Source organism: Furipterus horrens, unplaced genomic scaffold, assembly GCF_987537825.1.
Source record: "Furipterus horrens unplaced genomic scaffold, mFurHor1.1.pri manual_scaffold_15, whole genome shotgun sequence".
Taxonomy (NCBI): domain Eukaryota; kingdom Metazoa; phylum Chordata; class Mammalia; order Chiroptera; family Furipteridae; genus Furipterus; species Furipterus horrens.
Window position 1 is genome coordinate 20,525,166 of NW_028327185.1, and position 71,664 is coordinate 20,596,829.

The window sequence follows — 71,664 nt, forward strand, 5'->3', positions numbered from 1 at the left end:
CCATGAGTTTGTTTTTTGTTTTGTATCCCACATACGAGTCAAATGTGGTTCTTGCCCACTCCTTTTCTCAGTACCTAATTCCCATCATCTTCCAGCTCAGCTCCAACAGCATGTACTCAGGGAAGCCTTCCTGATCCCAAATTCAGATAGACCTCCCTCCCTGTTATATGCCTTTTAGTTCTCTCAGCCATACTTTTCATATTTAGTTAATGTTTGACTCTCATTTGAAAATGTTCTTTTAAGACAAGAAACATAATCATTTTGTTCATTATTATATTCCCAGAGCCTAGCACAATTCTTGTTACATGACAGATATTCAATGTCTATTTGGTAAATGAAACAATAAATAAATGAATGAAGAGTCCAACCACTCACCTTTCTCCTTTTTTGCTCCACCACGCCTATGCTACCGATGGCAGTCCTGCCCACTTCCTCTGGAATCATTCTTTCAGTTGTCTTCTCTTTCTTCTCTTGCTTCAAACCCAGCTTCTCCATTGGCTCCTTCCCTGAAATACAGAGTTGTGCTCAGGTCTCTCCCGTCTTAAACACTCAACACGTCCACATGCACACAACCACACACACACACACCTTCTACGTTATAGCCCCTCGCTGGGCTCCCTTTCCTTTCATGGGCTGATTTAAATGAATGTTCTAGGCTTATGTCTTTGGTTCTCTGTTGCTTCCTCCATAATTGCAATACCTGTTGGACACGGATTTCAAGCTCTTCTTTGTGTTGGTGTCTCACCCTTCCCCTTTTCTCTTCTCTTCCAGTGTCATGGACTCTGACCAGCGGTGCCTGTGGCATTATGGATGCGACAAACAAAATCACAGAGACTGCACTGATCCGGTGGAGAAAAGGGACAGAACGGCCACTCTCTGTCAGTGTGAGAGAAGAGAGTGCTGACCCTTTCCTGAACAGGCTTTTATTCTCTTCTGGGCAGATCACATCAAACAAAGTTACCAATTTCTTTGCCAAGGTTACTTTAGCTGGTTGTTGTTTATAGATAATAAAGAAGAGAATGTTGTGCATGCAAGGAAACAATAAGGATGGGAAATCTGGCCATATCCTGTCCATAAAACAGTTCAGAATAAACCTTGAGAAATTACTTTAAAGTTATGCATTAAACATCTGCTATTTTCCTCAGGGTGAGAGAGTTTTAGCAAAAGCAAGTTTTTAAGCAGGATAAGTAAATTGCAGGCTGATTCCCACGGGAAAGCCGATCTGAGGGCCTGGCTCCTGTGTGCCGCCTTGCGCCTGTTGGTTTTCTGAACCAGGGCTGAGCTACCTTCGCCATTGTCATGCGGACCCACTCCCTACATTCCAGCATCCAGCACTGGGGAGTGTCGTGCTGGTGGGTCTCTCTCTTCCTTTACCTTCCAGGCCACCACTCCTTCCTGAGTTTCTTCCTGCTCCTCTTCCCAGTCCCTTTCTTGATTTTTTCCCCAATGTCATTATGTTAAATGTCTCCCATCTTAAGATGACAGATAACAATCTGAGTCCCTCTAACTTTTGTCTTTCTCTTCCTTTTTCACAAACATTTTGGAAGTACTATCTTCATTTTCTGTTTTTGCTTTCTTACCCCGTTTACCTCTCAATCCACACAACCCATGTGCATCTGTCATTTCACTGAAGCCTCCTCTTGCTTCTGTGTCTTGTCCTCTCTTATTTTTCACCCAATGTAGTTTCTGCATCTTGCACCTGATCCCTTTCAGTCCCAGTGCCTACCCTGCCTGAAAAATCCACATTGGGTTTTCAAATAAACGCAGTGAACCTGATTGGCAGAACCGGTGATCATCAGTTTGAGTAGCTTCGGTTCAGTCTGTAGTGCTAGGGATGGGGTCGTGGCCTCGGTCTTGTTATTTCTACCATCTGTAAACGGTTTTTGACTTTTTTTTTTTAAGATGATGGGCAAGGAAGGCATTTGAAACTAAAAGTCTATGAAGGACCTTTTCCACCCTTTGGGTTAAATAGAACCTGAAAGGTCTTCTTTATACATGGAAAATGCTAGAATCCAGTAAAACAAAATTACCACCAAGATAAATCATTCTCTGTTAGGCCACCCTGGGAAGGTCCTTGTGCTAAAAACCAGCTTTCTTGCATTGAAAACAATAACATATTCATTGCATAAGCACAGGGTGGTTCATCATGTCTCTAAAACTATTTCCCACTAAACAGTGCACTGTTGAGTGGGGAAAGTGTCATCGCTGTGGTTGTTTATTAACCAAACAATCAAAGACATTGCTGTACACACATCATGTGAAGGAACCTTGCTGAGTGCTGACTGGGTACAAGAACTAAGAGATGCAGGGATCCCTCCTATCCCTGTCCTGTCTTATGGGGAGACAACTTCTGTATCATAATGACACTAGGAGGTGTGTGTTAGGGACCTAGTGAAATGCTCTGATAATGTGTGTAGCACAAGTTCAGAGGGAGGAGAAAGGTGAAGTGGAAGAAGCATGTGCTAGGGAGGGAACTCAACTGCTATAGGGTCCGGGGTTGTACTAATCCAGCCAATGCAGAAGTGGGCAGAGTGAGCATTGACAGACTTCATTCAGAGCCCTGCCCTGGAGCTCCATGGGATTGGGTGGGAAATTTCGGTATGCACTCATCTGAAAATGTTCTTTCTGAGTAGGTAGGTTCTTGAAAGGGGAAAACATGGACCTTCAGCACAAAGCCATTCTGCTTCATCAATGGCACTTGACACCTGAGCCCATGCTGCTGACCTGTGACCATGCAAATACAATAGTTTATAATGTTTTCGCTGTCCTGTGTTGTGAGAGAGCTGGCAGCTCAGGTGCTGTCATCTGGGTGAGAGTGGGACACAGCGCTCTGATGATAAGCAGCAGCCAAGCTGAATGACTATAGGGAGCAACACAGACATTGTCCAACTTGTTCTCTCTCTCTCTCTCTCTCTCTCTCTCTCTTTCTCTCTCTCTCTCTCTCTCTCTCTCTCTCTCTCTCTCTCTCTCTCTCTCTCTCTCTCTCTCTCTCCCAGACTTAGGGCCATAAGCCCCTACACACACACACACACACACACACACACACTGTATAATGAAATCAGGGAATGACCAGGCCCATTCTGAGCTGCTGAGACATGTGACCTGGTTTTGGAGAGAGCGACAAGGCAGCTGAGGGGAGGGTGCACCCAGAGCAGTGATGTCATGAGAATCTCTCAGTTCCTCCGTTATTATTTTTTTAAGTTTTAAACTTCATCTTCTCCCTGTTCCATTTGATCTCGTTGTCACTCATCCTTCTTATTTCCAGGGGAGTCCTTAATTCATTCTCTTTCCCACTTCTCTCTGGGGCTCTTGAGGGGCATCTAGAGCAAAAGGTGGGCAGGGATCAATTGGAAGCCTGGTGTAGCAAGAGAGAAGAGGGCTGCAAAATCAGGAGCATCGCAGGCCTGCATGGGCAGGAAGACCCCAAGGGAAGTCACCTGAGGCTTGCGGCTCTACCGCCAGACCCTGATCTGTGTTCCTCACAGGATGGACACCTGCAACCACAGTAAGATGAGAGAGAAACTCTGGAGGTCGCTGACACGTGGGCATGGTACTATCTGGGAGTTAGGGCCCAGGCCTGGAGTGTCCTGGGCATCCTTCAACAGGAACCCAGCAGATTTCAGGGCCACATCACGGCATCTCTGCTTCACTTGCTTCACTCTCTCCTCCCCAGCCCCTTGACCTTGGAAATGCTGTCCCTGTAAAATCTCAGACTCTGAAAGAACCTTGAATGACACAAGGTCAAATGCTGTCCATTCAGCCTTCCAGTTTCTGATTACCTTCTGCCTGAACACTCATGGCAGGCAGCTCACTGGTTCTAGAGGCAACTCAGTCCAACAAGAGTTAATTCTTAGTATTAGAATGGTCTCTCTTGCAGTGATTTTGAATTTGTACACCCTGTATCTTCTACGCATTGGTCCTCCCTCTGCTCTTTGAAGATGTATAAGACGAATGCACATATTTCTTTCTCTGCATGCAGCTATCAGATAAGCGTGTTTTCTTTCCTCATGAACGTACTTGGAATACTCCTGGCATTTCTCTGAGTTTCCAGTCCCATCACCAACCAGGTGCAGGTCACCTAAGTGTGTGTCGGGTCACTGAGGTCCCTTGTGCTGTGCCCCACCTGGACCACCCAACACTCTCTGGAAGGGAAGAGTATGTACTTCTCCAAGGGCCCACCTCACAGTTATGGCTTGTTGTCTGTTGAGATGGCTCCAGCGCACTTTTAATGCCCATGTCGCCACCATCAGCCCAAATGCTAACTTTAAAAAATGTGGTAAATCACACATAAAATACAATTTACCATCTTAGCCATTTTCAAGCACACAGTTCGGTAGCATTAAGCAGATTCATATTGTGAAATCATCACTTCCATTCATCCCCCAAACTTTTTCATCTTGCAAAACTCTCCATCTCCCTACTCCCCGCCCCTGAAAACCCCCACCATTCATTCTACTCTCTATGTCTGTGAATCTGACTACTCAATGGGTTCCCGTGTAAGTGCAGTCAGATACTATTTGTCCTTTTGTGATTGGTTTATTTCACTTAGCACAGCGTCTTCAAGGTTCATTCATGTTGTAGATTGTGTCAGGATTTCCTTCCTTTTTGAGGCTGAATGCTGTTTTATTGCACAGACAGGCCACATTCTGTGCCTCCATTCATCCACTGGTGGGCCCTTGGGTTGCCTCCACCCCTTGGCTGCTGTGAATAATGCTGCTATGAAAATGGGTGTACAATTCTCCTTTGAGTCCCTGCTTTCAATGCTTTGGGGTACATCCCAGAAGCAGAATTACAAACACTAACATTTTGTTCTTGCTGCTGATTGACTGGGATCCCCAACCCTGTGTTTGTGAATTTCACTGTGTGACCCCAAGTGAGTCTTTCCTATAGAACTGTCCTGACATCTCACCCTGTTCATGAAACCCATTTACATCAACTGTTTGCTACTTATGTCTAATGAGCATACAGCACAATAGTGATCATTGACATCATTAGGTCCATGTCAGAATAACTTGCAAGGCTCTGTGCCAAGCACAAGATTGGTTTCTCATAAAGCTTGATCACCTGTCTCCAAATGATATCAACTAATGAGAACACAGATGTAGAAAGCAGCCCCGGTTTAGTCCCATGCTACCTCTCTGCCCCAGCCCTGGCTCCCTCTTGTGACTCCCCACACTCTGCCCTGAGCTTTCTACCATACGCCCATATTTTCTGAGAAATGCTTGGGCTAGCCTCTGGCACATGGGGTGGGGTGGTAGGAATCTCAACTCCAGGTCATATAGTCCCCTTGAGGAGGCCAAGGGGGAAGTAGCAAGTCAACAATGTGGTACATAGCTAGCAATCATGTGGAGTAAATGTTTCAACAAAAGAAAACGTCCTAACATTGCTGAGATTGCTAACCATCCAGAGGCGTGGGCCTGGAAGGGAAGCAGTACATCCCACGTCCTATGGTGAGTCCTGTCAACAGTGAGAGCGGGGACCTCAGAAGTCCTCGACACCCCTCAGCCCACCCCACCTCCAGGTGTGGCTCTGCAGGCCAGGACCTAGGTTTCTATCAGACCACTCATGTGACATTCCCAGTTTCTATCTGTAATTGAAGGGCAACAAGGGGTTTTAAAGTATCTGGTGTTTCTGCCTTAGTTGTACTGTGAAACCGGCAAAGAGCAGTGAAATAGGAGAATGGCAAATTCTTCTGTATACAACATCTGACAATTACTTTGAAAGTTCAGCATAGTCCAGATGCTTGCTGTTAGTTATCTATCATTGTATAAAAGCCTACCTCCAACCTAACAGCTGAAAACAACAACTGTCTTATATCTCAGCATGCAAGTGAAGGTCAGCCGGGAGCTGCTTCTGTCCGAGGGGGCATTGGGAGAGGTCCCTTAGTGGTCCCTTGGTGGCTCTCAGGTGGATGACCTGGTCTGGAAGGCTGAAGATAGTCAGGGCCTCAGTGGGGATGGTCAGAAGGCTGGCGCAATGGAACTGTCACCTGGCATACCTTCACATGGCCTTGCTAGCAGCACAGGTTACCTTGATTAGCTCAGGTCATCAGAGATCTTAGTGGTGACTCAGGTCTCCAAGCAGGGTATGACAGTGAACAAGGTCAGAAGCTGCTGGCCTTCTGTGATCCAGCCTTGAAATCAGTGAGTGTCATTTCTGATGGACTATGTTGAGTGAAACAGTCACAAGGCCAGAGCTTCAGGAGTAGTAGGCACTAACCCTACCTTTTGATGAGGAGGGTCAAGGACTTTGCCACCATGTTTTAAAGCTGCCATATATGTGTATGTAGATACATGTGTCATGATGATAAAACCACAACTGTGTGTGCAGCTGTTAACCACATGTACCCCACAAAGTCGTAGTCAGAGGGTCATGTGGTTAGGGAAGAGGAAGTAATCACATCCCTTTAGGGTATCAGAGGTGTTGTGGGTGACGTGTGGCATTTAAGCCAGGCCCCGGAGGACAGGTACTTCATCACAGTTGGAGGCATGACAGAGACCATCCAGAATGGATGAGCAAAGACAATGAGACAAACAAGAGCAGGAAAGGCCCCACGGGAGGCAGGAGAACCCTGAGGGTGCACTGCCAGAGGAGGGGCCTCAGCAACATGGCACATTGGCAACAATCAAGAAGGATGGGGTAGGAGGAGCAAGAGTCATGAAGCACTTTGCAGAGAAGGGCATAGTAGGGTGATGGAGCCTTGAAGTGCATTTTTAGGTAGAGAGAAAAGAGCTGGCAGAGAAGGATGTGTTTAAGTTCTGGAAGAGCAGGGGACTGACTGATGAGGGCAGGGTTCCCGGAGACCAAGGGACAGGAGTGGTGGGTTAGTGGCTTTCCTGGGAAATAAGGAGGTGCTTTTTCTCCTCAAGGGTAAGAGGAAAAGAAAGAATGGACTAGTTACTAAGAGACTTTGAAAAGTAAAGTGGAGGGGTGGCTTCAATCTTCTGAGTAAAGGAGAAGATAGGGTTATTTACTAAAAGTGAAAAACCACTGATGAAAATTTCGAAATAAACACAAAATACGGCGTCTTTTTTTTAAAGAATTCAGCAAAGTAGGCAGAGAGCTAGGAGCTATACTAAATAGTTCTATAATTCATTTTCATTTACTTTTAATTTTTTTTATGGATAATGATCATAATCTATGTCCATGGTAGACAATGTAATAAATATAAAAATGTACAAGAAATAAAAGTCACCTCTACACTCCACTATCACCCAAGGACGACTGTGAGGAGCTTGTTTTCTCTCCATGCAGCGCATCTATGAGGCAGAGACAGTTCTGTTTTCACAAATTTGAGACACTGTGCATAAGATTTTGTAGATTCTATACATACTATTACTTATGCTTCTACAATCTTCAAAGGCATCTTTAATAGCTCTATGTTATCCTCACTGTAGAGCTACCATAATTTATCATTCCCCTAGTTTGGAACATTTTGATTGTCCCTGATTCTTCATTATTTCATATATATGTATGTATATGTAACACGCACATCTATTTTATATGTGTAATACACATACATATTGTTTATGAAAGGTCTTGTCTATAAATCTTTGTCTCTGCCTCTCTGATTACTTTTCTTAGGATGCATCATGATAAACTCTTTCCTGGCTCTTGAAACATAGTGTTACATTTTCACTGTCACCACAATCAGGTGGTTCACTGACCCTGCCCACCTTGAAAAGGAACAGCACTTGGCAAAGTTGGCATGTTGCGACCTTTTCCACCCTTCATGTTTTAAAGAATTAGAGCTCAGAAATAGGGCTTTTCCAAAACTCTCCTTTACTCTCAGGTCCTTTTTGTAGGGAGTGGGAGGAGACTTCTAGTAAGAAGCCCAGATGTCCAAGTTTGGATCCCTCATCCTTGGAACCACAGTGCTCAACCCTGGGGCCAGCCAGACAGAGGGGAAGTAGGCCTGCGCTCACTGTGTGGCAGTAGAGACCGATGAGGAAGAAACAGGTGAGGAACGGGTGGAGCTGGGACCAGCGCTTAGGCAGGCAGCGGGAAGCCCAGAAGTGTGGCCAACAGTGCGTGCACAAACACACTCATTCTTGCTTGTGTGCACATAGACACACTCTCACAGACATGCTTACACACCTTCACACACACGCACGCACGCACGCATATATACACAGGCACACACTGACAGTCATGCATGCTCATTTGCACACACCCTCACGTGTGCGCACACTCACAAAGGCACATGTGCACACACATACACACAGGCACTCACAGAATGCACAAGGCATTCTCACACTTTCCCACACATGCACAGACACACACGTGTGCACAGACTCGCGCACAGTCACGCATGCATATTTCACACTCACATTCACACACGTGCACACACACGCGTGCGCACACACAGACACTACACACAAGCGCACGCTCTGACAGCCCGCTGCGGATCGCTCCGGATCGGTTACTGAACCCGGCGGCAGTAGGAGGAGCCGGAGGCTGGGCCGCCTGTCCAGGCAAGTGCTCCTGGCAAGTTAGCGCGGTCTCCAGGGACGCTTGGGTTACCTGAGCCGGCACTACGTCAGCGCCACATCATCGTGGCTTTGTATACCAAAGGAAACAGGAAAAGAAGGAAGAAAACCTCTCTGGAGCCCGGAGCGAGCCAATCACTGGTGGCGGGAGCGGGCACTGCGGGCGGGGCCGGGACAGGGGGCGGGCGCGGGGGGTGGGGGGCGGGCGCCCGGAGTCTCTCTGGCAGCTTGCGGCGCGGCCAGGCTCTCGCTCGGGATTTGGCTCCGGCTCCGGCTCCGGCTCCGGCTCTAGCGGCGGGAAGATGCTGCAGTCCCTGGCGGGCAGCTCGTGCGTGCGCCTGGTGGAGCGGCACCGCTCGGCCTGGTGCTTCAGTTTCCTGGTGCTCGGCTACCTGCTCTACCTGGTCTTCGGCGCGGTGGTCTTCTCGTCGGTGGAGCTGCCCTACGAGGACCTGCTGCGCCAGGAGCTGCGCAAGCTGAAGCGGCGCTTCCTGGAGGAGCACGAGTGCCTGTCGGAGCCGCAGCTCGAGCAGTTCCTGGTCCGGGTGCTGGAGGCCAGCAACTACGGCGTGTCGGTGCTCAGCAACGCCTCGGGCAACTGGAACTGGGACTTCACCTCCGCGCTCTTCTTCGCCAGCACCGTTCTCTCCACCACCGGTAGGAGCCAGATGCCCCCTGGCCACCGCGGCCACTGGGACCCGCGCGCCCCCGCCCCTCTGACCCACCCACCCCCACTCCGGCCATCCTGGCCCCTCCACACCGCCCACCGGCCCCTCCTGTGGGGACTCGCCAAGGGCGGGCTCCGTGGAGCCGGAAGCTGGTGAGGTGGCCTCAGAACGTGACTTGGCTGTTGCCGCCTGTAACTCTTGGAAAGTGGTCCTTAAAGCCTCTGGCCCACGTGGCTCTTGGGGCTCCATCAGCTGCGCCCTCTTTTTTCGGGCCCCCTACAGCCAACTGCCTGGTTTGAATCTCCGCGGTCCCGGCGGCAGTGTCGCGAGGCCCGGGGATGCTGGAAACTCCGTGTTCCGAGTGCGCGCACTTTCCTCTGCACCCGTCCCGCAGGCCCGGGCTGCAGAATCGAATGATAGCGCATTTGAGGGTCACCTTCCGGAGGGCGCCTTCCATTTCGAGCTCTTTTCTACCTTGGGGGCGGTTTTAGGGAACTGAGTGACATCACTCTGTTCCTGGCAGATGACCTCTGAGTGCACAGGCCGATCTGGTTCGTTCTCAGAGCAGGAGGAGAGAGGGAATGCTGTGCACCTGGCTAATTGGGGCACTCTGACTCAGCAGTTTTTCAACTTTACGTGTGCGAGACCACCCTTGAACTTGGGAGCTCACTGCCCTAGCACTAGTCACCTGGCAGGATGTGCACGATTGGAGGAGCATCCCAGGATGACCAGGGAGGCCCGCCCTGTGCCCCAGCAGCATTATTGTGCTAGACTAGAGGAATGGAGGCTGGGTCTTCCAGTGGCCAAAGGAGGCACATTCACCTGCGTGGAGATTCATAAATTGGTATGTGGACCCTGGAAAGTGTCTCAAAGAACGTTCAGCTCAGTCCCGTCTCTGTGCAAGAGATCAGATCTTTGAACAATCCATCTTGGCTTGCACAAGATCGCACACCTCCTGGTGCCTGTACAGTCCTGGAATCTGGGCCTTGTGACTTCCCTGCAGGGCACTCTTACCTCATCCCCTCACCTTGACTGGTGAATCAACATTGTTACTCAACTCTTCCTTCATCACACTCCTTTCCACCTCCCAGGGTTTATTTGTCTTTAATCCCTTTGGGCTAAACCCAATTGATAGTTTTGGTGATTATTTGTTAAGAGTGCTCGTAAAACAATGATGCAAAAGTCTGGGGTGAATGACTCAACTGAAGTGATATTAACCTGAAATAAACTAGCAGAAGTCTAGGTTGTATGGTGATACTTTGAAAACTATGTTAAAAGTAGCCCAACAGACCTGTTATCTTTTTAGCTTTGCCAACACTATTCTTCAGTTTTCGTTCTACCAGTCGTGCTTCTGTGGTCTGTGCCTGGTCCTCAGATCACTCAGAAGCCACCGAGCCTTTCCTCTGGGCACGTGTGTGCTACGTTGAGAATCATTCATTCTCCACAGAAGTGTTTCCCCTGGGTTTCAGAAGGTCTACACTGGATCAGAGTGTTGGATAAACTTTGTAAAGAATGATATCTTTTAGCATTCTCTAACTGGTATTTTAAAGATAGAACAGGAATAGGAACAATGTTATGAAAAAAGGCTGTTTGTGCTGTTCTGAGGTGGGATTTCCCATCACTGTGCAGCTCATGTATAAGCTCAACACCATACACACCTCATTAAATATTAAAAATACTGGTTTACATTTTGAAGAGATAATTATTTCCCACATTTCCTCCTGTTCCTTTTTTTAAAGTGCAGTTCCTGATTTGTTTTTTTATTTTAAGGGATGGATGTCTTATTATTGGTATTCAGATTGTGCTGTAGTTCCGAAGAAAGTCTGTATTCATGTGGAAACAAGAGTTCTTTTAGGAAACCAGTGCAAGGGGCACTTAAGGATAAACTAGTTGAAAATGATGCCTCTTGGTTTGTAAAAGTAGGAAATCAATGCATTTTTGTCATTGATAGGATAGAATTGAATTTGCGATTTCAAATAGAATTCTAACACAATTTAGAATCTATTTGAAACTAAATCTGCTCTTCTGTTGGTTTTGTACTGACCCATTACTGACAACATCGGATGTTCCATATAGTATCAAAAACACTGGAAAAGCACCCCACAACTCAAATGAATTAGAACAGTGGTTCATGGTTCTCTTTAGGGTAGGTACTAGACATGCTGTAGTTGTGTGTGTGTGTGTGTGTGTGTAACTCTTTCACTCTGTTGATAGCAAATCACTGAGATAATTGTCACCCAGTCAGTATGGGCAAGCCCCGTCTTGTCCAGAATAGAAACAGTGGGCACTACAAAGGTGCTGTTCTTGGTGGTCTTCAGTGTTATACAAGAGCAGGCATGTATTATGTCAGAAGCTTCTCATCCCAGAGAGTGCAGGCTTTTTTTTTCTTTCTTCTTTTTTTTTTTTTACTGGAAGGGACTGGGTAAAGTCCTCATGGTGTATCTGGAAAAAAAAAGTTTTATGTTGGAAATTCAGCAATGTTCTCTTCATTCTCTGCTCTGCCACGGACACTGAATTATTTCCAGCAAAAATGTAACATCTCTTTACTTCTGCTTGATTACAGCGTGGAAGAAAATGCAGCCCGCTTCTCCCTGTTAGAAGGAAGCGCTACGTAAAAATAAAAGGTGTTAGAGACTGAAACTCCCCACACCACTTCTCTACTGTGCCTTTCTCAAGGATTAAGGAAATAATATGTGACACCGTCCTTAGTAGGCGTATAATATTTTGAGTGATCTCATTCATTCTTAAGAACAGTTTCTTGACTCAGTTTACTGCTTGTTTGCTTTGTTATTCATTCCCCTAAGCAAGGCTACCCCGTGGTGGTGGCTGGTTGGTTAAAATACAGTTTTTGTAGGCACATGAATATGAAGCTGCCACTGGCTTTTGCTGCTTTGTAAATGTGGGGTCCACAAGAGAGCTCAGACGCTATTTCTGTCACTTGGATGCATGGTGCCTTTCTTCAGGGTGCAGCCTCATTCCTGTTTATAAAAAGACAGTTTGAAACTTATTTCAGGTGCTCAGAAAGGAATGTAATCTAGCTGGTTTTACACTGGCTGTTGACTTAGGTAGGGAGCTCCTACTGTGTTGGAGAAGGTGGGAAGCGGTAATGAGGATGCTGTATTGATCTAAGGTTTTCTGATTGTTTTCATAAGACAGATGTGTTCTTACCAATATCGCATATTGATTGAGCTTTTGACTAGAATGGAGTGGGCAAAGTGTGCTCCCGGCCAAAGCCAGCCCACCACCTGTGTTTGTGCAGCCCACCCTAAGAGTGGTTTTTGTGTTTCCCAATGGCCAGGGAAAATGTCAAAAGGAAAATAATATTTCCTGTCACATTAAAATGTTATGAAAATCAAATATCAGGGTGCATAGTAAAATTTCATGGTGTACAGCCACACCCATTTGTTTTCGTATCATTTAGGGTTGCTCCCCAGCGACAGTAGCAGAGCTGAGTAGATGTGACAGAGACCATATGGCTACAGATCCTAAAATACTTGCTGTCTCTTGCTTTGCAGAAAAAGCATATTGACCCTGCTTTAGAATAATATTTGGAAGGAACTCTGAGTAAAAGGAGTTCTAAGGGCTTTATTTCCTTTTGGAAAATATTCTGTGAGACAGTTGAGCTCCTCAGACTTCTTTGTTCTTCTTTACAAGTGGTGTATGATATTTATATTATGCGCTGCTACCCACAGCTGCTTCCAGAACAAATGGTTGTTTATTATAGGACGTCATTAGTTTTGGGTCAGATTGATGACACCACCTTTTCTTTTTAATGGTGACAAAGCTCAACTTCACATTGGTATTACCTTTTCTCTAATGTGTGGTAAATAATATATCTGGATCAAAAATGACAACAAGGAAAGAAATTCCACCAAAAATAAACAAGCCAACTTGATCAGCCAGAAGAGAGACCTGAGCTTCACACTCTTTGCTCTCTGGAGAGCCTTCAGTCTCAATTTTGAGCCTTTACATTTAATTGTAACAAATTTAATTATCTTGTGTCAATGCCCGTAACAGATTAAAGAAGAAAAGGCCCAGCTACTGACAAAGATAATTGAAAGGTCATGAAAAGACAAATACTTTAAAAATCAGAAAAATAAAATGGTACATTAAAAAACAAGCCCTTTATTGTCCCAGGCAATGCTTACATGTGTTACAAAGAACTAGCACGATATAGATGTGATTGCTCTCACCTTACAGAGTCTGAGTCTGAAGTTTAGATTGAGCGACTTCTCTACCTGGGTCCTAGAGGTGGAATGGTATGGCCTTGATTTAAATCCAGATGTGTCTGAGTTGAGAGCTGGAGCTTTGCATGATGATGCAGTGTAGGAGGTGGTTGTGGGCTGAGTCCAGTCTCCCCAGAATGCGCATGTTGAGTGCTCACATTAGTGCTTCAGAATGTAACTGTAGAGATGGGGCCTTTAAAGAAGTGAGATAAAATGAAAAGGTCGCTGTCTGCAAGCCAAGGAGAGAGGCTGCTGAAGAAATCAAACCTGCAACACCTTGATCTTGGACTTCCAGCCTTCAGAACTGAGAAAACATATTTCTTTTGTTAAATTCACCCAGTCTGTGGTTCTTTGTTATGGCTTCCCTAACAAACTAGTACAAAAGTACTCACGCATTCTTTTTTAGTTGTACAAGCACAAACAAACAAAAAACAAGTACAGGAGCACAAGAAACAGAACTTTTATGGTCTTTACTGTTACAACCAACAGTTTCATATGCCTGAATAGGACATTGTTGTTTTAGAATAATAATTGATGTCCTTGAATTATATTATAATTGTCTGTGAATGGTCAAACAGGGTAGAAATTAGTGTTTAATGTAGAAGCCCATACCTGTCCATAAAACATCAGTTCTTTAGTATTTTTGAAGGTTTTTTTTTTCAAAACTGTAAATTTGCTGTTAACTGCCTATTTTATGGCACCTGGAACAGACTGTTACTATTATAAATTGCTATAACTGGGAGGAAATTAAGCATTTACCTTTATGACGTAACTATTAGCCTGGCCGAGAACACAAGCTTTGATTGCACCAGTAACCTGGTGGAAATCTGTGCCTCTGAGTCAGGTGGTTTGGTGGCCCTGCTCCACCAACTGCAGGGTTGGAGCCGGTGAAGTTGCTGCTGCTTGACTATTTGGACACATAACAATGTGATTTCATGTGTCAACTTACTACAGGTTCTTTTCAGGGACAAAGACACCGTTTAGGTCATGAGCTCTCTTTGGCATAGTCAGAGTGCACTGTGCTGGGATTAATTCTTTAGGGAGTTCATCCGATCCCAAGTGGAGCCCAGTCAATGCAATACCAAAGTGCGTGATTTCTCCGCTGCCGGTGCCGTGTTCACACTGCCTCTTCCTGGTCAGGGGTGAAGAGTGTGTCTCTATTGAAAAGCAGGTGACTTTGGGGGACATCTTCTTGATGTCCTTGACACTTCTGTCTCCTGCACTCAGTTTGTACTTCAACATTGTGTGTTCATTCTGGGTGGGTTCCTTGTCCCCAGAGTTGGTGGCCATTCTGTCAGTGCAGGGTTGTGCCCTGACTAAGGTCGGATGGAAGAAGGGGTGATGGGGGAACTGGGGTGCAGACGGAGCCATCTGAAAGGTTGGTGTGCATGAATCAGACCACAGGGCTTGTCCACTACTTTCTTATGTTCATTTCCCTTCTTTAATCTGAAAAACAGAGTCTCCTCTTATATTAAAGAGGTTGGGTTATGTTAGACGCGGACAGTGGTTTTTAATTGGTGACTGTCTGTTTGCCTTGGCAACTGTGGCTAAGGCGGACTTGCCTTGTGAAATAAAAGCCTGTGTTCTCCAGCAAGTGTGTCCTGAGCAGTAGATTCATGGGTTACTGTCTATGGCGGAGGGGCCACACACCCCTAGGCTCGGTTGGAAGTTGCTCTGTCCAGCAGAGGCTTCGTGACCACGGTGGAACAAACTTTTCACCCAGGACACTTTGTTATGTCTGGGGGAAGGAAGGTGACTGCCTCTCTAGTGGAGACCAGCAACCAAACCTTCATCCTTTATGCCTTTTATTGAGGAGGATACATGCGAGAGATTACAAGACTAAAATTCATAAATCATCAGTAGCCATTAGGCGTTTGACAGTGACAGATTACACATACCAGAACAGGGGTCGCAGTGACCAGTCTGTGTCAGGGTCCATAAAACATCTCGACCAGGTGCAAGGTTTCATACACTCCTTGTTAGAGATTGTTTATGTTGCATTACTGATAAGGAAAGCAGAGCAAGCTCTAAAGCATAATGAGCATAATGAGCATCCTTTGATCTAATTCCCATGGCAACCCTCTGAGTGGTTGTCAGTCATGTTCCGCACACGGCCTTATGGTGAAACTTAGAGGCAAGTGTGGCCAGAAAGCTGGCGGCTCGTCATGCTCAGGCCGGGGCTACAGTTCCTTAAACCACGAGGAGTGGTTGCCCACAACTGTCCCAGCGCTTAGGGATCTTGTTTTCCTGAATTTTGTGCATCTAGTAGGTGCGGGGCGGGGAGGGTATAGTAAACACAGTGAGTAAGATGCTCTGGATGTTTGGGCATCATTGCTGAGAAGAACCATCCTGCAGCAAAGGGAGACAAGGAGGTAGGGAGTGCTCACTCAGGGAGGATGTGCTTGGGGGTGTGGTGTGGTCTGGGACTGGGGTCTTTGATAAGGGAGTCCAAAAAGCCTTTACCGAGAAGTTGGCTTTTGAGTGCAGAGCTGAAGGAGGGGAGCTGGGTTCTAGAACGAAGGTCCTGTATTGGAGGCGCAGCTGAAGGCTCCTGTGGCTGGAGCTGAGAGATGGGGAAGTGACGAAGTAGAGGAGAGGGAGGACGCAGCGCTGTAGGGTGTCACAGGCCACTGCAAAGCGTTTGGCTTTTGTCCTGTGAGTGGAAAACACTGGGAGAGCAGAGGGGTCATACCACCTGACTGATTGTTCTAACAGGTTCACTCTGGCTGGTATTGGAAGACAAGGGAGGAGGCAGAGGCCCTAAAGGGGGAGCTGTTACAATAACCCAGAGGAGGCCCGTTGGTGACATAGAGCAGAGTGGTGAAGTGGCTGGTGACGCTCGTCAGAGTTCAGATATGTCGTTGGTGGAAGAACCAGCAGGATTTGCGAATGGACTGGATGTGTGGTGTGAGGAAAACGGTAGCCAGGAATGACCCCAAGTCCCTGGCCAGGGGGCTCAGTGGTTAGAGCGTCGTCCCAACATGCCAAGGTTGTGGGTTTGGTCCCCGGTCAGGGCACATGCAAGAATCCACCAATAAATGCATATATAAGTGGTACAACAAATCAATGTTTCTCTCTAAAATCAATCAATTAAAATAAAAAACATTTTAAAAAATGACCCTTTGGTTTTGGTCTGAGGCCCTGGCAGCATGGAGACAGGGAAGGCTGGAGAAGGAGCAGGTTTGGGTGCGGGGTCTCAAGTGAGCTGAGATCGTGGGCCAGGTGAACTTGAGGCCCCTCCTGGGTGTCTGGGGTCTACACAAAAGAGGCACTCACTCTACGGTGGTGTCACGAGGGCCATACTGCCAGTTCAGCGTGCTTCCTCTTACACATCGTGCCCTGGTGGCAAGTGGCGGCGGAGGGGCTGTGCCGGAACTTGGTAGAAGGAGGCAGAGTGTCTGTATGTGGAGAGGAGGGAAAAGCTGCTCCAGGGTGAGAGTGGGGGTTCTCTGGCCTCAGTTGCCGTTTGATGAACACATTTAACAAAAGCTTCAATTACTTCAACCTCCAGGCTAAGAAGGAGCATCCGAACTATCGTATAGTTTTCTAACTTAATATTATGTAAGGTCCTGTGGAAAACAGGGTGGAGAGGGCAGAAAAAGGGGGGATACGCAGATTTGCCTCATCTGTCCTTAAATGTAACAATAGGAAATTTAGTATTTGATATAGTTCAATATAAAATGTACACTACATGTAGTCCAAAGAACAGTAATAAAGAAATATCTACAACACATTTTTTAGGAGCAGCTAATGTGAACGTTACCAAAGAAAGAGTCAGTCAATCTAGGTCATTTCTATCTCTAGGAAGTAAATAAGAAAAACATGATTCCCCCCCCACTCCCCCGCACAAGATATCTAAGCATTTCAGGAATCTCTTTTATATTCAAATAAAGACACTTACAGTTTGTGACAGATGTGAAAATTATCACATGACTCTGAAAGGAACCTGAGTAATCTTCTTTCCTTCTGCGTGTGTTTAAGTTTGCTGAATGGCCGTGAGTCACAGATGATGCCATGTGAGTGCTGCGGCTCCTTGCCTGTCCTTGGTGACCTAAGCGTCCCCTTCTCAAACGCAGTGCTTTTGATGTCACCTCAGGTTGTGAATAACCAGAGGGAAAGTGAATGTGTGAACCATGGATTAAATGGTTAAAGGGTTCTTGTAGCTAACACTCTTGTAACTACAGTTCTTGAAGCACTTGAATGCCGGTTGCTAAGGCACTTAATTATTGAAAGCCTGCGGTTGGGTGGATTAGGTTAACTAAAGAACCGCAGAGGCTGCTCTGTGTCAGATGCCACATTGAGAAGTTCTGAGCAGGGACAGCCCCCCTCGTGCCCCACGTGTCCCCGTGACGTGGCTACTGCAGCCTCTCAGCCCTCCCCCAAAACAGGTGCACAGATGCCACAAGAGGGAGGGCTTGGAGGAGCCCTGCTCAGTCGCAGGAGGTCACTGTCTGTGGTCAGCAATCCGCAACGCGTCTCATGCTTAAAAGCAGAATCAACAAAAATAGGAACAAGACTCAAATTACCCCCCAGACTTGCACGCTTCTGTTAGTATGTTGTGGAATGTGACCTAAACCTACATCTGTTCTTCAGCAACTCAGCTGGGCACCTACTACTGTTTGTAAAGGTGACTGAGTGAGGCCACAGAGACACAATTAACATCTACTTGTGCGCATCGAGATTTCCTCTCTGGCTCACTCGCAGTCAGGCCTGGTGTGCTGATCTGTGCTGTGGTCCACCCTGGAGAGGCCGGGTCATGTGACCCAGGGCTGGTGAGGGTGTGTGTGTCTTGGTCTGTCCCTCCTCAGTGTCCCAGTCTCCACCCAGGGCCAGCGAGGGCAGGCACTCCCAGAGCAGTGTCCCCCGATCACCACAGACAGGGATGGCATTGCTAAGTGCCATTGTGATCAGTGAGAGCAGACTGAGTGAGTAGGCAAGAAATACAGCCTGACAGAGTGAAAAGTGATATTTGTGAATTCTTCTTAGAGAGACCGTGTCCTTTCAGGTATACCGAATCACCCTACACAGACCAAATAAATGTTGTTTGGAAGTGTTCTGAGGGGAATTTAAAAAATAAACCCAGGGACAACTTGGGTGGAAGGCATCGGGGATGTGACGGCCTGGGGACAGGGAGGCCTGCGTTCTCTTCAGGCAAGTCATCGTCACAAAAATGCTTTGGTCCTTTCTCTAGAGCAGCGATTTTCACCCTTTTCATCTCACGGCACACATAAAAGAATTGCAAAAATTCCGCAGCACACCAAAAAAAGTATATTTTTACCGAGCTGACAAAAAAATAAGTATAATTTTGACTCATTCGCACTGGACGGCTATTGTGTTGGCTGTTATCTTCTTTTTATTCAACATCTAAAGGAAAGAGGCCAGTGCCCCTGACTAAACAGTCAGGTATCGCAGGTTTCAAACATTCTGCTGCGCACAGGTTGCAAATCGCTGCTCTAGAGCTCAGTTGTTTCATCTGTACAATGAAAGGGCTGAATAGGACCCCCTTTTACTCTGAAGTTCTGGGGTCCTAGGTCTTTTTAGTGTTTACTGAGCACTTGCTATTCTGTACCCCACATGCAGGGACACATAAAAACACTGCAAAGGGACAGTCTGTCACCTCAAAAAGCGCATACAGCCCAGCTGGGGAGACTGAACTAAACCACAGAACTCTTGGAGAGCCGTGTAAGGTGTAGGTCCCTGACAGCTGCATCGTGTGGGGCCCTGCTGATGGCCGAAGGTTTTGAGGGGGTGACCAGCTGGGCTGAAGTGCTCAGAGAAGCTTCATGGAGGAGGTGACTAGAGATGAGTAAGTAACACCGGTAAGGTCGGGCGGCGTGGCACAGCGTGGAGGACACACACGGAGCCCAGAAGCCTGGGTGAGGAGAGCCTTACCTTCCAAAGGTCCTGAGCATGGCAGCTGCCCAGAGCCGAGAGCCACCTGTTGGCAAGTGGCTGATAAGGAGGCATAATGGGGGAGGTGGAGCGCCTTGGATGTAGGAAGTGCAGTTTGCATTGGACTCTGTCGGCAGAAGGGAGCCACTGTGGGTTCCTGCGCCTGCATAGTGGCAAGCGGCGTGACCTGCAGACCGGCTTAAAATGGGGAACCTGGCATTGGGCCGCATGGCTCTGAGTTTCTAGCAGTTCTGGAGCATAAGGTTCCCTGTACTGGAGAAGAGAGGGCACCCCAAGGGACCACCAGGATGTGCAGACTGAGTCGCAGGGATGGGGCGGGGGAGCCGTGGAAAGACCTGGGCAGAGTGTGGACTGGACATCAGAGGGAACACCCAGACCCCAGGGCTCAGTGGCATAAGGGAGATTGCCCTGGGCTGACAGACCGACGGTATCACAGGCCAGCCGCACCCTGAGCGAGGCCTGGCTGAGTAGCCAAGTTGCCGCTGTTCAAGGGAATGGAATTGCTTCCCAGGTGTGCATGGGGCAGGGAATGCAGACAGATGGGAACCGGCCCCAGTCCTGTGCTCATCCACCTTGCACAGGTGTGGGCTGGCTGGGGACAGAGAGGGAGTCCTGTGGAGCTGGGTCCCTCACCCCAAATTCCCAGGGAGTCAGCCATAAGATGATGATGGATCAGCTTGAAAGGGTGCAGTTATAAATGTTATTGGTCATTAGTGTGTCAGTTACAAATGGGCATTTCGAAATGGTTTTGAAGAGTTCTAAGGAGAATAGCCTTCCCCAGATCCTGTTTACACTGTTGATGAGCTTTAAGTAAATTTTTTGGATATACTAAAATCTTAACTTCAGCTTAGTTCCTGAGTGGCCAAACTGTAACCCTATGAAGTTTTCATCTTTAAAAGAAAAGCAGGCATTACAAATACAATCCTTCACATATTCTAATTGCTCAGGACAATTTCTTATTGCATTGGACTCAGATTAAGGTTGTCAGACTTCTGTTTAATCTCTTTGTATTTCCGTGTTTGCTTAAAGGCACTTAATATTACAAATGTGTTCTTGCTTCACAGGGAGCTGAGTGGCAGAACTCCTTGTCTGAAAACTCATAAATGTTTTGAGGATAAAGTACAACTTTGTGACCCCTTTACATTTATCATCTTATTCCTCTTTCTTCCTCATCAGATGTGATTCATTTAAAACCATACCCATAACCACACTTGCAATGTGTCCTTCTGCTTCTTGCGGTCTTATTCAGGAGCTCTGTACTCAAGAAGTGAGTTGCCTGCTGAAGCTGCGTGTGCACAGGTTGTTCTTCTAGCCCAGGTAGTCACACAGTTCAGAGGGAGGCCCGAGATGTATACCAGTAGATGGAAATGCCTGAAAAGCAAAGAAGGGTTGCCTTTTTTATTCTCTTAAAAACCTGCTGTCTAACCTCTGAGGATCCACTATGGTGGGTCTGTCAGACATGCTCCCCATCTCCAGGTCCCCCAATCTGGGCCGTATGTCCCCTCAGAGTGGTGAGAGCACCCTAGAAAATTGATGCCTAGCTCCCTTGCAGCAAAGGAGAGGCAGAGCCCTGGCATTTATGGAAGACTTGCTTGAAACAGCTCGAGTAGGTTGAATGTTATTCCTCTAATAGTGTCACCCTGACTTCCATTCTGGTGAACACCATGCCTTCCCCCCTGTCCTGGACACTCACGCATCATCCATGGTCTGTTTTATTTGCACCTCTGCTGGGAATCAGTCATTCTAAATGGTGGTGATGGTCCTGGTTATCAGAGTGCTTCCCTTTGCCACCCAGTGGGGCTCTGACAACATCAGGGTGTCCTCATGAGAGTGCCACTCACTGGGTGTGTGATGTTTGTCCAGCTGTTAGTGACAGGGGTGGGAACCATGGCTCCAAGGCCCTGAGTTTATTTTAGTCCCAGCTTGTAGTGATTCTCCTTTATAATAGGATTTTAAGCCCAGCTGTTACCAGCTCAAAAGCAGACAGAATTAATTAGCTTGTGCCCCAGTCCCTGAAGAGAGTAAGTGGTAGGTGAGCTCACTGTGAATTGAACTGCATCTCCCTTTGCTTGCGTCCATGACAGTTTTTAAAGCCACTCTCCTCGAGTCTAAGAGTGCAGTGAAGTCGCCCACCCGCCTCTGTCGACTTTGTGTGTTTCGAAAGGCGAAATGTTGGGGAACACAGCGAGACCATCATTTGTTGTCCAGGCCGTCCAGCCTCCACTCCTCCGTCCCCTGTGGAAGGCGGCTGGCGTCTAGCTGTGCCCCAAGCCCCTCCCCCCCCCTCACATGCTGGCTCATTCCTGTCTAGTCTCATTCATCCTGGAAGGTTCCAGCTTCTTTCCAGCAGGTGTTCCTCTATTTCCCCTTAAATGCAGGGGTTGAGAGAGTGGTGTCACCCAGAAACTACAGTGACCGACTGTCTTCTAGTTTGGTCCCCTGTGGTTCTGGCTGAGGGATCCACTGTCCTTATCCCTGAAGAGGAATCTCAGCTCAAGCTGGCCTGGACCTGAGAGTCACCTCCTGCCGCATGAGCCACAGTGTCTGCCTGAGACCCCGTGATAGCTGTGCCCCTCACGCCCTGGTTCCACTTGGGGACTGTGCGCCCGCTGGGGAAGGACAGCATTGCCACGTGTTCTGCTGATTGGGATGTGACATTTGGCCGAGGAGCTTCTTAGTGTGTGTCCCTCTGTGCTCTGCGCACTCAGCCTGGGGAATGGTCTCTATTCCCCTGGAGGCTGCTCCATGAGTTCTGTTTCCTTTCATGATCTGCTCTGCACAAATTTATTTTTACATGAACATAGTTGCCCTGTTTTTTTTAACTTTTTTCCCCTAAAAATAACAGCTGTAATTTGAAGCTGTCTTGACTTATGCAAACAACCTGATTTCCTGATTATATCAAGGAGAATATTTTATTAGTAATTTTAATCAGGCCGGATGGTAAGGTCAGTTCATGACCCTGAGGCTTCAAGCTTCAAGGGTCTGGCATTTTTTTTTTTTTAATAATTTTACCAATACTGGATTTTATTTTATTTTATTTTACCTGCCAGCAGTCCATATGGTGACCCAGCACAGACGCTCTGCTACCAATGGTCTGTCCCCTGCTTGCCGCCTGGACTTCACAGAGGGATCTGGGTCCGTAATCCCAGTAATCACTACCGTCTGCTGACCCCGTGCTGCGGCCGTGCACTGGACACGGCTTCTTTGTCCTATACTTACTGGGCACGCCTGCTGTCTGTGTGCTGATTCTGGAGGGTGTGTGTGGCCACGCCCTGATTTTCCTGGCTCTGTGTCCCTTCTCAGAAGAAGCCCGGGGACCCACATCTGTGCTCTGTCCTCCAGCTTGCCTTCCGCATCGCGTCCTTTGCGGTGCAGCTCTCAGAACTGAGCTTTACAGAGCTTCTCGTCCCTGACACAGTGCCTTCCTTCAAAGGGTCAGGCTAGGAGATCATGTGCTCTATTCTCAGAAGTGTTTTGAAACCTCGTCTACCTGTGCCTACTTATCAGAGCTTCCTCCTGGGCCCTTACAAAGGCCAGGTAGGTAACTATTCATTTTGGGTGGATTCTGTAGATCATTTCAGCAAAAATTGGATTGATGACTGATGAGTGAATCACAGGAAAATTGCAGTGAGATCCTTGAGAAACAGGGTGGCGAGGAATTTCAAAGCACTGCTGTTTATTTTGCGACCTTCAGAAGTCTGCATGTAGTGGATGGGCTTGTCATTTGCATCCTTTTGACAGGTATGAGCCAGTAAAAGTATGTTTAAAAATTAACATTTTAAGAGAAAACTCCATTAGAGTATTTCTTACAAGGCTCTTCCCCAGGACATTTTCATGTACATCAGTATATTAAAATAAGCCATGTTATTATGTTTAACATAAAATACCTAGGAAATGTTGATAGCCCATTAAACCTGTTTGTTTTTCTAAGGAATTCAAGACTATTCGGCTTCTCTACATTCCTTAAATGGCCGGTTTTGTAAGATAGAATTCAGAGTCCGATTTGATTCTTCTCATAGGAGAATAAAACCATGGTGCTACTTTGTCAAAAATCACGAATAATACCCTGTAAATGTTAAGTTTAGTTAGTGACTTGGGAGAGTCGGAAAAGAAGACAGGTTTTGGTAGTCTCCATGTTGTGTTGGGGGGAGCTGGTTTCTGTTTGCGGTTGGGGGAGAAGATTGGAAAGAGGGCGATCCTGCAGCACACGATTTAAGAGGCAGCTTCTGGCCTCATCAAGGGCAGATGCAGGAAAGGCAGTGTCGCTGCTACTGTCATGAGGGTGGGAGGCGTTCCAGCAGCCGTAGGGCCACAGCAGACACTAGCTCCATTGATTCACTTACTGACTGTTTGCTGAGCACAGGCGTTTGTGAAGACAGCTGTTAGCAACGACAATGAACAGATAAGAAAGATACAGTAGGAAATAAATACATACAATAAAAATATTTACATTTTGATACTGAGTGTTTTTAATTTCTGACTGCTCTGTTACTTCCTTTGGGTTGTTGAAACAGTCATGTGGTGGCCTGGCCAGAGTGGCTCAGCTGGTTGGAGTGTTGTCCTTTAACCAATAGGTTGCAGGTTTGATTCCAGATCAGGGCACAAAACGAGGTTGTGGGTTTGATCCCTGGTCCAGGTGCGTAAGATCCCAGAGTCGGGCATGTGAAGCAACTGATTGGTGCTTCTCTCTCACATTGATGGTTCCCTCTTTCCCCTCCTCTCTTTCTAAAAGCAATGGAAAAAAAAAAAATGCTTGCGTGAGGATTTAAAAAAGGACAGTCATGTGCGGAGAGCACTTTAATTATCCCAGCAGCACAGATGTGAAATTGGAGGCCAGAGCGTGAACTTGTTTAAGCAGAGACCGTATAGGGCTCAGACCCACGTGGAAGGCCGTAGGAGAGAGTCAGCCAGGCTTGGTGGCTGGGCATTTGCAAGGCCACTCAATATCTGGGGTGCACTGACTAACTTCACAAAGTGCCTCCGATTAGGCTCGCTGGGAAGCTTCTGCTGTTGCTGACGGTCCTTTATGTACACTGTCTTCGAAGTGTTTAACGAGAAGCTGAACACAAACCAATCTGGTATCTTGGGAGGAGACGGGGGCCGAATGATGTCTCAGGTGCGCTGTGCCTGCTGAGACTTCTGAGAATGAAGTGGTCCTTCTGTCCAGACGGGACACTGCAGTAGAAAGAAGTAGTTGTTTCTCTACTGAGTGAAATGGACCTGTTATAAACCTCATTGGTCTTCAAGGTGTCTATCCTTGGTGCAACCCCCAAAGAAGAATGTTTAAATATAAATGGTTCTCTGGTCCAACTTGTTTGTCATTTAGGTGTACTCTTTACAATGGAATTGCCTTGGTGGGCAGGGTCGGGTCGGGGTGGAGGATGAATTGATGGAGCACAGAGGAGTTTAGGGCAGTGAAGCTACTCTGTGTGGTGGGATGATGTTGGATATGTGTCATTCTGCACTTTTTCAAACCCACGAATTCTGCAACAGCAGGAGTGAACCTAATGTAAATGATGGACTTTGGGTGATGATGACATGTTGATGTAGGTCCATCTGTTGTAGCAGATGCCCCACTCTGGTTGGGGGATGTTGATAATGTGTGCATGGAAGGGCCAGAGGTATACGGGAAATTTCTGTACCTTCCTCTCAATTTTGCTGTAACCCTAAAACTGCTGTAGAACAGAGGGACAGATTACTGGGCAGTAGCAGTCAGGGAAGGGCAGACCAGGGGTTTTGTGTGTTTATATCACAGACAGGCCAGTAACAGTGTTTGTGGAAAGAAGGGCTGTGTCCTTGGGCAAGGGAGCCAGGCAGGGACCTCCTGCCCACGTAGAAAGTTGGCCCCAGGAACAGAGAGAAAGGCTGGGTCCTGCTGGAGGGTTCTTGTGGGCGCTTTCTTCTGCTCAGCCCCATTTTCTCAGTGAGATGAGAATGTAAGGAGACTTTGAAATAAAAAGACTTTTTAAAAACTCACCCGTGTACTGCCCATCTCTCAGTTTTCACCCTCATTGCTTTCAAGCAAGCCTCTCAGCTCTTTCAAACTAGAATTTCTATTTGGCACAGAATTGCCAAGTGCTCAGTGGGACCTCTGATTGGTGTGGGTCCCAGAGTCTGACCAGTGATGGGGTTGTCGCCTGTGTAAAACGGTCACTATAGGAGTTCTGCCTTTTTGGTACAGTGGAGTGCTTAGGATGTAATGCCATTTGGGGAACCTCTGGATTAAAGGGAAATCCAATTCAGTCATTTGAGGAGCAAGAAACTCATTTTATACTTTAAGTGGTTCTATTCATTGGGCTGATAGACTTAACATTCAAAGCCTTTAAGAGCAGCAATTATTAGTGGCTGTGGGGCAGGGAAGGGATATGTAGATAGAATACTAAGTATTATATTTTATGTTTATTATTTATCAAAAAGTTACAGACATTAATGCTTGACAGAATGTGTTCTAGGCTGTGGATTAAAAAAAGGGGGGTTACCCACCTCCCCCACCCAGTAGAAACAGGACCCTCTCCTATGGTGGCTTTCTTTTCATTGTGCTATTTATCTAAAAGCGGCGTCAATTTTAAAAGTTAGTAAAATACGGTTTTGAATGTTCACCTGTTAGCTTGCATGTCTTAAATGGTAAAACAAAGGCAAATAAGCCTCTCTCATTTGAGATGCTTAAAAGTGGGGGGACCCTGGGCGCCTCTGCTTACCCCCACTCAATAGGGCGCCTGCCCTAAGCAGTCACACAAAGATGTGGATTAGGAAAAGAAGAAAATCAATACCTCTCTCTCTCTCATCAGTTTCCAAACTAGGGAAAAAGAAAAAGAAAAAAGCAATGATCAGCTCATGAAATGATGCAGAAGTGAGAAGGTAAGGTCCCTTTGCAAGACAGGTGGGGCCCTGCAGAGCCTCCCCGCACAGCAGCCTGGCCAGGTGTGGACAGGTTGTGGGCTGCAGAGCAGGGGGTGCAGGAGCCTCCGGACAGGGAGGAGGCTCCCCGGGCGCCCCTCCGACTGAGCCCCCGCGGCACCGGTGCGGGGCTGTGGGACCCAGCTGCGGAGGAGCGGATGTGCCGAACACACCAGCTCTGTATCCAAGGGCTTGATGATGAAGTTGAGCCACGCTCAGGAAAATGTTTCTTCCAGAAAGCACTGTTTTTAGAAAGAAAGGAATTCACATGATTCCACCAAGCAGCTGTCCTTCCTACGTCTTGCTCTACGGGGTACGGGGTGTGTCCACACAAGTGGCAGATAGGGTTGTTCTGCTACCTGAGGGCGTGTGTGTCGTGTGCCTTTTAGTCACTGCAACTCCTGGCCACCCTACGAATGAGGGGCGCACAGAGTGCCCCGTCCTCGGCAGCCCAGCTGAGTGTAGACCGTGCCTATGGCTTCTTTTATGGAGTCAGCCCAGCTCATGGGTGGTCTTCCTCTTTCCCTGCTGCCCCCGTTTCTCCTTATTGTGTTGGGTAACTGCCCACAAAACAGGAGATACCACTCACTGTTTTAGGCAAAGAAAACATAGGCCTAATGATAATTAGTTTTCTCTGACCAAAGTCTTCGGCAATATTTTATTATTTTATTTATTTTTAATTAATTTTTAAATTTTTAATTTTTTTTTTCTGCATCTGCATGCACCTTTACCCAGGACTGTGGCTCTACAGCTGGGTCCAGTCTTGATGGACCCAAGGAAGGGGTGACTGTGCCGGATTTGCGTTTCTCATTCCGGCGGCCCTCCACTGGGTCCGGCATCAAAGGAGGGGCGAACGCTGGCCTCACAAAGTGCGTGCCCACCTTTCTTTCTTACGTAGAGCATTTTAACCGCTTGTTTGGCCTCTGATAACACAGCCCTTTGCACATTTTAAAATGTTGTCTTTCTGTTTCTGCATCTATATTATTCATAAGATAAGGGGAGTTCGGGTCTGGCCCTGTGTTTATTTGAAGAACCTGCAGCATCTAGGTGTTCGGTGCATAATACGGTGTCAGGTCACCACAGCCACAGTGTGTTCCTGCTGTGGGGGACAAGGGACAAAAGAGACTGATTTTCCAACATTTATGTTGCCTCGTGAATCCATTTCTCTCGTAAGAGATGCCTTTCTTCTCCCCACCAAGCTGCCTTCTGATATCTGACAAAGTATTGACTGTTGTCGGTGTTTGTGTCAAATACATGAACTTCTCATTAATATCCTGGGCAAGAGCGTCAATGCTTTTTAAGCTGTTCAGTTGTTTTTCAAACAAATAAGCAGACAAACAAAGCACCAGCTTTGATGCTGTAGTCTGTCATCTCTTGAACTTGGCACTGGGGGATTTGCATGGTTTTGGTTTTAGTTTGTCCTCCTGACTTTTATTCTGAAAACGCCTTCTGGACAGGTAGTGCTGATTGCCGGTCCTGTGTACACAAGTGCCAGGTCGGGAACACCCCCCACCCCCAATGAAGACCCCCTGAGGTGTTTTTCCCCCTCCATTCTTGCTGCTTTTACAGTTGCTAAGCTGGATTAGGGATGAAGGAAAAAGAGACTGATAAAAAATTGAGCACTTTTGAGAGAGGTTACTGATATTACTTCGATATTCTCCTGTTTCAGATGAGGATTACAGAGGGGATTGACTGTAAGCTTCACATCCAAAGAGGTCGAGTTAAGAATTCTCTAAACAGAAAACTAGAAACCCCCCACCCCGGCCCCAGTGCATGGGAAGCAGCTGTGAGTGAAAACCATAGGATACTGTTGAAGAGTTAAACACTTTTGGTAGCGTTTGAATAAATTGGAAATATACGCCTCTGGTGAAATGTAACATTTTTGTACCATAGGTAGTTTTGAAAAGTTGTGGAAACACTTTCAGGAAATAGCAATTGTGCAACATTGGTGTCGCCGTGGGCTACTCTGCGACTGATTTATTGCCAGTGGGCAGGTGAGTAATCAGGAGTAACTGGAATTCTTACTGCTGGACTCTGAGGGAGGGTCAGGAAGCCCAACCTTGCTTCTGCCCAAGTGCTTAGCTTGAATTCAGCAGACTCATTATGTTTCTAATTCATCATCAGGGAAAGACAAAGCAGATGTGGAAGTAATTCACTCCAGTTAGATGTTAATGGTACAATGAATTGGCTCGGAAAGTTATTTTCTTATAATGTGAACTAATTTCCCCATGGTGGGGACTTGGTAGAATTTTACATTTGTATTTTTAATCTCTTAGATAGGTTCCCCTGTCCATTGATCACAAAGAGGTGGTGGTGTTCTGGAAAATTGTCAAGAATACAGGTCAGGTCTGCCCCTGTCTACCTGTCGCAGCCTCTCAGGACTGCTGTCCTCGCGGGGGTGCTGTCAGGTGTCCTGGCCCGTGTTGGTGTGCCAGGTCCCAGGCTCAGAGATGAGTGACACAGTCCAGGGGTTAAGCACAGCTTAGAGAAACTTGCAAGCTGGTCATTATATCATAGGCGACTCTGCCCCTTAAGATTGCTTTCAGCTTCAGTAACTAGGAGTGGCTTAAATTGATGTGTGTGCATGCATGTGTGCATATGCAGATGCATGTGTATGTGCCTGTACATGTGTGTACATGCATTTTCTCTCAAAACACAAGGCCTGGCAGTGAGCAGTGGCTAGCATTGGTTTAGCCACTCCATCTGGTCAGCCCCTGGTTGCTGTCCCTGCCTGATGCTACTTTCCTTGGCTCCTTCACCCCACGTCGGCCCCTTAGCATCACAGGATGGTTGCTCAGCTCTAGACCAGATGTTTAGGACAAGGTCAGAAAGAAATGAAGATTTCCCTGAGCTGGCTTCTGGGGTGACAAGGAAAGGAAACGAGTGCTTTGCTCGCCTCTGGTAGGGACAGGAAAGGGAGAAGGGGTCTTGTGCCCCAGGCGGGCACACGCAGAGACACCCCTGAGGGGCCCAGGGACGGGCCAGGAAAATGAAAGGGAGCAGCAGGTGTGAAGGGCAGGGCACACGCGGAAATTGTCCTGGTTCTCACGGGCCTGCCGCGAGTAAGCAGTGAGCCTGGACATGCGGACTCCAGCGCCCGCCTGAAGGGCCCGAATAGAGCCTTCCGCAGTGGGAGGTGGTGGCACGGGTGTGGCCGGGGTAGGGGGGAAAGCCAGGAGGGTCTCTTGTGTACAGAGGGGGCACAAGAAAACCCTCAGCTAGAACCCGCAGTGATGACAGAGAAAAAGGAGTAAATTGGGGACATGCTTCCAAAGTCGGTGGCTCTTGGTGTCCACTGGGATGTGAGAGGTGAGGCAGCAAGTCTGGGGTGCAGGCAGGGGGCTGGTGTGAGGCGCCAGCTTGCCAGTTCAGTCGCCGACACGCTGGCTTAGAGGGAGCCGTGGTGCCGCCCCAGGATGGCTGGGAGCGGGGGGCTTGGGTTGATGAGGGAGGTAGGGCTTGGTGTATTGGCTGGGCCAAAAAGTTTGTTCAGTTTTTCTGTAAAATAAAAGACACACTTTTCATTTTCACCGGTAACTATTGATTTGGATTGTTTTGAGCATGTGTCTAGCTCCTGCTGTTGGTTTCTCGTGGGCAGAGGCCAGGGGTGCTGCTAAACATCTTCAATGCATAGGACAGCCCCACAGCGAAGAATTATTTGGCCAAAATGTTGGTCGTACCCAGAAACTTCGCAAGCCACTTCTGACACATTTGGTCAGTCACAGCACCTTCTCCATTCACTACAGAAATGCTTTTTGCATTTCACTTGTGTTTTACCTTTCTTGAAATAGGAAAGCATGCTATGCCAAAATGTTGCATATTTTCTCCCATCTTCGATATTAAAATGATTGCACAAAAATTCACCAGTTTTGATTTTCTTCTTTTGCACACTGATTTGGCAGCTGTCACAGTACAATCTTATGTAACAAAATTGTTTGGAGGGAAGTTAACGACAACTAAGCGCTACTGGAGCCGTCCTGGGGAAAAAGTGTAACGGACTTTTTGGCCAACCCAACACATCGATTGGGGCCTTTTTGTATATCGGGGGTGGGGGGGCGTCTAAGTATGAGTTGAAATTAGGCGGCTGGGTGGGAGCTCACTCACTGCATGCTGACTGGAATTTGCATCGATACACGAGTTTGTGGTTTTACATTTCCTTCTAAAGTACCGCACTCTCTCTGCTGACCTCCTGTTGTTAGCACACACTTTCCATGGAGCGGATCCCCTTAAACACCTGCTTCTCCTTCCTTACCGGGTCCTCAGACTGGGATACCTGTCGATAGCTGTATTCAGAAGTCAGAACAGGGGTGTGGGGCACCTGGACTTCTTAAGAGCTGTGGGCTGCCCTCTGGGTCTGGATCCTGTTGGCAGGAGGAGCCAAACGGTGCGGCTGTCCCTCCCATTGCATGGGTGTGATGTGGCTGCGTCCATATAAACCACAGCAACCATCACCTCCAGTCACATGTCATGTGAGCTCCCAGACCCTCAGCCACGCTCCTGTAGAGTGCGGAGGGGACCCCCTCAGCTGCCACAGTCCCCAAGAGCAGCTCACATCTCTTTACACCGAAATGGCCCCTCTCTCAGCAGCTTTCATGGCGCTCCTAAAGCACTTGCTCTGCCAATTAAGATGATCACAGATGCTCATCAGGTGCACCCTGCTGGCATGCAGCTCTTCTGGGCTCTAACAACACAAACAAGGTCCCCATCTCCACTGGAGCCGGGGCGGCAGTTGGCACAGAACTCAATAAGAGCGGTTTGGTGGCACAGGAAATGGATACAGAGTAATGGGCTTCAGGGTGACTGGCAGAGGATGGGGCTCCTTTAGAGAGGGGGACCCGGACCTTTTCTTGAGACAGTGATATTGATGGGAGACCAGAATGAAACTGGTGGAGGAGGCTTTAAAGCTGGGGAACTGTACATGCAAAGGCCCTGAGGCAGGAGCTTAGACTTTTTGAAGAGTAGACATAAGGCCAGTATATCCAGAGGGCATTATGTGAGGGGGGTGGTGGTAGGAACTTGGGCAAAGAAGTGATCAGAAGCAAATCCTATAGAGTTCCATCCAAGGAAAGTCATATCACATTCTATTTCTAGTACATGCAATGAGAAGTCATCAGAACATTTCAATCTGAAAAGGGATATGATGTCATTTTCATATCAAAAGTTAACCATACAGTGTTGTGGGCTGCATGGTGGTCCCCAAAATTGATGTGCATGTCCCAACCCCTGGAACCTGTACATATGACTTTATTTGGAAAGCGGGTTCTCTCAGATATAAGATCTTGAGAGAGCTCATTTGGATCACCTGAGGGGGCCCTAAATGCAATGACAATGTCCTTATACGAGGGAGAAGAGGAGAAGACACAGAGAGAAGGCCATGCAGAGATGGAGGCAGCGAGTGGCGTTTTGGGGCCACAGGCCGAAGCCACCACCTTCCTTGAAGCCTGGAGCCTCCAGGATCTGGAAGAGGCAGGAAGGGTTCTCCCCTAGGGCCCCTAGAAGGTGTGTGTGGCCCCAGAACTGTGAAATAATACACTTCTGTTGTCTTAAACCACCCAGTTTTGGTACTTTGTTACGGCAGCCACAGGAAACTAATTCAAGTATCTCAGAGACTTGGCCTGCATTAGGGGGCGGAGTGGAATCCTGGGGACCAAGCAATCCAGGAGGGAAGTCACATGGCTTGGGTCAGCAGCAGTGGGAATGATAGACGTGCTCTGATTTAGAACACTGGAACTTTGAACCAGTAGGACTTGCTGATAGATTAGGTGTTGGGGACAAGGGATAGAATAATTAAAAATGTACTTGATATTTGAGCTGAAGAGCTAAATAGATACTGGTACTGTTATCTGAAATGGGAAAGGTTAAGGGAGGGGCAAATTGGGGCGAGGTTTTCAGGGTGGGAGGTGATGCTGAGGGCGGAGGTAGTACTTAGCATGGCACATTCAAGAAACCTGCTGTGGACATAGTAATTTTGAGATGCCTCCGTTACATCCCCAATAGAATTTTGAGTAGGATGTCAAGCATGAATTAGCTCAGAAAATAGGTGCGGGCAGATCTGGCTGGTGTAGGATTGAGGGCCAGCCTACGAATTAAAAAGGTCACTGGTTCAATTCCCAGTCAGGGCACATGCCTGGGTTGCAGGCCAGGTCCCTGGCTGGGGGCATGCAAGAGACAGCCGATGTATCTCTCACACACTGATGTTTCTCTCCCTTTCTTTTTCCCTCCCCTTCCCCTCTCTCTAAAAGTATATAAATAAAACCTTTAAAAAAATAGAAAGAGGTGACGGCAAGTCAATTTGGGAGTCATTGGTAGATCAGTGGTTCTCAACCCTAGCTGTAACTTGGACTCTTGGGACTTAAAAAATATATCAATTCCTGCATTCCATCCCAGACCAATTGAAATAAATCTGGAAGGTACTTAAGGGTTCCCCAGGTGAACCAAAGGCAGGGTAGAGGAACCGCAGGTGAAAGATGGTATTTAATGTCAGGGGTCTGATGCGATTCCCAGGGCAGAACTACCTAAAAGGTAGGATCCAGCTAACAGGTCCCAGGCAGGCAAGACTCTGGCCCCCTGGGCTCTTGGATGGAGGAGTCAGTTGGGTCATATTGTGCTTAGAAGTTGAGCGATGTGAGGATGGCATTAAGTGGAGGATTTCTCCAGATGGAAGCTGTTGGCGACCCGGAAACGGAGGCGGCGTCTCGGCAGCGCGCACGGAACCCGTGGGAGGGAAGGCATGTTGAGCGCACAGGCCTTCCCACCAAACGCAGAGCAGGGCGGGGGGCTCTTCTTGGCTCATTGCTCTGCGCCACCCCTTAAAGTCCAACACACCAGTGCCGTAGTTTTGTTCACAATGACGTTTTTGAACCAAATGGTCTTTTGGAAAGGGGTACCTGAAGCCCCTTCTTCATGTGTCGGTCTTGTAAACAGCCTGTCATCTCCGCCTGTGCCCTTCCACTTCCAGCTTCCTCTTCCTAGACGACCTGCCCGCCAGTACCCCCTGGGCTTCCGTGGCTGCTCAGCTCTCCCGGGCGGTGGCTTTTCCCGGTCGGTTGTTTCTCCTGAGCAGGGTCATTCCGGCTGACGAGTCCCCGCTGCTCCACACACGCATGTGAGTGGTGGTGACCACCTCACGGCCTGGGACAGAGCTGGGGCTCAGCAAACAGGAGCTGGCACTCCGGGCGTGGCAGGAGGGTACACGAGCCACCATGATGAGTGTGACCGGCGCTGTGCTCGCCCCCCTCCCCTTCTCTGCACAGCCCTTGGTCCTCGGTGCCCCCAGCACCACGGGACCAGTAAACGTAGCGTCACGATGCGGATGGAGCCGCCTTGCCTTGGGGTTTTGGTGCCAAGTGCTCCGTTCCACTCCGGCGCGCTGCTTTCCAGGAACGCTGGGCTCCCGCAGCAGTTTCAGGGATCAATGGAAGTTGCCGAGCACATGCGGGGCAGCTGTGTGTGGCCCACGGCAGTGCCCACAGCCTCGGGGAAATGGCGGTTTCCGGAACACTGCACATCAGTGATGGGTTGGCGAGGCTGCGCCCCTGCACCCGGGCCGATGGACCCGGGCTCCTCCGAGAGGTCGTCCCGCGTCCGGGAGCAGACAGACAGCTAATCTGCTCTAACCCCTTGGAAACTGTCGAGGAAATGAATCAATTCCCCCCTCCCTATCCGGTCAGCTGTGTACGTCCAGGCCGCCTGTGGGTTGGAAGCGTGCGCCCTCCTCAGAGAACAACCTGAGGTTTTAACTCCTCTGTTGAGGAGATTGTGGACTCTTCTGTTTATGGGGAAGGTATACTTCTAGTCCTCTCCGTACAAAAGCAGGGCTTTAAGGACTAAAAAATATCTACACTTCCTTCTAGAGCTTGTCTGGATAAAAAGCTGTGTTCTTATATTCACAGCTTTTGTATTTGTCATTATAGCTTATGTTCAAATATATACAAACTGAGAATGCTGTGTATAATGGATACTCCTGCACCCACAAGCCAGCCGCCCGCGCTCTGAGTCTTGCCGTTCTTGTTACATTCCTCGCACCTGCCTCCACGCCTCCCTTTAATTGTTTCCTGGCACGTTGTGTTAGCAAACCTCGGGGAGGTGGCGCTGTGGTGCTCTTCAGGGCTCAGGACAAAGGCACGTGTTGGTCGTGGGTCTTCCCCTGTACTCCAGGACCACGGCAGAAATGGGGGCCTCTCCTATGGAGGCCCCCAACACGTCGCTTCTGACATAGACCCCACACCCAGTGCGCCGGGACCCAGAGCCAAGAGAAGCGATACTTCCCAGAAGGAAAAGTCTGTCACAGTGTCAGGAAAAGTAAGAAGCGTTGTGTTTTTCACCTAGATAATGTGGTAGCCTTGCTGTCAATGAACTTGTCCTCTCAGGGCAGGAAGTGAACATTTGAAGTTCCCTAATTAAGAACAGATACTATACTCCAGGGCAAGTTAAGGACGGCTCAGCAAGTAGGTAAGTGTCGAGACTGTCAGGCAGCGCAAGAGTACTGGAGTCTTTTTCTTAGGTGACAGGGGTGGTCTTCAAGTGATAAGGGTTCACTGGAGATGTTGTCTGCCGTCTTCCGAATGCAATGGATGGATTTGCTTCAGTATTGTGTTCTAGGCCCAGGACTCTGCCCTTCCAGGGTCCTGCCCCAGTGAAGGACCATGGGGATCTGTCACCAAACCCAACCAGAAGGTAGCTGAAGGCACCTTCCAGAAGAGGGCCGCCTGTCTCCCTCAAACCGTTCAAGTTCCTAAAAGAGCGAGTGTTTGAACTTCCGGACTTACAGCAGGTGTTGTGACCGTTTTGTTCCTGTTTGTTGTAATATACCACCTGGTAGAGAAATTCTATGGGAGGGGACCTACATTCCCACCTGCCTTTGACATTGAGATCTACCCATAACATATTGACTAAATGGCTATCATGCTGGGTCAATTTAGGGTGGAGGAAAGGAGTGAGAACTTCAGAGGGAGCTTTGGCTTTTTCTCTTGGGGGGAAGGGTCATTAGTATCCTCCCAAACTGCGGAGACCCATGCAGCTCCTGTATATCAGGTTGTCCCTGTAAGGGACACAGGCACTGCTGACTCTCAAACCAGTAAAACAATAATTCGCAGCAAAGGGCAAATGTAATTAAATTGTGAATCAGGGGGTCTCCGAGTCAGAGTCTACAGTATTAGCATACCTACAAGTCAGGGAGTGACCTTCCACAGCTCAGCACAAATGCTTCTGAGATCAAAGAGGAGAGATATTCATCAGCAAACACAGGAAGTTGGGAAAATGTAGCTAGACAGCCCAGCAAACAAGTCAGGGAAGCTTCAGTGGAGAGCTCTAGACAAACCTATAACCAGATTACCCCGAGTTATCACTACCCTCAGTTAATTTAGTTAATTGCATTAGATTGAAACTCCGGATTATCCAGCAATTAGAGAAATGGGGGAGAAGGTGGGAGGGGGGGTTGCTACTCACGTTAGTATAAAACCAGTTCGCTTATCTGCTTGTGGACACACCTACATGTTCCTGATATGGCTGTGTGTCCAGCTCTGCAGACCTGTGAATAAACAATGCCTCATCTGCTGCTTAAGTCCTGTGTCCTGGTGTTTTATTGTGAGCGTTTCTCACATTCCTAAGCACTGTTCTGAGATCTTTGTCATCAGGGATGGCTTTAATCAATGCAGAAGACATCCGAAGGTTGTGGGAAAATGAACCTGTGTGCAGAGAGCAGAGGAAAGCATGCAGACAAGTCTGGGTAGGCCTCGGGACAGGGTGGCCCACAGCGTACATACAAGGGGAAACCTAAAAAACAGGACTTTATGTATAAAAATGATGTGTTCTTACGTGTTTAAACTTTGGTCACCTTTAAAGTCTCCCCATGTGATGCAATATGCCTATCAAGATGTTTCCACCGCTCAAAACAATTTCTGAACTCGTCAATTTGGATGCCTTTCTGTGCTTCTGCTCCCCCCTCCCTCCGCCCCACCTCTTCCACATCGGCAAAACGTTTCCCTTTGAGGACATTTTTCATCTGGGGGAAACAAAAATAAGTCTCTCGGGGCAAAATTGGGTGAATAGGGAGGGTGGGGCATGAGGTCATGCCATTTTTTGGTCAACACCTGCTGAACACCCAGTGTGGTCTGGACAGGTGTGCTCATAAATCACCCGTCATGAAATGGGCAACCATGTTGGAAGTCTTCAAAAAACAATTCACTGACGCCGAAGGCAGCCTCTCACAACAACACCAGCTGGTGGGTGCACTGATACAGATTGGTTCCTAGAACACTAACCTAGTGGGGGAAGCCTGTACTATAAAGACCTTGCCCTCCAGAAGATAATTCCAGGTTTTTTGGGTCCCCCCTCATATTGTCGAGATGATTTAGTGACCTATTGAAACCAGAAGAGCAGGTGTTCCTGCTGCCTCTCACTACCAGAACCAATAAGCAGAGACAGGGATTGAATCTTTATGGGCACTTCTTTTAGATGGCCGTTGATCTGAGAAAACAGCAACTCATGTACCCTAACAGACCATCCTACATTTTCTTTCAAGCCAGCCTTTTTATAAAAAGGAAAAAAGTGTAGGTAAGAGACTTGGAATTCAGGAAAGGGGTTAATCAGGTAAAAGCTGCAGTCTGGCAATTTCCCTAACATCCTTTCATCTACTTACTGGTGATTTTCTATCTTAGTCCTGTGTTTGGGGGGATTTTCTTTTATCTGCATCCTGGGCTGTGGGACATCTCTCCCTGGGACACAATGGCTCAAATTGCTTGTGGTATCTTGGAGTCAAGTTGGGCTGTACCTTCAGTTCCTAAAACAATCGCTTTTCATACTTTAAGCTTATTAACTGTTACCTAAAACTAAAAATTTCCAACTCTTGAGTTGCCCCATTACTATTTCCTTGGGCGTCAGTAGAAGAGTTGACCATCACTGCACTTCCTGTCTACCAGCATCGGTGCTGACTGCCCTCTACGTGGGTTATTTTATGTAATCCTCATACCTCCACAAGGGAGGAGGTGTTAGTCATATTTGACAGATGAGGAGATGGAGGCACACAGCTGGTCAGAAGCACAGCCAGAGTTCAAGTTCAGGGAATTGCAGTTCTCAGCCTGCTTCCTAGCCGGCACCTTTAGTTTGCAAGTGTGATGTTGCACCTTTTTCCCTCTGTGCTCAAGGTTCAAGAGGCTCAAAGTCTTTCAAGGCGAATAGAAAAGAAAAAAGTTTACCTCATTTTAGGAACCTCTCCCTCCAAAAGGTATAGAGATTTTCACTCAGGGGGAAGTGGACATTTGTTTCCATTCCAACATCGCCAGAAGCCCTGGAACATCCTGTTCGGAGTCCCTGTAGAGGGAGGCATGGGGTGTGGTTTGATTCGCCAGCGCCCAGGGCTCCCCCACCCCTTACACAATGGGAGGGTTTCAGCCCACATTGAGGTCTGGCCTGGAGCTGAGCTTTGGGCCAGGCAAGACCTACACTGACTGCCTGCAGGGTGGGAATTCGGCACCAGGTAAATGGTTTGTTTTGTCATCCCCCGTTTCCCCATTACCTCGGAGCTTGTCTGCCACAGGGCAAGGTGCCCCACTGCTCCCCGGGGAAAGGGACCGAAACTCAGAGTTGTCTGCACAGCCTTGGTGCCCAGGGGAAGTGCCTCCAGCATGAATTTAAAACCCTGTTCTAAAAGGACATCCCTGGAAGCCTTGACAGCTCATGACTTCTAAACCTGGGGTGTTCAAGGCTGCGGGATAACTGTCCGACCTGCAGGCAGCCTGAGGGAAGAGGCCGGGAGGAAATGCTGCTCTGGTTAATGGATTAGGAGGTCTCCTTCATAATATCAGGCTTTATTCCATCAGTCAATTAATCAATAAAATATCGAGCTTTAGGAAACACGAGACCCCATTGTTCTGTTGCTTTCTTCAACTTTCCTGTCGTCAGCATTTCTAAGAAATGGTAAAGAATGAATGGGGTAGGTGGATAAAAATATATAATAAAAAAGATAGACTAGAAAATGATGTGTGCCTTCTGCAGTAACCAGGCTTGAAGTCGGGTTTTAACGCTTTCTTCAAATGTCCTGCAGTGGCAGTGGGGGGTCCGTGGTGACACAGTGGCGGGGGAACACAGGCATGTGCACGGGACAACCGCAGCTGGTATGAGAAGGGCGGACACCTGGAGGGCAGCGTCTCCTGCCATGGGCTGCAGGGGACCAGCGTGGATTGCATTCACCATAGGGCTTATTCCTGTTCTCTCGGCATTGGGACCAGGTAGAGCTGAGGTAACATAGACACTTCCTCCAGGTTGGGGCCAAGGTGAACAGAGGTGGTGAGAGTCTAGGGAGTGGCCCAAGGCAAAGGCAGCGATGGATAAGGAGGCAGACTGGGCCATGCTGAAGCCCCCTCCTTCTAGGGTCCAGAGGAGGGTCTGCAGGAGCCAGTACTCGCCAAGGCTGGGGCGAGCTTCTGGGAGATCTGGGCATGGAACAGCCAAGCCCCCTGGCGATTGTTGGTCCCAGGTCTCATCCATCTGGGCTGTTGCTTTATTTGCCAACACCTGGGATTGCTAGCTCTTGCTTCGCATAGAGTCGCTACCGCCCCTCTTCTTTTTTTCCTAGTTCCCCCTCCCACAGCCCCTGTGGACAGATTTAAAAGCTTGGGAAACACAAGGCTAGAACTTGATGATAACCGATTTCATCACACGCATAGCCTCTTTTTCTGTAAAGTACAGACTTGTACACAGATCTCAGAGAGCTGGTGTGAAGATGAAAGGCGAGGATGCCGGGCGTTCGTTTTCCCTTTAGCACGCACTTCCCAGGTCGGAACGGGGACGCGGGAGTTCACAGGGAGCACGGACGGGGATAATGTGAAGGTGCCAGGCGTTGTTCCAGGTCTCCCTGTGGTTGTCCATGGACCACATCCCCGAGGCTCCTAAATGCTCTCACGCACGTCTGCCCGCTGCTAGCCCCAGTTCCCTGGACTCTTCCTGGTTTGGTTCCTGGAGCAGCCCGATGCGGGGCCCTTTCCAGAGCTGGGTTCCTGTTTCGCCGTCTGTCTGTGTTAAATGTGCCTGTTTATTCTGTGGCTTTTGATTTCTTGCTGATGATCCTGAGGGAGCTGCCCCTCCCAGCTGATCAGTCCTAGATAATAAAAGGCCTCCCTGCGAGGGTGCCTTTCCGGAGCCCACACCCCCAAGCACCTCCTATCACACTCTCACTCTCTGAGCTACTGTCCCACCCACAGCCTTGGCGACACCAGGGCCACGGGCCCCAAAGCTCGCTGACATGACTCAGGCGAGCCAGTCGCAAGCCTGTTTATTTTGCCTCTTCTTTCTTGTGGAAACTACAATAGTATGACTGCTTGGAATTCTGGGAAAACCGAACTAAAATGCGAAGTAATTTGGTTGCACCTAACAAGGGCATTAAATGACAGGGTGCAGCTGGCCTTTGGAAGGTAAAAGGACGATTACCTGACTTTTCCCATAGGAACATGGACCTAGAACTGCGATGATTAGCACGGTTGGCTGAGTGTTTCCTGTGCTGTGCTACCACAGCACACACTACTTCCTGCAAAGGTTATCCGTTTATAACCGGGCACTGTGGGCGGCCCTGTCAGTACCTGATCAAGTCCGGCTCCCGCACAGGATAGGCGGACCTGAAGCTGGCTGTCAGCCAGGCACTGGCCAGCTCAGAGGGAATGGCAAAAAGGATGGAGAATGGTTTGAAAAAGTTTGCTCAGCACACTTATTTCAGAATTTCAGTCTTATGAAGTAAGGCTTCCGAGGGGCATTGGCTAGGGGAGACCATGTGGCGGCTGGCGTGCATAGACATTGTGGCGGGGACACACGCCTTAAAAACAAACTGAGAAACAGTTCTAAAGTATGAACGATAAGCATGTAAAAGAAAGGTTCATTATCATTTAAACTCTAGAGCTAAAAAAGATCATTTAAAACATTAAAAAATTAAACAGTAGCCCTGACTGGTGTGGCTGCATTGGTGGGGCGTCATCCTACAAACTGAAAGGTCACCAGTTTGATTCCCGGTCAGGGCACATCCTGGGTTGCGGGTTCAGTCCCCAGTCAGGGCACGTATGAGAGGCAACTGACCGATGTTTCTCTTCCTCTCTCTGAAGATAAATAAATTAAAATCTTATAAAAATTAAATAGCAAACAGTGCCAGGGAAAACGTGTAGAAATGAAACAATAGGGATTAATTAGAGGTAAGTATTAGTATTACTAGAATAAGCACATTTTATAGAGTCTCAGGCAATGAACCCCAAAAATTGTCAATCATAGAAAATAAAGAATTCATTGTAGGAATTCCTGAATTGGCCACATTGCTTCCTTAAAATTAAAATTAGAAAATTAAACATTTAATTGGATAATTTGTGACAAATGATCAATAAGCAGGGAGGAAACATTGAATCAGAATCCTCAGTACAAGAGGACTTGTTTGTACATAAAAGACTATAAGCCTGAGTCTAGAGAGCCAAGAGAGAAGATGGTTGTATTGCCAACAAGCCCTTTGTTAAGTAAACAGATACTGTACACTTCCAGTTTTTGCGTTTTATTACAGTCTTAAGTGAGGAGACTGGGTGACAGGGACTGAGGGAAGGTCTGAGAACCTGTCATCAGGGCAAAGGGCCAGCTCTCACTTGGAAGTCACAGGGCTGCACGCTCTGTGAGAGCTGGGTGCTGTCTGTCCGGACCCCACCCGGGGACTGTGCCTGAGCCACTGGGCATGGCCTCTGCCAGGAGCCGCGCATGGTTCCAGCATCAGAGGACTTATTCTTAGGCTTCTGAGAACAAGCTCTTCTGAGCTGGAAATTTGTGTAGCACCTACAGCTGGAAGGGAATGGCAGAAACCACGTGATTCATTGTCACACTTACCAGGGACTCGATGACTTATGAGGCTGCCTTTGATCTGTTGTTACAGTGAGAAACTGGAAACACCCTAAATGTCTTTCAGCTGGGGAATGGTTTAATGAGCTCGGGTGCTTACCTAGCGCAGAATACAGAGTTTGAAGAAGTCGTCATGTGTCTCAATATGTATTGCTCAAAGAAACCTGGCAGTTGGAGAAGAACAATACATGGTATACTATTTATGATAAAAACGAAACAGAACATTGTTTTTGGAGAGGAGGTGGGTGGTCAAGGGGACTTCTTCATAATATTCTTTGGAAATTTTACAGTGAAAATGTACTTATATATTGAGTCACTGATAATTTTAAAATGAACAATTTAAAAAATTTTTATATTGATTTTAAAGAGAGAAAGGAAGGGAGAGAGAGACATTGATTTGTTGTCCCAGTTATTTATGCATTCATTGGTCAATTCTTGGATGTGCCCTGACTGGGGATAAAATCTGAAACTTTGGCATAGCAGGACGATGCTCTAACCATCTGAGCTACCCAGCCAGGGCAGTGAACAGTTTCTATTTAAACTGTGACCTGTTACAGTATTTACATCAGTCTCTTAGAATATAACCAATTCTGTGGACCAACGGCCATCTGATCTTATTTGACTGGTGCTTCTGCAATTGTATGTTTACAGACAGGGACTCCATATGGAGTTATCTCCATTTAAGTCAGTTGAACAGAAAGACAAGAACTTTATTGGACTCTATCCTAGACTTAAACCACTGATATTATTACTGCCACAGAAACTCTATGCTCCGTAGTCACCACAAATTCCATATGATTTCCTGTCCTGTCAGAATGAAGGACAGTACTCTGTCCTCATCTTCACTGATGACCCTACTGTTTGCCACAGTTGTCCACCCATGTGGCTGCCAAACTGGAAGTCAGGAAAACGGAGCTCCCATGCCAAGTGCCCACATTCTCTGGCCCTTGATGGGTTTTGCGCTGGCCTATGTCCTCACACCTGCAGAGTTACCTGGCATCGCTGTGTGAGCTGCACAGCCCTTTGTCCGTCTCTAAGCACTGCTTTCCCTATCTCCTCTCCTGTCCCCTCATTCTCAGTCCCCTCCTGGGTTGACTTTTGGGGCATCATTGGCCTTTGTATCACATAACACATCTAGGTGGCACAACAGAAAGATTATGAGCTCTAATTATTTTTATGACTTTGAGCAAGTGGTCCAAGCTCTCTGAAACTCCGTGTTCTCATTTGTGAAGTGGAAATAGTAACTAGGATTTGAATCTTGTGAAGATCCACAGTCCTATGAACACTCAAACTCCCACACCAGCAAGCAACAAGCGGAGACTGTTTTTGTTGGGTGTTTAGAGCTCTCCTACCTCCTTTGTACAACCGAAGTTATCATTCCTAATTGTCTGTCCACTGCACTTGCAGTGCCATATCAGTTGAAGCTGCCACTGCAGAAAATGCAAGGGGCTCTATCTGTGACATTCAGGTCAGTTGCTGGGATCCTCTAGTTTTTAACTGCAGGGTGTTCATTGGCCCATCTCTCAGAATGGCCTCTCCAAGGCGAAGAGACAGGTAGTGCCTCTCCGTGGAAGTCAACAAGAAACCATCTGTGAGAGGTCATGACCAGGAAAAGCAGAGATCACTTGCACATCTGTGACTTCCCACGTCTGGTGCCTCCTGCCATCTGTGTGCCTCCTTTGTCACATGTACTCAATGTCATGTGCACCTTCAGCCTTTGCCAGTATTTCTACGTGGCCTAGTTTAGACCTCCCTCGAGTCTTCCCTCTCTGGTAAACAAACTTCAGAAGCAAAGGAAAAGAAGCTGTATGTTCCTTGTTGTGAGGTGACGTGGATGGGCAAAGGGAGCAGAGTTGATCCATGGGTGGGTCTTTGAGAAGTATTACCGTAAAAAAAAAAAAAAGAGTATCAGGAAGACCTGTTGTATGCTCAGTATCTGGAAGTTAATTGTGTATTGAACAGTGGGGAGAAAAGCTTATTTCAAGCAAAAGATAAAAGTTGCAGAAAAAGTCAACTAGACCTGATGCCTGTTTGTTGTGCTGTGAGTTTCTAGTCCTCCTGAATTTGCAGTCACTCATGGCTCCCGTAGTACCTCTGTCCCTGCATTGGAGGGCACTGTGGCCAGGAGCCTGGAGAGAGTCATCAGCTCCTTCTTGGAGGGCTCACAGGCTAGTGGGAAAGAGCGAATCAGCTCAAGTCCAGGGTTGCAAATTGAAGTTTGTTCTACAGAAGAGAGACATTGCAGCATATTTCAGTATCTCTACTGGGGTTGATTTCAGAGGTTGGCATTCTTCTTTTGTAGGATTTTTTTTTTTTTTTTTTTTTTTTACCATGTATCAAGCTAACTTAAGGAAAATGTGTACATTGTACCTACCCTGTCATACTAGAATGTAAATGAGAATATCTGTTACATGTGCAGGGTCACAGCGAGAGGGGACAGGTGGCTACGCCTTTCAGGAGATGCTGCTCATCAGTGCCTTGCTCTACGGTACTGAGCTGGAGCCCCCAGAGGTTTCTGCCTTGGACCGCACTCAGGAGGACTTACCTTCAGATAAGCCGGCAGAGCCCCGGCCTGAATGTCAGCTAGCAGGGTGTCAGGAAATGGCCTGTCTTAGGAGACTGTCATGAGTACAGACCCCATGACACATAATCTCCTACCTGCCCTGCAGGTGCAGAGTCAACAGGAAGCCCAGCAATGGTGGTACTGGAGGCAGGAATACACTTGTACGTGGGGGGTCATCTCAGGACCCTGCGTCTTTGAAGTCCATTTTTTCAGTACACTTGATTTGTGTTCAGTCTTTCGGGCCCCCAAATTATATGAATAACAACACTGTAGACATCAGGAGAGAAAGTGGTTTCCAGTGAAGACCTACACGCTGGTGGCCGTTCTCTCTTGGTGGGAACATATTACTGGCATGACATGACACCATTACAGCAGTGGGAGATCTCTAGAGTCTTATAATGATTCTCGTTGTTGCTTGGAGAGAACATTGTCGGCGGCGGCAGCCGTCCGTCTCGAGAGACGATGGTGTAGCTTCTTAAGAGTCTATCTGCACCGCCGAGAATGGCTGTGCACTCCGACTCGGGAGTGACACGGTATCTGTCTCCTCCCGTGTTGAATCGACATCTTGTGATGACGCTGGAGTGTCCTCTCCAGTGAAGCTGAAGCTACAGAGCCTGGGCAGGGTGATATGGAGGGTCTGCTGTTGCCCATGCAGCAGACCCAGAGAACATTGTAGTAAATGGAGATTTAGTTCATTCTAATAAAAGGAGCTATCATCATTTGAGAGAAAAAATTATATCCTAAGATATTTTAAAACTACAGATTTATTTACTTACTACTGGAACCGAAATTGTGTAATTTATTGCAACAGATGGTATGGAAGAGGTGGGCTGGGTGATCGGAGTGCTGCACTCAGGAAAGATCATCTATAAAAATGCTATAAAGAAAACATTATAAAATCATGGATTTAAAGGGTTTTTTTTACCCAGTTGCACTGATTCAGCTAATCTTGTTTCTTCTACAAAGTTCCTGCTAAAGTTGAGCTCACCCCCTGCAGCTGCTGCCTGGCACTCCTGTCTCCCACTCACAGGCTTGGAACCAGATTTGGGAATTGCTTTCCAGTTGCCTCTGTTATGGTGACATGAACATCCATTTTCAGGTTCTGTGTCATCTCTGACCGTTAGTACATCCTTCCTCCATGGCCGGCGTGAATTGGGGCTCTGATTGGTCCATCCTTTGTGCTGTGAGCTGCTTTACCTGCCAAGCAATCTCATCCCTCTGCCACGCTGTTTCCTCAAAAGCCAACCTTCGACTTCCTCCTGCTTCCTTCTGTTGTGCGAACATCACCCAGCCTGCTTCCCCCACCCCCCTGTTACCGCCTTCTGGGCCTTGCACCGTGCCCTGGCCCTGTTTACCGCGTTGGGACTCACGGCAGGACTCCAGGAGCAGCTGGGTGTTGCGAGGACCGTGTGGGTTCGGGGACCGATGCCCAAGCAATGGTTCTAACCCTCCTGAGAGCCTAAGCCCTGCAATCTCTCCACAGAAAAACGCACGTGTGTTTAGATGTTCACGTGGCCAGCGGTTTCTGTGGGCTCCGGGCTCCCTGTGACTTGTTGGTCACCCTCCGGCACTTGGGGACACAGCTGTCGACCCTGGCCACACACTCATGCTGTGCCTGCAGGAACCGGCGAAGATGTGTGGCCACCTGGGCCTTATGCCAGGGTCTGGAGAAAAGGCAGAGGATTTGAGGGTACGAAGCTGAATGATTTTCCGGAGTCGTTTCTTTTTAAGCAGGATGGGTATATTTTAGAAGTCAGATTTTGAAACCACCTTTCAGTTATAATCACAGATGTGAGGTTTTTCAGAATCCAATTTCACACACAAAAATGTGTTTAGTTGTGTTTTTCCTGAACTGACTTGTTCAGACTTGTTGGTCCTTCCAGGATGACGTGCTGGTGTAAACAGGTCATTGACCCCACGGCCTGCAGGGCTCTCTCTGTTGGCGTGTGTGGGAGGGACTCAGACCTGGCGCGAAGTATAACCATTCTTGCTGTGACCAGTGGCCCAGTGTGTGTGTGTTTAATGTTTGTCTTGTGGAAGTGATGGCATCTTGGAACCTATGGAAATGACAAGAGGGAAAAGATGGTTTTCTGTGTGTGCCATTTTACCAGATAACTGAGCAACATATTTTAAAAGAAGTGCTCAGTGCTGAGAGTTGCTGTGCTTCCTTCTTCATTTTCTGCGTCTTGTTTGACGTCTGCGTCTTCCCTGCGTCTACTTCATCGCCCCTCCACTGTACCCCTCAGCCTGGTCCCCGTCCCACACCTTTACCCGTCAGCAGTCTCCTGTGAAAACATGCTGTGAGCCCTCGGTTTTGGATGTGAGCATTTCGACACTTACAAGGATCCTTGAGGGGGCAAGAGTGGGAGGGGGTTGCCTCAGCCTGGAGAAGTAGGTGTCCCCTGATGCGTTTTCCCTGGAGGGGCCTCAGCTCAGCGCACCGAACTGCTGCTTCAGCCTGACAGGGAACTAGAAACCAGACTCCGACGTTTGGAAAGAGCTGGTAAGATTTTACATACGGTGGCGGCTTCCCAACGGCACGGCCTCCAACGCTGAGTTTACTGCAGTGACGAATGCAATGAGCCTCCGCGGCCTCAGACCTGGGGTCTGGCTGTCCCGGTCCGAGGGGAACAGGGATGGGCAGCAGCTACATGTCATTGAAGTGTCTTCTGTCCCCCTCCTGCTCTCCTCGCAGGTTACGGCCACACGGTGCCCCTGTCAGACGGGGGAAAAGCCTTCTGCATCATCTACTCCGTCATCGGCATCCCTTTCACCCTCCTCTTCCTGACGGCAGTGGTCCAGCGCGTCACCGTCCACGTCACCCGCAGGCCGGTCCTCTACTTCCACCTCCGCTGGGGCTTCTCTAAGCAGATGGTGGCCATCGTCCACGCGGTGCTGCTCGGGCTGGTCACCGTGTCGTGCTTCTTTTTCATCCCGGCGGCCGTGTTCTCCGTCCTGGAGGACGACTGGAACTTCCTGGAATCCTTTTACTTCTGTTTCATTTCCCTGAGCACCATCGGCCTGGGGGATTACGTCCCCGGAGAAGGCTACAACCAGAAATTCAGGGAGCTCTATAAGATCGGGATCACGTGTGAGTACCGGGGTCTGACTCCGCCCCCTCCGTGTCTGTTCTGCGGTCTTTCCAGGCTCCTCCTTGTCTACCGGTGGGTCGTCATTCATAGACGCCCCCATTGCTTTTTCAATGATTAGCTTTCAATTTCACCACCTTCCCAAAACCGTTTCATCGCGATTCCCTTCAGAACTCTTTATGCAAAAATCTTATTATTACTGAGAGTTATTTTTCCCAGGCACCTTAAAAGTACTGATCAATTTCTTACTCATAATAGCCATTATAAATTACAGTGTAAAAATGTGCCACACAGAACTGACTTGGTAACCAACTTTTCATTTTTTAAAAAAGGTTGATCTATCTTTTTAAATATTTTAAACATAAAAAAGGGGTACTAGGATTGCAGCCTATTACAATCAATCATGTTCTTTAATTTACCAGAAAAATCTTAAAACAGCTGCTTATCTTACTGTCCATCTGGTTCTTTTTTGAAAGATAGAATATAATAACGATTTTCAGAATTTTATATGTGGAAAATATGCATTAGATTTCAGTGATTTATAATTTTTAAACAATTTTTTAAAAATTCAGTATCATTCAAGAAAATATTTTGTATGTCCCTTTCCTCTCTTTTCAAGATGCATCAAGTACCTCCAATTTTTATTTCTGCCTTATCAAGAATTTATTACAGCTTAAGTGAAGGTCATGTCTTCCAGGAAATCACAGTACGAACGCTGGCAGTCAGATGCTCTGTCCAGGCCCTGGCTTGTGGTCTTAGCCCAACCAAACCACGTGTATTTTAGCATTTCCATTAAACCCCAGGCTCACCCAGGACAAAGACTTCACTCATAAACATAAACCCCAATGCTTTGAAAAATACCTGGCTACCATACAAGTTCAATACATATTTACCAAGTGGTTGCAGGATGATTTCCTATTTCCTCGAGTTACCATAATTATTTTTCATGTCCATATCATATTTTACCAGGAGGCTACATCATAATCTAATTATGCCTCTATTGTCGAATATTTAGATTGCTTTCAATTTGGAGCATTATAAATAACTGGAAATATTTCTGTGTGTTGACACCTTTTCGACTTTGATATTTCTCCAAGAAGTGGGATTTCTGGCTCAGAGTGCATGTGCCTTTTTGTGACTTAACAGGACAAAGTGACCCTGTGCTTTCCAGTGACATCACGAGTTTACAGGCCACCAGAACTCTCCAAGCATGATAGTTGGGCACCCCTGGCATGGTGTCAGCCTGGTGGCATTTCAGGAGCTTTGTTGGACATTTCATAGCACAGATAAACACTATCTCAGCTTTCTTTTCATATGTTAGGTAAAATGTTACCTCCTTATATTAATTTTTCCATGACTTAAGGAAGTTGAATATATTTCCATGGTTACTTTTGTTAGCTCGGTTTTTCTCATGTTAATTCTCTCCTTATAAACTTTGCCCAACAGCTTAACTTCCTCAGTTTCTCACATAATATCAAATCCTTGCAGAACATTTAAGACTGGTCTAAACGTGGGTCATGGACTTTTTAGGCAATCTACATAGTGTATGTACCGGGCGGAGCAAAGGCTTGTTCTCCGAGGTTTGTTATTGGTGGGTCGGGTGAAACCCTACAGCCTTTGACTGAAACCCCGTGGGAGTTTTTGTCAGCAGTCAAGAGTTTGACTAAATAACGGATAAAGGAAAAGGAGGGGACTTGCCAGTAGTTTGATTAACAACGTCTTTGCTATTTCTAAAATATACTATCAACACCTGATAGCTAAATCCGAAAGGTACTAGAGCTGTGTTACTTTACATTCTTAAGACAATCAGCCTTCTTAGTCCTAGTATGCTACCAATTCTAGCTTTCCTAGTTCATTTATTTTCTTGAAAACCTCAAATATTTTACCACTGGGACATGAAATTGGGAATTTTGTTTTCATTTTCTGGTCCTTTCCAAGATGAAATACTTTTTTCTGAAAACTGATTTTAATAAAACATGTTGAAACTATTTCCCATCACAGATGTCAAGGAATAACAGTTTACTTAAAGCAACAGGTTGTCTTATTTTTGGAGTGAGAAGCTGGCAGAGTTATTCATGAATGGTCCATGTGCCCTGAATGAATGAAAGAAAGAAAGAAAGAAAGGCTGTCCCATACTGAAAGGTTACTTTGCTGCAGGATCTTGGTGGAAGTGTAACTAGCCACATACCAAGCTATTTAATATCTATGTCAATTCTTAAAGGAATTCTCGTCCAGCTTAAACTGTAATGTCTGTTGCTGACCTTCTCATTCAGTAGCGAGGCAATGGTGAAGGTATGAAGTGCTTCAAAGGTGTGGTGTCCAGCTTTGTTGTGAGTACTCATGATAAATCAGAGTCTTCTGCAATGTCACTGGCTTTCTGAGAGCCACTGCTTATAAACGGGAGGTGGAGTGGCCCCTCCTCGAAGGTTTCCTGGGTGTGTACAGTGTTGTGTCTCTCTAATAAGGTGACACCAGCCCCAACTTTTTTTTTTCCTTAAAAAATTACACCATGTGTTTCTGAGTAATCTGATTTCGTGGAAGTCACTCTTCATTCTTCTCTGGGTCCCTCCTCTTTGCGCTCTGGAATCCAGAGTGTTCCTAGAAATTGGAGACATGGCAATGGGTTTATTAATGCACAGACACCTGGCAGCGTGACTCAGTTTATCCCGACCGCATCCCACTGAAACACACCTTCTTCTCACACAGGCTACCTGCTGCTTGGCCTTATTGCCATGCTGGTTGTTCTGGAAACCTTCTGTGAACTCCACGAGCTGAAAAAGTTCAGAAAAATGTTCTACGTGAAGAAGGACAAGGACGAGGACCAAGTGCACATCCTGGAGCACGACCAGCTGTCTTTCTCCTCCATTACAGACCAGGCAGCTGGCATGAAAGAGGATCAGAAGCAGAATGAGCCCTTTGTGGCGCCTCCGTCGCCTGCCCATGCCGACGGCTCTGCAAACCACTGAGCTTGTGCAGGGCTCTGCCCTGGGGTACCAGGTCAGGCCTGGAGTGAAGGGCTTTGCTCTGGTCATGTTCGTGACAATGTGAAAGCCAAAACGATATTTTAACAAATATCTACTCTTTGTAATGTTAAAAACAAAACAAAAAAATGGGATGAAGGAACCATTTACTCTGGAGGACTGTTTAATATTTGAGGAAAGGGGATGTGTACCTATAGTTTCCAATACAACAGAATTATCTAGACTTACTGTTAGGGCAAGAGTATCTACAGCAGTGTGGTGCTGTGGATGGAAGCAGATTTTGTACTTTCAACTGGGGGCTGGGGGGGTTTGCATTGAAATTGTTTAGCTGATGGCTAAATAGCAACATTTATATTTGAAAGCAAATAAAAAGCATAGAGATTTGTTTTATAAGTTTATGTGTATTGTATTTGCATGCACCCATCCAAAATGATTATTTTTGTAGAACCCAAGTTGAACCTACTATTATAATGAGTAGGTAACCATTAACTGTGCACATATAAAATACAGAATATGTTTATATCCTGTACATATGGGTCAGGTCGCCAGATCTCAGCAAACTTCTTAACCTAAGATTATAGCTATTTTTTCTCTTTGGTTTCTCTTTATACTAAAGAATCGAGAACTGCAGTAAAATGAGAGGAATGATACAGTGACGGGCGAATGCATACAGTATTCTGCTATAATATGTGTTTCTACCCTCAGGTGTCTGAAATGTCTGTAGGCATTTCCCTGGAGGTGGACAAGCCATGTAGAAGAAGATTTGTAAAACAGTTGGGCTGTTTGCTTTGAAAGTGCTTTGTGGTTTGTAGTCACCTAAACAGCAGCCCAGAATGTGACCGTAGAAGCCCCAAACGAAGAGATTGTCAAACTTATCTGAGAATTTTTAAATTTATAAACTGAAATAAATAAAAATCATAGCTGGTTGCAATCTTATGCTTTAATACTTCAAGAAAAGTTTTCTTCCCTGTAGATTACATGTATGAACTCTTTTATGGAAACCATAAAGGTGACCTTTAAATGATATACCAGAACACAGTTCAGGGAGAAAATTAGACCTTGCGTGACAACTAACGCTCACTGACCAGCTAGTGGCACTGCCCGTCAGCCAAGCAAGCGACATGGCCTCCCCTTGGGGAGCTCATTCAGAAACCCGTGCTACATCGTCACAGGCCACCCGAGCACTGGTCCCAGCCCTGCCCTGTCACCACTGTCTCAGCCTTCAGACACCAAATACCCTGGCTTACAGCAGGGCCCTTCTTTGTTGTATAAAATGCCATCTGGTCTCAGCAGCAAAACCATGAAAGGACTTCCCCGGACTCCGCCACAGCCCCTGCCTGGGCCACTCCCTGCTCCTGTATGCTGAGCTGTCACCGCAGGCCCCTCCCATGCTGAATTGCAGACAGACCTCAAGATAACCGATAAGGTCAATGCAAAAAGCCTCTTTAACCCTTTGAAGTTATCAATGGCACACTGGCTTCTTACTAACGCATGTAATATTTGCTTCAAATAAGAGTTCATTTTAAATTGGCATTCACTTGCATTGGAAGGTGGTCGTGGGCCAGCTGTCTCTTATTTGGAAATCAGCGAGCAGGGCTTCCCGATGGTGACATGATACATTGATTCTGTGATCTGCTGTCAAAGCCTGGATGCTGAGGAGAGCTGTGGCCAATGCCGGGTATCAAGTCAGGAGGGTCGTGATTTTTGGATCAGTTTCGTGGCCAAACAGATCATTCTTGGCAAGTTTAGAATCAAAATTTCCTTAGAAAGCTGAAATTGAAATAATTCAGTATTTCTCCTTTACTTTATTTCACAATGCCCAGTAAAACTTTAAAACTGTCTCTTGAGTACATTTAAAGCTTTCCCTAAAGTGAAGGGTGATTTTTCAAGAGTTTTCCTTTATGAAACTTTGGTACGTCTAAGCCTCTTGTGTGAGGTAAAACATGACAATGTTTGCTGAAGACAGTTTTCCGGAAATCTCATTTACCTGGTCTGCACTGTCAGGCAATGTCAGCTTTCTGACATACAGTCAGGAACCCAGATGTATTGACTAATATGCTTCTAAGTATTTTTCACAGCCTGGCAGTAAAGCGCCTTTAAGAAGGGGTGAGCCCCTGCTCTGCTTCACTCAGAACTTACAGGTAGGGCACACACTTCTAATAAAATCAGTGCTCGGGTTTCCCAACCCCCAGAAAATAGAGGACAGCGTTGCCACCCAGTTGTTCTCAAAGTCTGCAGTGGCACACTTTTCAATAGTTCTTTGGTGGCACAAGTAAAAAAAAAATTAGTATGACTACAGCAAAACAGCCAGATAAGTGTTAGGCTACCCCTAACTTAACCTCTTTAGAAAGCCCTGGGCAGCCTACCTAACGGACTGCTTGAGGGGCCCCATTGCTTCCTCCTCGTGCCCCAATTCCCACTTTTATGCTTTAAATTAGACAATAAAGAGGGACCCTGTTTAACCCTAGACACCCCTCCCCCCTTGAACCCTAATACAGGCAGAGCCCCAGTTTCGTGCGCTGTCTCTACCTGTGACCTCGCTGTACAGCCCTGGGTGCGCCATGTCCACCCCCAGGACCTGTGAGTGACGACTTGATCCTCCAAGTTCCCTGATGGTTTTTGCTGGAGTGTTTCCTGCAATCAGAGTAAGAAGCACAAGGGACGTCCAGTCACAACGTTGCCCCAGGAAGGGGTATGTATGTGCTACTTGGCGAGAGCCTCAGGCATTTTAGCCCATAAGCACCGTTATCCGAAGGCTGGGCCAGCACAGCAACTTCCCTTATTCAGCTCGTCTTCATTTTGTGAACTTTACGTGCCAATAAAATTGTCTCCTTATCTGCGGAGGTATGATAAGCCCCAAGACCCCCAGCGGATGCCTCAAACCACAGACAGTACGAAACCCAGTGCGTACTGTTTTTTTCTATACATGCATTCCTAAGATAAAGTTTAATTTATGAATTAGGGACAGTAAGGGGTTGGCAACAACAATAACAAAACAGAACAACGATAACAGTATACTATAATGAAAGTTAGGTAAGCGTAGCGTTAGCCTTTCTCTTAACACGTCTGTCGCACTGCACTGCCCTGTGCGGTCCAGGAGAGCGCTCTCCGCCTCTCTGCACGGAGCCCCGGTGCCGAGGCAGCGACTCGGGCTGTGAGGCCACGCGTGCGTGACGCGAGGGCGACTCGGACACAGGCACGGAGACACCGAGGCCGCCCCTCCGACCACCCACAGGGCGACCGCGTGACCGACACTGGACAGATTTCGCGAGACTCGCGGTTTTTCGTCCTGCGACTTGGAATAGCCCCTGTGCAATTTAAACCTTACGCCTCGTTTATTTCTGGAATTTTCCGTGTAGCATTTTCTGGCTGACGTTGCCCACGGATAACTGGAACTTCAGATGAGTGGGGACTACTGTGAGGACGGGCAGCCTGACACAGTGGCCGAGAGGCCCTGCCCTCCGTGGCGAGGAGCCTGTGGCCGGTCGCCTGTCGCCCCAGGCGGGGCCTTTGTGGAGCCCACGGCAGCCTCACTGTCCGAGGCTTCAGGTGTCATCCTCCCCAGGGCAGCTTCGGCATGTCCCGCCGGGACCGTCTCCCCGACTCAGGTCAGTGCTGGAGAAGGGAGTCTGGGAGTGGAGGGGCCCTGGGGCGCATTCAAGACCAGTTAGGTGACTTGGAGCTAGAAAACTCGTGGGAGAAGCATTGCCTCTGGAGCCCCCCACGTCGATGGCTCAGAGTTGTTGGGGACAGTCCGCAGGGAGAGCAGAGAGCTCTGCTGGGAGGCGACAGCGGCAGGGCAAGTCTGCATTGCACACAGCGTCCCAGCGGTTCTCACGGAGGTGAGTGGAGCCGGCCGCCTGTGCGCGAAGGGAAAGGGCTAGGAACGGGCCCCTCGGAAGCACTCAGTCCTCCGGGGGAAGCTGGCGGGTTTAGCTCAGGGACATTTTGCCTAAGAAGCACTTCCCTTCAGTAGCACTGATCATGCGGCTGTCCACAAGCTGGGGAAACAGAATTTGACTTTTTGTATCTTCCAGCGCAGCTTCTTCCTGGAAATTGAATAAGAGAACTCTGCAAGCATTCCTCTCGCAGCAGGCGTTACTCAATTTCTCTGAGCAGCGCTCTGACCCCTGACGATTCACACTTCTCTTTACAATAAGAGTCTTTCCAAAAGACAATAAAAATATCAATGAATACCCCTAGGGTAGGTTTATTAACCTATTTAAGTGTAAACCTTCCTTTGGTAAAAGCAAAAAACTCATGTCCTTTTTTGGTGTAACTAGAATCTCAAAATGTTACCTCCGGTCTAAGGTTGCGCGGCTGCAGTCCGATTGAGTGGGCGTTTTGCTTTCCAAGCTCATCAGCCACCATCAGACTGACACCCTCCGGAGGGGAGCTGCCCCCTCCCCCGAATGCTGAGACACGGTTCTGTGAGGCATTCAAAGCACATTAACTGCCCCTGTTCTTTATTCCAGAAAAGACTCCACGTGTGATGCAAAGGAAGGTTTAAGGTTCCACCTGTCACCTCCGGGAATCACATGGCTTCCATTCTTGGGAAAGACTCGGAGTGGCTGGGGCACCTGCCAAGGGATTTTATGTAAGGTAAGTCTGTAACCTCAGCTCCTCATTATCCTGGAAATCTGGGGGCCTGGCCGCTGTGAGCTTGCTTTGCAGGGCAGCCGCTGAGGCAGTGGGAGTCCTGTGGGGTGCTGGCGCACATCCCCCATGACCTGCCCACAGCCCCTCCGTGTTGGCTTCTGATTAAATGGAACATTAGCCATGAGCTTGATTTCTTAAACATGGATGAAATCCATTTAGCAACTTGCTTCCTCAAAACCTTTGATGTGAGTTTCTTTTATCAAATTTAGACCGTCTCACCACCTACTGAGAAGTTCTGACACTTGCACAATGACAAGGGTGACTTAATTTACAATGAGGCCGGTCCCAAGATAATGAATTCTTTGCAGGCTTTGCCACGGACGCCCAGGGGGCCTTGGGCCTTCGGTCTCACTATTTAAGTTTCATTTCCTTCATTCCTAGCTTTGCTTTCCATTCTCTCTTTTTTTTTTTTTTCATTGAAATATATTTGACATATAGCATTGTGCAAATTTAAGGGGTACAGTATGTTGATTTGATGCATTTATATATTGCAATATGATTGCCATTGTAGCGTTAGCTAGCAATTCTGTCATGCCATGTAATTATTTCTTTTGTGTGGTGGGAATAATTAAAACCTCATGTCTTAGCAAGTAAAGGTAAACTTAGAATTCTGCATCCAGGAAGATGAAGTAGAGGTACCTTTCCCTATTTCTCCCACTAACTATAACCCTGGGCGTTGTATATAAAACAAACACAAGAAAACTCTGAAAAGTGGAGTGAGAAAGGGAGACCAGCCATGGAACTCAGGACCCAAGGAAGGTACATCAACCCAACATCACAGAAAAAACCCGTGGTCCCACCTCATCTATGCTGGCAAAGACCAAGTGGGAAACCTAGACTTCTACTCTAACTAGACTATAAGGAGGCACCCTAACCTCCCCCTACCGGGGCGGTTTCAAAAAAGGCCAAACAAGCTGGGGGACTGCTCACTGGGCAGTAATGACCTCCACTTACCACCCCCCCCCCACACGCACACAGATGTTCACAGTATCAGTAGAGCCAGACTTCCACCCTGCAAGTGGTAATGAGTCTCTCTTTCCTCTCCTGCTGGGGTGGGTCAGAGAAAGCCTACTAGACAGTTAGGACTTTAAGCACCACCAAGTTGTAGCAGGCTGGAGACTGTGTGGGAGCCGGAATTCCCACCCCCATCTAGAAGTAACGGTGAGCCCCCTCCTTTCCTGAGGACAAATGGCAAACCTGGACTTCTACCTCCTGTTAGTAATGAGACAGTGCCCTTCACCTTCCCTTGCCAATGGTGTGTCAGAGAAAACCAGCCACAACGGAAAGTTTAAATAAGATACAGTCTCTTTACATAAAATGAAAATATTCAGGCTGGAAAAGCACTGATACAAACAACCTGGAAGACCTCAAGCTGAAGGAAAAAAAATCAATGGTTGACAACATCAACATGACACAGATGTTAGTTAGAATTATCTGACAAAGGTATTAAAGCAGCCATCATAAAATACAATTATGAACATGTTTGAAACAAAAGAAAAAAGTAGAAAGTCTCAGCCAAGAGAGAGAACTTTATGATAAAAAGCATATGCAAAAAAACTATAGTTAATAGTATAATTAATGATGAAACAATGCTTTCCTCCTAAAGTTGGGAACAATACTAGGCTCTCTGTTCTCACCATTTTTATTCATCATAGTTCTGGATACTGTAGCTGGTGCAATAAGGCAAGAAAAGGAAATAAAGTGAATAAATACCAAAAAGTAAAAAATAAAACTTTCCCTATTTAATGATGGCATGATGGTCTATATAGAAAATTCCAAGGAATCTACCAAAAAGGGGGGGAAGGGGGAAAAAACATTTTAGAACTCACAGACAAAAGAAAAGTTGAACCCTTACCTTAACACCACATACTAAAATTAACTCAAAATGGGTCCAAAACCTAAATGTAAGTTAAAACTATGAAACTGTTAGAAGAAGAAATAGAGGGAAAGCTTCGTGACATTGGATTTGGCAATCAGTTTTTGCATATGGCACCAAAAGCACAGGAAACAAAAGAAAAAATAGGTAAGTTGGATATCAAAATGAAAAACTTCTGTGCATCAAACAACACTATCAAGAGAGTGAAAAAGTAACACAGAGAATGGGAGAAGATATTTGCAGATGACATATCTGATAAAGAATTAATACCCAGAATATATAAAGAACTGCAACTCAACAACAACCCAGTTAAAATATGGGTAAAGGACTTGAATAGGCCTTTCCTCAAGAAGATATTATACAAATAGCCAATAAGCACATGAAAAGATGCTCACTCACCATTAGAAAAAAATGCAAACAAAACCACAGTAAGATACTACTTCACACCCATTAGAATGGCTACCAAAAAAAAAACAAAAAAAAAAAAAACAAAAACCGAACAACAGAATTGACGGCGATGCGGCGAAATTGTAGCTTGTGAACTGTAGGTGGGAATGTAAAATGGTGCACCCATTGTGCTTAACAGTATGGCATATCCTCAAAAACTTAAACAAAATTTCCTTATGATCCAGTAATTCAACTCCTGCATTTATACCAGAAGAACTGGAAGCAGGGAGTCAAATAGGTATCTGTACACCCATGTTCATAGCATTATTCACAACAGCCAAAAGGTAGAAACAGTGAAGACATTTATCAGTGGATGAATGGATAAACAAAATGTCCTATACATATACCATAGGATATTATTCAGTTTATCCCTGGCTGGTTTGGCTCAGTGGATTGAGCGTCGGCCTGCGAGCTAAGTGTCGCTGGTTCGATCTTCCAGTCAGGGCACATCAGAGAAGGAAAACTCTGACTCCAAAAAACCTCCGCTGCCTTGCGGCATACCTCTTCAGGGGAAAGGCTAAGGGAGTAAACCCCGACAGAAAATCCGGAGCCGGAGTCCCTAAGGCGGTTTGACGTTGTAGTCAACACCGGCAACTCCTGCGGCGCACCTGAAGCCAAGCTGTATTGACTCAGTCTTTCCCTTGGATCCTTCAGCTGCGAAGAGAGGGGAGGTCTGCTGCATGGGCAACAGCAGACCCTCCATATCACCCTGCCCAGGCTCTGTAGCTTCAGCTTCACTGGAGAGGACACTCCAGCGTCATCGCAAGATGTCGATTCAACACGGGAGGAGACAGATACCGTGTCACTCCCGAGTCGGACTGCACAACCATTTTCGGCGGTGCAGATAGACTCTTAAGAAGCTACACCATCGTCTCTCGAGACGGACGGCTGCCGATACGATACGATACGATATTATTCAGTTTTGAAAGGAAGGGACTTCTTCATCTCAGTGGCATTAACAGTTTTAGTGTTTGCTGTATCTAAACAATGTCTGTTCAACTTCATAAAAATTAAATTAAAATTTATTGTATAGGTAGTCAAAATTGTGGTAGAGGACTGGACACATTAATCGATGGAACAGAGTGGAGAACCCAGAAATAAAGCCACACAAATATGACAAGCTAATTTTTGACAAAGGTGTAGAAAGAAGTTAATGGGGAAAACACAGCCTTTTTAATAAATACAAATAGTAGAGCAATTGACCTCCACAGGGAAAAAAGGAATCTTCGTCTTGATCTAAGTTTTACATATTAAATGAAGATTAGCTCAACATGAACCATGGACCTAAGTGTAAAACAAAACTATGAGGCAATTCTGTAGATGAGTGGATCAAAAAACTGTGGTACGTTTACACAATGGAATACTATGCAGCAGAAAGAAAGAAGGAACTCCTGCCATTTGCAACAACATGGATGGAACTAGAGAGAATTAAGCTTAGTGAAATAAGCCAGGCAAAGAAAGAAAAATACCATATGATATCACCTAATACAGGAAACTAAAGAACAACACAAACAAAGGAACTAAATAGAACAAAGAGCAGAATAGCAGTCAATAGGGGGGAGGGGAGAGGGAGAGAAGGGGGATAAGTAAGGGAAGGGTTTAATTAAAGAGCCTGTATAAAAGACTCATGGACATGGAAAACGGGGAGGGATATGATTGCGGGAGAGGGGGTGGGTTGGGTGGGGGAGAGAAATTAGGGGAAAAGGGGACAACTGTAATTGAAAAACCAAAATTAAAAAAAAAACAAAAAAAAAACAAAAAAACTATGAGGCACTTAGGGGAAATGCATGGGGAACTGAGGCACGGGAACTGGGGCCTCCAGGATGCTCTGTGAATAACGTTCTGTGGCCCAGAGACCTCGTGCTTCCTGCGCAAACGAATAAGCAAATATAGTTATCAAAACCTAGCAGATAGGTTCTCTTGCAAAGCGAGTCTCACTTTCTAACAGCAATAATACTTTTTAAAATGTGTTCTTTCAGAATTGAGGATCAGTAATACAGTCCTCTCCCGGGGTGCGTGTTTCCATTGACTGTGCGTGGACGGAAGCCTCCTGCCGCCCTCGTGTGCGGAGCGCTGACGCGCGGCTGGGATTCCTCCCACACGGCCGGGCTGCACCTGCAGGGTCCTGCTGCTGCCATGGAGCCATCCTGTCAGGCTCCTCGTGTTCCCACAGAAGCTGCTGAACATTTGGTGTCCCCAAAGAACCCCAGTCTGCGATTTCTGCTTCTGTAGGGACGCTCAGGCATGCTGTCGAGGGGGAGAGAATGCGCTTTGTACACCCTCTGCTGTATGTCCCGTCAGCAGAGCACTGGGCCCCGCGCCGGGCTCAGGGCCACCCGCAGAGTGAGGACGCGCAGCGTCACTGCTGAATGAGTGCGCACCTGCGTGAGGGGCCCTGAACACGCGTTCTTCTGCCTGACTTAGGTTAGAGCCACCGCACGTTCCACGGGCTTCCTCTTCTATCACCGACACGGTGCCTGTTTTTCCCAACTGCTCTCAGCTGACATTCTGACAGCCTGGTCCTCGTCTGCTGCCAGCTGTCCCCTGAGTCTGTGCTGTGCCAGGTTAGGCTCCATCCCTGCTGTTTCTAATTCTCTCTTCCCCCCTCCTCCTTGCTACCCACCACCTGCTCTGTACCAACATGACATTCGTTTCTAGATTCTTCTGTTGTTGTCTCAAAGCTGTGCCCCTGTGTAACGCTGTTCCATCAATGTCTGCTCTCATCCCCTGTGGTTCAGCTGCATCTACCTCTTTCTTCCAGATGGATTTTTATATTTTGCTCTGAAGGGCTTTTGTCAGGTCATTGAATGGAAGCCTTGTCTAATCCTGTCCTATTTCTTGTATCTGGCAAGAGTGAGTTGAATATATATGTCCAAGACAGGCAAGGTATGTGGGAAGCATAAACTTCTTAATGTTTTGTTCATAAAGAGTAAAAAAGTGGAAATGAGGGTAGAGAACTGACATTTATTTTATGTAAATATGTAAATATGTCTTGAGTCCCTACGATTCAACAGGTATGACTCTAAGAACTTGGGACGCATCAGTGAAGTAAAGATCAAAGTCCTTGGCCTCACAGAGCTTATATTTAGGAGGGCACTTGTACATGCTAGGCCCTCTTTAGATAATTTTCATGTTATCTCATTTAATCTTCGCACGGACCCCCATAAGATAGGTACGATCCCCAGATGGTGTTGGGAATTTTTATTGACGGACTGAGTCTTCATTCTCTCTCATCTGTGATTGGTGCCTAATGCCTGCCTCCACAAATAAATATTAGGAGAGGACACTAATAATTATTGACCTTCTATGTGCCTGGCGTTTTAGCTAGGTATTTTGTAAGCTATTCCCCAGCAACTCTATGAAATGAATTATCCTGTCTCAATTTTCAGGTAAAAAAATAAAGCCTTACTTATCATAAAAATAGAGTAACTTGTCTAAAGTCACACAGCTTCTAAGTGGCAGAATGAATCTAAACCAACTCCTGTCTGATTGATTCCATAGGCTAACTCAGAAGTGATTCAGGTGGAACTTACTGCTTACCGAGTATCTTTTATGTAAAAAGTAATGTGACAGTACCCAGGTAGGTTAAAAGAGCAGAAAGTTCCTGCCAACTTGACCACCTCGTTGGGGAGAAAAGTGCTGTCCGAATGGTTACAGTTAAAGCACTTCATCAGACCACGGAAAGGGAGGACGAGTGGACTCAGGGCACACAGAGCTTTATCTGCCATCCTGGGCCTGGAACACAATGGTTCGGAGGGACCCTCGGCACTTGTAACAGGGTGTGGCCAAGAGGCAGTTGAGCAGTGGTTGTAGATCTCAGACACAAGGTGGAGGCAGGTCTGTGGCTCTGGGAGGTGGCACTGTGGGGTGGGTAGAACTGCCCTAGTTGTCTTTGGAGTAGAGGGAGAGAAGCTGGTCCAGACACAAGGCCAGGGGACACCACCATGAGGCAGGGGTCTGTCCTCAAACCTGACTGTGCCTAAAGGTTGCCCAGGGCAGTGCTTCCTTCCCAGCCTTTCTCACCCCTTGGCATCCACGGAGATGGCCCTGTTGGAAAGGTCCCTGGGACATGGGAGTGAAGCATTCACACAGGAGGACCACCGCCAGCTACTAGAATGCCTGGGGACCTATCCCTTGCTTAATTCATCTGTGGCACGCTGGCTGGGGAGTTCTGCCCTAAAACACATGCTGAAAGGGCAGACTCTCACGCCTTCTCCCCAGCGTGGAGTTCTGCCCTAAAACATATGCTGAAAGGGCAGACTCTAACGCCTTCTCCCCAGCGATGCCAGTTCACTAGGACCAAGGCTCTCGATTTTTAATTAGCTTGAGAAGGAACCTGTAAAGGAGAAGAGTTTGTAACTTATGAGAACAATGGGATAAGTTGACCTCTCGAAGTCTGTGAGGGGTGTGAGAGAGGGAGGAGGGTGAAGGGGCTTTCCTCCAGAACAGCTCCATCACGCCGGGAGAGCTGCTTCCAGCTCTACTTCTCCAAAGGCATAAGCATCAGGATTAGTAGGGAGTGTAGGGACGACCGAATTTCTCCTTTCAGGCTCACCCCCGGAGAGTCTAATTTAATAAATATGGAGATTTCACTATAATAAAAATACAGTAACCATAGTATGTAAAAGCCCTCTGAGGACGTCTTAATAATTAGCCAGGTTTTAAAACTATTGGCTTAATATTCACTGATGCGTGGAAAAGCACTTTCTCGTACTCTTTCCCAGAAAATTAACACTGAAACACTTCCTGAGGGTGAAACTAGATTCTGGGGCTGAGTGTTTGGAGACGGAGAGCAGGATCAGTTCACCTTTGTTCAAACGCCTTTCAAAGACCTGGCAAGGCTGGTGTATTTCCAAAACACGGTACCAGCCCTCATTACCCTGGGGCGCCAGTGGCCTTGGCTGTGCTTGTACTTTTTCACTTACGCTTGTGGGAGCAGAAGGCATTAGAAAAATGTATTCTGAATAGGACAGGACAGGGATGGACTTATTCTAGATCCCACCATAGAACCACAAATAGCGCCTGGGGGTGGGGGGTGGGGGGCAATGACAACGGGGAAATAAAAACCAAGGGCTTTAGCATCTGGGGCAAAGAACCAGGGCTGCGGTGTAGAGATCAGGTCTGATTTCCGGTTCTGCCAGTACCTGCGCAAGTCATCAGAAGTCAGGCATCAGTTTTCTGATCTATATAATTGCAGGTCATAGTTCCAGTCCCCACCTGCCTTTTGGGAAGGTCACGGCATTACAATGACATGATGAATGCAGTGGCATTTAGTATAAACATGCCATATAGACACAATTATTGTGCTGGCCAATGGCCCCAATGAAAAATTTATCGCTCTAAATAGTTTGTGAAATTGGTCTGTAAATCGTGAAGGAACTTGGCTTTGCAGGTGACACACCAATTCCATCTTTTGTAATTGGAATGGAACAGTGTAGAAGCACTCTCTGGCACTGAAACAGCTTACTAATTTTGGTGGTACGGTGTGCCTATGACAGAAAATTTTGTACTAAACAGCAACGTTGACCTTATTCAATTTCTTCAGCTATCAGTTTCTGGGCTTCCTGATAGACATGAAACAAAAGCCTTTTCATAAGCTTTGAGCTTCAGATGAATATTAAGTCTCCTTTTCCCCCACCTTCTCTTAATTGCCACTTAAAATGTACAAGATAGGGCTGAAATGGATGTCTTGGCAACTACAAAGTCTCTTCTTTCTCAGCAGAGGGCATCCTCCTCCTCCCTTTACGCTGAAACCCAAAGCCCAGGATTTATTCTTTTACCTCCTGAAACTCATACCTTTTTCTCCTTCAATTCACTAGCGACAAACATTATCAGATTCTTTGCATTTGCTCAAGCCTTTGTTCACTTCTAGGCTTTTGAATTAATGTATTACATTGGTGCTAAGGAGTATATTTTAACATATTTTAATATCTCTGGAATTAAAATGTGTTTTACAAGCAATGGAAATTTACAGTGGTAAGTACGTTTTTTTTCTCTCTCTTAAAGGTATCATAGAGATGTCTTAAATCCATGGGGAAAAAACCAAAAACAGTAGTGCCCTCTTCTTCATTTAGACCAGCGATTTTTAAACTTTTTCATCTCATGGCACACGTAAACTAATTATTAAAGTCTACGAAACACCAAAACATATATTTTTTGCCGATGTGACAAAAAATACATATAATTTTGATTCATTCACACCAGACGGCTACTGTTGAATGGCTGTTGTCACTTTTTTATTTGACAGTCTAAGGGAGCAGAGGTCAGTGCCCTGGCTAAATAGTCAGGTATCACAGGTTTTCAACAGGCTTGTGGCCCCCAGGCGAAGTCACTGCCCTAGACCTTTGTGTGGCTGGCTCAGTCCTGGCCCCTCATCCCAGCTCCAGGTATACCCCCTGCTCTGGCGCCGCCTTCCCTGAAGTCCCCCACGTCCCCCCACCCCCGTCTCATCACATCCTTTGTTTCCTGTGTGGCACTTCTGGAATTTAAAAAATGTCTGTTTGGTTACTTGTTTGTTGTCTGTCTCCCCTATGGCATGTAGGGGATTTGGGCTTTTCTCAGCCATGTTCCCAGATCTGGAGGGTGATCCATGAGCATTCCTCTTTCTTTCTTTCTTTCTTTCTTTCTTTCTTTCTTTCTTTCTTTCATTCTTTCTTTTCTTTCTTTCTCTCTTTCTCTCTTTCTCTCTTTCTCTCTTTCTCTCTCTCTTTCTCTCTCTCTCTCTCTCTCTCTCTCTCTCTCTCTCTCTCTCTCTCTTTCTTCTTCCTTCCTTCCTTCCTTCCTTCCTTCCTTCCTTCCTTCCTTCCTTCCTTCCTTCCTTCCTTTCTTTCTTTTCTTTTCTTTCTTTCTTTCGTCTTTCAAGATTTTATTTATTTTTAGTGAGAGGGGAAGGGAGGGAGAATGAGACAGAGAGAAACATCATGCACAAGATAAACATCAATCGGCTGCCTCTCGCACGCCCCCAGCCAGGGACCTGGCTCACAACGCAGGCATGTGCCCTGACCAGGAATCAAACTAGCCACCTTTTGCTTGACAAGACAACACCCTGCCCACTGAGCCACTGGTCGGGGCTCAATGAATATTTCTTGAAGGAATCACAGGCAAGGGTATCTCCTACAGAGATCATGTGGCCCCTCCCACTCTGAGAGGAGCAACCCCAGCCTAGTCCAGGGCCCCCACCCCTCCACCACAGCGGCTGCTATTGAAACCTCCACCATCTAAAAAGTAGCAGGACTTGGAGTGTAGGGGGCGATATTATGGATAGAATTCCCATAGGGAAAGGCATTTGACAAGGAAACCTTACTATCTGAACTATTTCTATCCTGAAATCCACCGTTCGGACCAAGGGTAAGGGGGTCTCAGTTCTGAGGCCTGGGCAGTGATGGGGACAAAAAGTCTCCTGTAATCCTTAGTGTGAGAGCCCCGTGGAGAGCAGAGGCCGTGCCTGCTACCTCCTGATGCGCGCTTCCGTGGGTTCGTGCGAGCATGTGTGCGCTCACCTGCTTGCGGGGGCAGCGTGGACAGCTTGGTGCACCGCAGGGCCCGCTGGCTGCTCTGAGCACAGGCCGGGCGCCCAGCAGGCCACTGGGGGTGCTGGTTTCGCTCCTTCCTGGGATGACCTGTCTTTCTGAGTCACTCCTAAATCCCGAGAAATGTGAGCATCCGCCACATCTGAAAGGCACATGCCCCGCCCGTGTGAGCAGCCCGAGGGGCAGGGCTTATTTGCCATCCCTTCGCACCCCAGCGGGGGAGGACTGGGCCCCCTGGGCCCCCGGGGCTTCCCGCTCTCAGAGGGGTCCCAGCAGCGCCCCTGCCAGCCTGGCGCTGTCTCCTGGAGGAAAGCCCCTCGGGCCTGTGATGACTTTTGTTTTCAGGGCTGACATTTTTTCGCAGCCCGTGAGCTATTTATTCTGAGTCTGCCCTCCACGCTGCTGCTGACCGACATTGAAGCCCCGATCCAAACCAAACCGAGGCCCAGACAGAAAACCAAGGCGGCCATCAGTCCCGGAGCTTCACACAGGTTGCCCGTGTTGTGACAGCTCTTCCGAGTCTGGCTACCGAGGCTGTGCGTTTGTATAGAATTAAGAGGCCACTCCTTGGGGCTGAGTTCCAGAGCCGCTGACAGAGCAGCTGGGGAGCCCGCGGAGCTGAGGGGAGGTACAGGCTCCTCTTCTCTGCCCTTCGCTCCACCTCCCGTGCGTCCAGAAGGGCTTTCTCCCGACTGCAGGCTCCCCCATTCCTGCTGCGGCCCCGGGTGGCTCAGTCAGCAGCACTCGCGACCCCGTTGCTCCCGGAGCCGCTGTGCAGAGCCTCGGAAGGCCGCCTGCGCTGCTGCTCGGAAAGGGAGCCGCTGGGGGCAGGCTCATGGGAGGGGCCCTGGCCCGTGCGGGGCCTGCCGACGCCAGCGAACGGGACACTCACAGTGTAGAGTGAGGCGTATCCGGGTGAGTCCCTTCTTTGCAAACCTCACCACTCCCTTATGTCAGCAAGGCAGGTGGCCAGAGGAGGGCGGGACCCGGGGTGCAACCCTTTCTGCGGAAGGGCTGCGGGTTTAATGGCTGAGGAAGCCTTCGAGAGGCAGGCCTGTGAGAGTCCACACTCCGGCCCTGGGCTCTGAGACACCCCATAACCCCTCGACATGTCCTGGGAAGCACACTGCTATTCAGGCAGCCACTGTAGCAGTCCCCAAGGTCACCCTCCTCCAGCACCAGATATCTTGTGTAGAAACCCTGAGCAAATCAATTAGCCAACCTCACCTCCTTGTTTGTTTTTGTCTCTAAGGTCAGAAGTATAAAGAACCTAGAGGTCTGTGAAAAAAAGGAAAAAAAAAAAAAAAGCCTTACCACTGGGGTGTGGCTGAGATGACGGCAGGATTGCAGGGCCAGGCAGCCGGCAAGGCCAGACAGGACTGTGCAGGCGGCAGCGAGCCATCCTGCCCTGGGCCGCGGGCCAGCATTTCAGAGACTCGTAAACGCTGGCAGACTTGTCTCTAGATCACAAATCTAATGCCCTTGCGAGAATGCGCCCACCTGGAGTCAAGTTGAACAGGTAACCGCCCCCCCCCCCCCAAGACTAGACAATGCTCCCTAACACGTCTTCTCACTGACTCCACTCCCTCCTGAGGGAAGAAATAAAATGGAGTCACTGTAGTCAAGCTGCCAAATTACTAAAATCAAGTTGTCTGAAGCATGAAATGATTCTATTCTTCTTTTAATGAGCCTGGGATTTTAAACTTTTGAACTTTCCAGTCCTGAGTCAATTCCTGGATATACATCAAACCTCAAACAACCCTCTGATTACCACCTGAAGGATTAGGAATAGAATGTTCACATGCCTGGACCACCTTCCTGACCTCTTGACTTCCGTTATCCAGACCACCAGTGGTCTTTAGGGTCGCCGCTTTGAACCAATCCAGAGGCTAAGAATGCAGGGCTCATTCTCCTCAAGATGTGCATTTTACTGTGTGAACTCTTAACTTCTCTTTCTTCTTCAGACTTTGAATGTTGCCGGTTGTGTTCCCACATTGCAAAGCCGAAGACCCTTGAATAAATCTCTACCATTTACTGTATTTCTAGCAAAGCCTCCAGACTCTTTGAAGTCCTTTGGCACACCTCACTGCCTGACGCTATCCACACTGACCAGTGGATGGCTTCTCTAAACTGCACATTTGAAGGTGTCACTCTGGGCTGTAGTGCCTGCCTGGTGACATCTGTCCCCTCACCCTGCAGGGAGGCTTCTGGGAGCTCAGCCTCCCTGGCCTCGTCACACTGGTTTTCTCCTGGGACCCTCCTCAGTGCCACTGCCCACCCCCACCGCCACACTGACCACCGCGCCCAGCCAGAGCAAAGGGCAGGGCTGCCACTCCCTCTCGCGGAGGCTGAATCTGTGGCTGTGCCCAGGTAGACTGGGAGCCAGGAAGAGGCTCCAAAAAAGATTTAGGAAAGGTCTGCTCCATCCTACTCAGACCTTTTAATGTCTCTGTTGTGGAAGGCCTAGTCTGCATAGCAAACCCAGCCTCCCTTCTGAGCCCTCAGATCCTGATTTTTTTTTTCCTCACTGTCAGAAGAGGGGAAAGGTCCTCTCAGGAATTTCCATGTTGAAATAGGACCTCAGCCCTAAAGAAATTGCCTTCTGCTTGGAAACAAGTCACCAGAAGTCTCCCAATTATGATGTATCAAAGTAGCAATACTATTTTTGGAAACAGGTTTACTTTAACAATAGCATTCTTGCTCAAACGTGGTTTTGATGGAAAATTTTCCACAAACCCTGAGTATATAAAAACAGAAGAATGTTTGATAAGGAAATAATTTTAAATAAAATATATGAAAATGATTTTAATCAAGCCTCTAAATAGGGAAGCTTTTCTCATATGTTTCTTTGTTCTAATTCCTTCTTCAAAATTTTAAATTTCAATTTAATTTTAATAACAGATTTAGTTTTTAAAATACCCAAATGGTGTGTGTGTGTGTGTGTGTGTGTTGGTTTGTGCTTCCTATTTATACAATGCTTCAAAATTAAAATTTTAAAAGTAATACACCAGCCCTGGCTGGTGTGTTCAGTTGGTAGGGTGTCATCCCATAGTTTGAAAGGTTGCCGGTTCAATTCCTGGTCAGGATACATGCCTAGGTTGTGGGTTCAGTTGCTGGTTCGGGTGCATATGGGGGGCAACTGATAAGAGGTTTCTCCCTCATATCAATGTTTCTCTCCCTCCCTTCCTTCCCCTCTTTCCAAAATCAATAAAAGAAAACTAAAAGTGGTTTCATCTTTTTAAAAAAAGTAATACTCTATACATAGTTATTACAATATTGACTATTCCCTATGCTGTAGTTTACATCCCCGTGACTATTCTGTAACTACCAATGGGGACTTCTTAATCCCTTCATCTTTTTTCACCCATCCCCCCCAACTCTGCTCCCATCTGGCAACTGTCAAAATATTCTCTGTATTGATGAGTCCACTTCTGTTCTGCTTTTTTATTTATTTATTTTTTTAGATCCAGTTGTTGATAGATATGTATTTATTACCATTTTATTATTCAGATGGGTATGAGACTTATCAGGATGATCACTTAGTAAGTTATATAACATCTAATCAATGGGATGTTCACTGGAAACAAATATAACATTATATGTCAAGTGTAGCTGAAAAATTAAAACTGACTTAAAGAATAAAAATAAATAATAAGAATGTGCAAAAATAAAGTAATACACTAAAGTTGAAAACTCTCAAATGGGTATTATTATGATATTATAATGTTGGGTTCTGTAAGTTTATTAGGTACCTAGAAATTTCCTAGAATGTATGATTTAAAAAACAAAAACAGTTAAAGGAAGCCTGAAAGAAATTATAGTTTCCTTATAAACATAAGTAATTTCCTGTACAAGAGGTGAATTAGAAGCAGAGTTTAGCAGCAGGAGCACAATAGCCTATGATCTTGTGAGCACTATATGACCAGGGCCAGCAGCTGGCACAGCCTTCCGACCCATCCCAAGGTCATAGCCAAGGTGGTGTGACCCTGAATGTACCAGTCAGAACTTGGGCTTCCTAATTCTCCAGCTTCCTGACTGGCAGCGTGAGCAACTATTTATGGTATGTTCTGAGGGTCCTTTTAACAATCCCATAAGCACCTTGCTCCCTCTACTAAACCCCTTTTGATTAAAATACCTGGAGTGGCTTCTGGTATCTCATGCTGACTAATACAAAGCTAATCTTTCCCACAATATTATAAATGAGATATTACTTCCCCCATTTTACAGTTGAGGAATTTGAGGTATCCTGATCGTTCATTTCCAAATATTATTCCTGGATCTCCTACCCCCTTAAAGATACTTATGGTTATATGAGAAATTATAGCTTAATACTATGAGAAGCATAAAAAGTAGTTAATCATGGATAAGAAAATACGTGAGACCCTTATTAAATAAATTGAAGTTGGACTTAAAAAAGATTGGCATCAGAATGTATAAACTACTCCAAGGAGGGTAAACGAGAGATATTCTGAAGCTTATAGGAGTTAAAACAACAGGATTAGAGTGTGTACTATTTAAATAGTAACAATGTTCCGAAGAAACATGTCTCCTGGATTAACCTTAATGAGTTCTGTGTGTTTGTAAGCTAACCCTACCTTCCACAGCCACGCCGCAGGGATTGCCGGGGTCACAGGGTGAGGGGAGGACTGATGACATTTGCTGTGGGCTGTCAGAAGGCACCTCACAAACCCCCCACCACGGGCAGGCATGCAGCTGATTAGCTGCTGTGCCTGGAAACCTGTCACTGCATTTGTCCTGAAGCCATGGTTCTCTGCCAATGACCAAGAGCTCTAGGAACAGTACAGCGGGCCCATTCCCACGAGCCCCTGGACATCCCTGACGTCCGATTTGGCTCAAGGAGTCCCCGATGGCCCTGCTGCACCTTCCACTGGGACGGACACTTGCACCCAGTTTTCCCCTCCAATCGCCTTCACTTACTGGGGTTTGCACTGCGGTCACAGAGCTTGTCTAGACTTCCAAAAGCTCCCGCATACTTCCCCTCACAGGTGGGACCCTAATGAAGTCCCTGATTCCATGTTGGCATTGGCCTCTCAGAGGAGCTGGCCTAACACAGGGAGCACTCAGACTCTGCCGCTGACGCACTTCTGAAAGGAACTGGGTTTGAGGCACCTTGAAATGCTTTCTTGAGCATTTACTCTGCCCCCGGCCCTGGGATGAGAGAGTGGTACTCATTTGCAGGGAGGTCATAATTCACTACGGTGTGGAGTCTGTAACAATGTGGGCTTCCTATTGAGCCCTGCCCATCATATAGAAATAATTTAATTTTATTCGTGTTTTTTAACTTAGGTCTGATCATTTAAATAGTCCCATTAGTGCCTATTTTTTCTTGAGTTAAAAAAGTTGTCTCTGTTAGCGCCCCCATCCCCTGGCTCCCTCCCTGCCATGGCGGGTAGGCATGCAGAAGGGATGTGGTCAGGGAACCCGTGGAGAAGGCAGAGGCTCGGGTTGGCTTCTTAGTGTCTGGTCTCTTTCTGCTTGTTCAGAATCCCACAAGGCTAGTAGTGGTTGGTTCGTCCTTATCTTTGTTCCTGCTGGGTGCATGTCCCCAGGTCTTTGTCACATCACACCCCTTAGCCTGGCCGTCATTGTCAGTGTCTGCCATGGCGTGCCTCGGCCCTGCCACAGCTGGCGTCATTGTCAGACATCTGGGCCTCCTCTCAGTACCCACAGTCTACGGGAACCGAGGATGCTGTGGAGGTTAATTTCCCCAAGGTGACAGAGCCAAGCCCCAGTACACAGGAGCCATTGTGAGACAAGCTAGCAAGCCTTGAATGGGGCACAGGGGACACCGATACTTCCATCCCGCCCCTTGGTGTGAGGCTCACCTATCCTGACCCCCACCCTCACCGCACACACACATGCGCACCATACGCATCCATCCTCGCACATGCACACTCACACGCATACACATGCACACACACACAGCTGAACAAAGCTTGAGACGACAACCTGAGACACGTAGGCCTTTCTGCCCCCTCTGCTTCCTTCACCTTCCCACCGTCTCCCCAAGACGCAGGAAGGCAAGCTTTCTCACGGCACATCCTCTCGCAAATCAGATGCTTCTAAGCCTTGGTGGAGAGCAGGGTGCCTCAGAATGGGTGTGCGCGGGAGCAGGGTGCATGCGCGCATCTGGCTGGCGTAGGTCAGGGCAGAGTTGGTGTCCCGGGGGCCAGCAGCTCCCACCCCCTTGGACGGCTCCTGGCTCCCACAGCCTCCTGAGCCAGGCAACGTCCTCCACAGAAGCTCAGCTGGGTTCCATTTCTTGGCCAGTGATTCTGTAAACCACGTACCATCCTGAAATCCATCTCTTCCTGTTAAGTTAGCAATAGTGGGTTCCGCTGTCTGCTGCTGGACACTGACCAAAGCAACATCATATTGAAATTGCTTAGTCACCTGCCGCCTTACTTCACGGAGTTCCTTGAAGAGAGGGACAGTGCTTTCATTTCTGTAGCCCCAGCAAAGCGCAGCACACCTGGGCCCGAGGAGGAGCAGGCGCTCGCGCCTCCTTCCCCCTGGGGAGGTAGGTACCCAGGGGATGTGGAGCGGGGTCGTCCAGGAATGAGTAACTTTGTGCCTCACTCAGGCCCACTGCGATCATCGGGCCTCCGGGGGGTAGTTTTGCTTCAGTGCTGCATCCTTTACTGTCTTTGTTCTGGCCATCTTGTGGGTAAAAATGTAATAAACTGTTATTCGCATGATATGTACTTACATTTCCTTAGATTTTTGGGTTTATGGTGCTTGTGACTAGATGCTTTATTTCTTCATTTGAACTCATTTTGTCTTCTTGCAAATGTCTTTTGTGGATTTTTTCAGTTTTCAAAAAAATTTTTTATTTTTTATTTTTCAGTTGTACCAATGTGCCAATGTTAATCTCTCTTCCCCTCAAAGGCCTTAAACTCAGATCAATGAATGTAGTAAGAATTTCATGTGATGTAGATTTTTACAGAAAAAGGAGATTGTCTTAAAATTTTCTTGGGAGGAAGGTTGCTTTGGGGGAACGCTAAAGATCTTCTCATCATTGGTGATAAGTCTGTCTTATAAATGACAGTTTCATGTAGTGTTTTAAGATTTTTAATCTTGAAAAACATGTACTGTTCCTAAAGCTTTATAAGAATACCCTCTAACTTTAACCTTAAAGCACTTGCTTTTAATCCAGACAAATTCTCTGCCCAGAAGGTAACAGTAAACCACTTTTTTTCCTGTGGTCCCAGACAGCTCCATTGTGCTGTAATTAAATTCATGTTACTCTGCTAATGGATTTAAAGATTTTAGGAGAGGGTTAGAAAAAAGGAAAACTTATTAAAAATTATTCATAATGTTCTAGTTTCCCTGGCTACCCAATTCATGGGTCGATCCCCTGACCCAGGAGCAGCTGCTGCGAAGATGATGGTACTGATGCCTGCGTGAGGCCGAGGGCGGGCAGGTTTGCTCTGCTCCTGCAGAGGAAGAG

At 47.2% G+C, this 71,664-nt stretch overlaps 1 protein-coding gene across 1 annotated transcript; it reads left to right on the forward strand.

Moving 5' to 3' along the window:
* Positions 1-8,685: 8,685 nt before the first annotated feature.
* KCNK1 (potassium two pore domain channel subfamily K member 1) lies at positions 8,686-50,613 on the forward strand. Its single transcript, XM_090263391.1, has 3 exons — positions 8,686-9,146; positions 46,308-46,703; positions 49,408-50,613. Exons 1-3 carry the CDS (start codon positions 8,792-8,794, stop codon positions 49,665-49,667), a joined length of 1,011 nt encoding a protein of 336 aa, XP_090119517.1. The 5' UTR covers positions 8,686-8,791; the 3' UTR covers positions 49,668-50,613.
* The last annotated feature ends 21,051 nt before the right edge of the window (positions 50,614-71,664 follow it).

Coding starts and splice junctions, on each gene's coding strand:
- KCNK1 (XM_090263391.1), top strand. CDS start 8,792: ATGCTGCAGTCCCTGGCGGGCAGCTCGTGCGTGCGCCTGGTGGAGCGG. Junction 9,147..46,307: donor CACCGTTCTCTCCACCACCG/GTAGGAGCCAGA, acceptor CTCTCCTCGCAG/GTTACGGCCACACGGTGCCC. Junction 46,704..49,407: donor CTATAAGATCGGGATCACGT/GTGAGTACCGGG, acceptor CTTCTCACACAG/GCTACCTGCTGCTTGGCCTT.